This window comes from Phycodurus eques, chromosome 21, assembly GCF_024500275.1.
Source record: "Phycodurus eques isolate BA_2022a chromosome 21, UOR_Pequ_1.1, whole genome shotgun sequence".
NCBI classification, from domain to species: domain Eukaryota; kingdom Metazoa; phylum Chordata; class Actinopteri; order Syngnathiformes; family Syngnathidae; genus Phycodurus; species Phycodurus eques.
In genome coordinates, this window is record NC_084545.1 from 3,299,174 (window position 1) to 3,353,683 (window position 54,510).

Below are 54,510 nucleotides of genomic sequence, written 5' to 3' on the forward strand. Positions count from 1 at the left end.
TCTAGAGCTAAAAAAAAAAAAAAAACGAAACACGCCATGTTAAATGAAAAAACTAAATAGTCATACTTAATACAGTGTTTACACGTCACTGTGGTGTTTTATTATTTTTAAATGAACTTTTAGCGAAGCAAAAAGAGCGCCTTAAAGAGGCCGGAGCACCCTGCTCCCGTTTGCGCATGCGTGCATGCGTCAAATGGCCCCTCTCCTCTCCTCTCCTCTTCACGCTTCCCCACCCCGCTGCAAAAACAGCACCTGCATTCTGGCATTCATGGTGACACAGTGAGTACATACGAGCGGGGCTTTATTTGCTGTTTTCTATATTTATGCATGGGGGGAGTGATGGTTTTTTTTAGGCTGTACCGGGGGCTTTCTTATGCTTTTTATTATAATTTTTTCATTTTTATTTGAATTTTTTTAATGTGCACTGGTGCAGATGCAGCATCCAAAGCCAGGCTCGTTTGTTTGTGTTTGCGTGCGACGAGAATGTAACGTTGCACGAGCGTTTGTAATGGGTTTTAAATGCAAATGCGTTGCTTTCGTATGGGAAAAGTGCATGTTAATGAGGGGCGAGAGGCAGATGGATGCTGCCTTGTCGCCAGGCTGAGTGAGGAGGAGGAGGAGGAGGAGGAAGCTGCTCATCACACATTGTGTGCACATCCATTCAGTAAAGGGGGAAAAAAAGAGGGGTGCAGATGTGACTAATATTGCATGTACGGCGTCCTCCTGGCAGTTCATGGGCTCGGAGCGGCTGGAGATGCGCAAGAGGCAGCAGATGCAGGTGCACCAGGAAGCCGCCGCCAGCGTCCTCCACGCCCGCCACAGGATGGGCAACGCCCCCGGCAACGCCTCCAACGCCTGCTGCTTCTGCTGGTGCTGCTGCTGCAGCTGCTCCTGGTAATAATAATAATAATTTAAAAAAAATAAACAAATTTAAAACACACACACAAACAGCACAACGACAGTTCGAGAGGACGTCACGGGCCGTTCAGGTGTGAAGATGACATCAAACATGAAGGCAAATGTGGATGTATAATATTCAAATAAATAAAATAAACCGCGTCATATAATTCGTGCTTTGAAAAAATGTGCAGTTGATTTACTGTGAATTGATCGGGCAATTAATTAAGGGAATACATTATTTTATTAAAATAGACTCATTTTAATTAGAATTAACTAGGCAATTAAGGAATGCAATAAGTTGAGGGTTTCACTAATATTTACGTAGTTTTTGTACAAATGTGTATTCAAATAGTAAATACAGGGTTTTTATCATTTATAATTAATGATGAATAATTATCTAATTATGTAAAACACAAATATAAATAGTTTTTTAAATAATATCTTGTATTTTATGTAAAATTGTTTATTTTAATCATAAAATGATAAGCAATATTGTTTTTATTTCCAGTTAATTCAACTTTAATAAATGATCAAAATCATTCAAAAACGATGTAAAAAATATTTGAAACTTTTAATTTAAATTAAATTCAATAATAAATTACAAATAGAATCTATAATATTTGTTTATTATTCATAATTAATGTATCTAGCCAACTGTTAAATATAGTGAAAAAGTAAAATTGTTAATTTTACTCATACATTTAATAAAAGTCAATTTGATGATAGTTACCCAGTTATTTAACAACATCATGGGAAAATTAACAATTGTTCATTTGATTTATTTGCATTTGTTTTGTAAACTTGTTAATTTTAATAAAATAATCCCTACTCGTTTTATTTATAACTAATGTATGTATAACTGATTTTATTTAGAACTAGACAACAAGCCAATTTACATTTTAAAAAAGTGTAGAATTATTCCACAAATATTTTGTATTGTATACATAATTGTTTATTTAATAATAAAATAATGCTCTTTTACTTATTTACTTATTTTTATTTCACCGTAGAAAATAATGTAAAGGTGCAAAAAAGAAATAAATTAACCCATGTTAACCCATATTATTTGGCAAACTTTCCCAGTCATTTTCACGCTGGCCATTAGCCACAACAGTATAATAACTGCGTTAGCAACAACGGCTCTGCGAAATTAAAATATGCACAGCGCTCACCCTTTGAAGACTCTTACAGACATAACGGCGAATAACGCCTCGTAAATGCGTGTTATTATTCCCCGAGCTAATTACGTTAGCGTTGGCTCGGCGAAATGAACGTACGCACGTGCTATTTCATGAATCTCTCGGCCGTGTTTTGGAAGCATGGAGCGCTCACGTCCTTGAGGGAGGTCGCACTAACTGTTTTGTGCCTGCGAGGTGCGTCTTAATTGTTATCGCGTCCCCGAGCGGGACGCCGGACGGCTGCTATCTGAGCCAATTAGACCTGCATGGCGTCAGGTGCGAGTGAGACTTTAATAACATCTTGCTATTTTATGCAGCGTTCCCACTGGAACATGATACCGTCTACGATTATTCCGCCACCCTTTGAAATCGGAAAAATCTTGAATAAGTGAGCCGCAACCTTATTCTACATTTCTCTTGGTTCTGAGTGGACTATTAAGTACTTTCTGACTTCGGAGGCCCCCTTTGGAATTGTGGATCAACAGGCTGAAGTTCGTAGATTTCGGAATCTCGCGAGCAGAGAATCTCAAGAACAAAGATTAATCGACCTAATTGAGGCTCCGTTTAACGTGAGATGCCTTTGCGCATGAGGGTTCATAGCACGTTTGTTGTATTTGAGGATAAACTTGCATATTTCCCGTGCTACTGGTCTTATTGTCATGATTTCCTCATGCTTGAATATAGTGTGGGCGTTTACTTTCTTGCAGTTTAACTGTCAGAGGCGAGGACGAGACAATCCAGAGGTCCACTTGTGATCGCAGGACCGATGGCGCCAATAACTGCGAAGAAAGGTAAGAAGAACCATTTGGGAACTACGTAGAACGCACGCGTTAGCTAATCTTCTCATCCGGAAGCCCCAAGCCCACGCCGGAGGACGCTCGTTCCTGGACCACGTCGTTCGAGAAGGTGATGAAGAGCGCGGCGGGGCGCGGCTGCTTTCGCCAGTTCCTGCGCACCGAGTTCAGCGAGGAGAACATGATGTTCTGGCTGGCCTGCGAGGAGCTCAAGAAGGAGACCAACAAGACGGTGGTGGAGGACAAAGTACGGCAAATATACGAGGACTTCATCTCCATCCTTTCCCCGAAGGAGGTAAACAAACCCTGTGCACCACACTCACTTCCTGGTTCGTCACCAATCGCCAGCCACTCGCTCACCCAGATATGCATATGCCAACTTCGGTGACCTCAGTAAAAAACAAAAAAAGGCAAGCTAAGGAAAGCCTTTTTTTTTTATCCAGAAGAACCACTACCGTTCTTGCGCGTATCAAGGAAAGTTTGAAATAATCAGCCCCTAACACCGACGTCATGGGCGACACTACGGACAGAAATGCTACGGACGGTAACCTTAAGGTTAGTGACGTTGCAGCGACGTGACGGAGCGTGACGTCACAGACGATGTCTACTTATGATAACTTGACGGACTTTACGGACAAAGACTTTCACTGACGTTACAGACGACGCCAGGGATGTTACGGATGATGTTGTTACGGACGACCGCCTTTTGGACGCCTTGGTTACGGAATACGACGTAACGGTGATGCTACGGATCAGACGTTATGGACGCCGATGTTACGGAATACAACGTAATAGGCGCTAGAGTTGCGGACGACAACGTTACGGACACTGCAGACCAATAACGCTATGTACTACAGCATTACGGACTACGACTTCACGGTCGCTGAAGCTACAGACGATATTGTGGACCGTGTTACGAAGGACGTTATGATGTACAACATTACGGACAGCGACGCTCCGGCTGCTAAAGACCATAACGCTCTGAACTATGACATTACGGACTGCGACGTCACAGAAATCTACGGATGATGACGCTGGGGACAACGGTAATGCTACGTGTGACGTTTCGGACCGTGACGCTATGAACTACAACGTTATGCACTACAGGCAACAACATTACAGATGCTTCCGCTACAGACACTGAAGCTACAGACCATGTTATGGACCGTGGCTACAGACTACTCGATTATAAACGCCGAAGCTACGGATGATGACATTACAGACCGCGTTACGGATGACGTTACAGATCGTGTTAGTGATGACGTCACAGACTACGACGTTACGAATACTGAATCTACAATGACGTCAAAGACCTTGATGTGACGGCCCATGACGTTACAGAAGGAGACATTCCATCCATCCATCCATCCATCCATTTTCTACCGCTTATCCGAGGTCGAGTCGCGGGGGCAGCAGCTTTAGCAGCGACGCCCAGACTTCCCTCTCCCCAACCACTTCATCCAGCTCTTCCGGGGGGATCCCGAGGCGTTCCCAGGCCAGCCGAAGGACGTAGTCTCTCCAGCGTGTCCTGGGTCGTCCCTGGGGTCTCCTCCCAGTGGGACATGCCCGGAACACCTCACCAGGGAGGCGTCTGGGAGGCATCCCCAGCCACAGCCATCCCCAGATGCCCCACCCACCTCATCTGCTCCTCTCGATGTGGAGGAGCAGCGGCTCTACTCTGAGATCCTCCCGGATGACCGAGCTTCTCACCCTATCTCTAAGGTAGAGCCCGGACACCCTGCGGAGGAAACTCATTTCGGCCGCTTGTATCTCGTTCTTTCGGTCACGACCCGCAGCTCGTGACCATCGGTGAGGGTAAGAACGTAGATCGACCGGTAAATGGAGAGCTTTGCCTTTCGGCTTAGCTCCTTCTTTACCACAACGGATCGATACAAAGTCTGCATCACTGCAGACGCTGCACCGATCCGCCTGTCAATCTCCCGTTCCATTCTTCCCTCACTCGTGAACAAGACCCCAAGATACTTGAACTCCTCCACTTGGAGCAGGATCTCATCCCCCGACCTGGAGAGGGCACGCCACCCTTTTCCGAGTGAGGACCATGGTCTCAGATTTGGAGGTGCGGATTCTCATCCCAGCCGCTTCACACTCGGCTGCGAACTGCTCCAGTGCGAACTGCTCCAGTGAGAGTTGAAGGTCACGGCTTGATGAAGCCAACAGAACCACATCATCTGCAAAAAGCAGAGATGCAATACTGAGGCCACTAAACCGGACCCCCTCTACGCCTCGGCTGTGCCTAGAAATACTGTCCATAAAAGTTATGAACAGAATCGGTGACAAAGGACAGCCTTGGCGGAGTCCAACCCTCACCGGAAACGAGTCCGGCTAACTGCCGGATATGCGGACCAAACTCTGACTCCGGTCGTACAGCCCGTATCAGGGGGTTCGGTACCCCATACTCCCGAAGCACCCCCCGCAAGACCCCCCGAGGGACACGGTCGAACGCCTTCTCCAAGTCCACAAAAAACATGTAGACTGGTTGGGTGAACTCCCATGCAACCTCGAGGACCCTGCCAAGGGTGTGGAGCTGGTCCACTGTTCCACGGCCAGGACGAAAACCACACTGCTCCTCCTGAATCTGAGATTCAACTTTCCGACGGACCCTCCTCTCCAGCACCCCTGAATAGACCTTACCAGGGAGGCTGAGGAGTGTGATCCTCTTGTGGTTGAAACACACCCCCCCGGTCCACTTTCTTAAAAAGGGGGACCACCACCCCAGTCTGGCAATCCAGAGGCACTGTCCCCCATTTCCACGTGATGTTGGAGAGGCGTGTCAACCAGGACAGCCCCACAACATCCAGAGGCTTTTCTCATCCACCCCCGGGGCCTTGCCACCGAGGAGCTTTTTAACCACCTCGGTGACCTCAAACTCAGAGATAGGAGAGCCTCAGAGAACCCAGACTCTGCTTCCTGATGGGAGGGCGTGTCGGTGGAATTGAGGAGATCTTCGAAGTATTCTCCCCACCGCCTCACAATGTCTCGAGTCAAGGTCAGCAGCGCCCCATCCCCACTATTCGCAGTGTTGACGGTGCACTGCTTCCCCCTCCTGGGACGCCAGATGGTGGACCAGAATTTCCTCGAAGCCGTCCGGAAGTCTTTCTCCATGGCCTCACCGAACTCCTCCCATGCCCGAGTTTTTCCTTCAGCGACCACCAAAGCTGCATTCCGATTGGCCAGCCGGTACCCATCAGCTGCCTCAAATTCTTCAGCTCGACGGCATCACCAACGGGTTTGGGGATTGCCGCCACGACAGGCACCGACCACCTTACGGCCACAGCTGCGGTCGGCCACCTCAACAATGGAGGCGCGGAACATGGTCCACTCGGACTCGATGTCCCCCGCCTCCCCCGGAACATCAGCAAAGTTCTGTCGGAGGTGGGAGTCGAAACTCCTTCTGACAGGGGATTCCGCCAGACGTTCCCAGCAGACCCTCACAATACGTTTGGGCCTGCCACGTCGGACCGGCAACTTCCCCCACCATCGGAGCCAACTGACCACCAGGTGGTGATCAATTGACAGCTCCGCCCCTCTCTTCACCCGAGCGTCCAAGACATGCGGCCGCAAGTCCGATGACGCGACCACAAAGTCGATCATCGAACTGCGACCTAGGGTGTCCTGGTGCCAAGTGCACGTGTGGACACCCTTATGCTTGAACATGGTGTTCGTTATGGACAATCCGTGATGAGCACAGAAGTCCAATAACAGAACACCGCTCGGGTTCTGTTGGGGGGGCGTTCCTCCCAATCACGTCCTTCCAGGTCTCACTGTCATTGCCCACGTGAGCATTGAAGTCCCCCAGCAGAAGGGAGACCCACATTACCCTTTCGGGCTGTGCCCGGCCGGGCCCCGTGGGTGCAGGCCCGGCCACCAGGCGCTCTCCTTCGAGCCCCAACTCCAGGCCTGGCTCCAGAGGGGGGCCCCGGTGACCCGCGTCCGGACAAGGGAAACCCGTGTCCATAATTTGTCTTCTTCATAAGGGGTCTTTGAGCCGTGCTTTGTCTGGTCCCTCACCTAGGACTTGTTTGCCATGGTTGACCCTGCCAGTGGCATAAAGCCCCAGGCAACTTAGGTCCTAGGATCATTGGGACACACAGACCCCTCCACCATGATAAGGTTACGGCTCAAGGAGGGGAAGGAGACATTGCGGACGATGAACAGTCGGCTATTCGTTTTCCCCGCAGGTCAGCCTGGACTCGCGCGTGCGCGACGTGATCAACCGCAACATGCTGGAGCCCACTTCGCACACCTTTGACGACGCCCAGCAGCAGATCTACACGCTGATGCAGAGAGACTCGTACCCCCGCTACATCAACTCCGCCGCCTACACAGATCTGCTCAAGAGCCTGGAGGAGCCGCCGCCGATGCCGCCACCTCCGAAGCCGTAGAAGACTTATTAATTATTTCGCTTTAAAGAATCCGCATGCGTCCCGAGCAGAAGGGGTTCCGGTTGTACGTCCCTCATCCACGGTTAGCCCGCAAATGTCTATTTTTCTACACACCCTAGCGCTTGACGTTGCACTTTTCTACCTAGTTTCCAGGAGGGGCCGGCACGTCTGCTGCATTTCGCTGTGTTTTAGGTCTATCGTGAGCCTTCAAAACATAGGAACTTTTCATTGTGACACCAATTTAAAAGACGGAAAGTGCCTTTGGGGAAAGACTTTCTACACAGGGCACATTTCGACTACATTGGGACAGGTGCCACATTTGACTTTGGTGCTTTTCAGCTCTTCTCCACCTTTCATACCTGGAAAAAATACAAATAATACAGATAATGTTATATGAAATTGTTGTACCCCTCTGTTGATGAAAGAAACACCCACAGTGGTCACGAAAATAACTTGAATCTGAGAAAAGTAATAATGAATAAAAATATTGTGAAAATTAACCAATGACTATCAGATATTGCTTTTGAAAAGGGTGAGAAAATGCAACAAGATGTTTTGAAACCCTAACCCTTTTTTTAAACCCAACCTTGAAACCATAACCCTGTTTTGAATCCCTAACCGTTTTGAAATGCTACATTCAAAACCTAAACCTGTTTTTATACCCTACCTTAAAACCCAAACCCTGTTTTGAAGCCCTGCTTTGAAACCCTAACCCTGTTTTTATACCCTACCTTGAACCCCTTACCCTGTTTTGAAACACCATTTTGAAACCATAACCCTGTTTTTATACCCTACCTTGAACCCCTAACTCTGTTTTGAAACCCTAACCTTGTTCTTAAACCCTGCCTTGAGACCTTACCTTTGTTTTGAAGCCCTACTTTGAAACGTAACCCTGTTTTTAAACTGTATTTTGAAACCCTAACCCTTTTTAAACCTTACTTTAATACCTTGTTTTGAAACCCTAACCCTGTTTTTAAACCCCACTTTGAAACCCTAACTGTTTTTAAACCCTACTTTAATACCATTTTGAAACCAAATTTTAAAACCCTAACCCTGTTTTGAAACCTAATTTTCAAACCCTAAACCTTTTTTGAAACCTACTTTGTAACCCTAACCCTCTTTTTAAACCCCAACCGTTTTTAAACCCTACCTTGAAACCTTAACCCTGTTTTTAAACCCTACCTTGAAACCCTAGGCCTTTATTAGCATGTAAATCAAATTTTCAGATTTTTGACCCACGTTTGTTGCTGAGGAACAGCAACAATGTTCCTGTGTCAATCTGGCCCGTGGCATGTTTAATGATCTAAAACACACACACTATAATCAATAAGGAAAGAAAATACTAATAAACAATTTTATTAACTCCATTACACACCACATTTCAATCAATACTTAGTTATTATTTATTCCATATTGACTTGTTCATTAAAAATCAATTAAAAAGTGAACAGTGTTTAACTGTACAATGGGTCAATTTGACCCAGGGTGTGTTTGATCATCCAGAACTGTCAGAAACGAACAAAATCTCAATAAACTATTTCATTAACTCTTTTACTCATGATTTCAATCCATATTTATAGACCTGTTTTTCATAAAAATGCACGTTAAAACTGCGGTTTCACGGAAAACGGGTCATTTTGACCCACAACATAACAGGAGGCTTTTAATTCCAAAACAAGACAATTTGCCATCTTGAAATGACACTAAACAACCCATTTAGCGGCTACGCAATGACACTGTCTAATAAATGGATAATCAGCTACAAAGTCATTTTTAGCAATACGTGAATTCCTAAGAAAAGAAAAGAAAAAACACATAATAGGCCATTTATTGTGCATTTTAAGTACATCCCTAGTTACTCCGGTACAGGAAATGGCTTCTTAGTATCACAAGCGACTAACGTCACGCTACCGTAACGGCGCTCCGTGACAGGACGGCACAGGACAGGACGGGATGAGCTTCACCCGGAAGGAGCGTAACGTGCAGCAGTCCCGCGAAACTCTTTTTATAAAAAAAAAAAAAAAAAAAAAAAAAAAAAAAAGAAAGAAAAGAAAAAAAAAAAAACAATGGGGGCGGGGGTGCAGCTTTAGAGGCGTGTTTGTTTTTGTCAAGTGTCCTCAGGGTCAAAGTTGCCGAGGGCTTCATTCATCGCTGATGGCGGGCAGCTGTTTCTCGATGAAACGCTTGATGTCCACCATCTCCTGCACAGATGGGAAACATATCTTTTTAAGGGGCTGCGCCAGTGCCCTAATATTGAAATGAAAAGTGAAATAGCAGTCTGTCCGGTACAATAATTACATGATAACATTTTTGGCAGTCTGGTGTAATAATAACCAGATGAATGCGGTTATATGAATATTCACAGGCCAATTTAAAACTCATTCACTGCCAGCCTTCCCAGTTAACATGGATATGTGACGTCTAAAGCCGTCAATAGCAGAGAATTTTTTTTTTTCCGTTGTTGCACGGCTGGTCTAGCGGACCTCTGGACAGGCGCTGTGCGGAAGGCCCGGGTAGGCCTTGAAGGTGACGTTGTCGGGGTCCAGGAGGCTCTTCAGCTTATCGGCCGTGCGACTGCCGAAGGAGAAGGGTACCAGCGGGTCGGCGTCGCCGTGGCACTGCAGCACGGGCACGTCCTTGTGGGCGCCGCCCGCCGACGCCTACGAGAGATTTGTCAGCATTAAGCGGCGTCGCTAGAATGACAAGCCATGCTTTTTCTTTGGCTTTTTTTGCAGCGAAAAGGGGTGTTAAGAAGACATGAAACAAGAAGATTTCCATTCATGTCAATTAAGTGGTGTCCTGATACTTTTGTCCAGCGTCATCACAAACCCAGGGTGTGCCGTTTTGTCGATTTTAACGCTTAAATGCAGTCTATTTCTTTTTACACTTGCACGTCTGCCATTTAATCCTTGTCTTGTATGGGTACTAAAGGTTTTGGATGGCCACGGTTTAACCCTGGAACAGATCATTTCAATTACTTCCTTTTGGAGAGGGAACAACATGGAGGTTGTAATTAAGACAGTTAAGATATATTAAAAAAAAAAAAAAGAAAGAAAGAAAATAATTGCAGAAAAAACATTCAAGAAAACATTTCTGAGTGAGAAAAATAAAAAAATAATAATATTAGCAATAATAAAATGATTAAACATAAATGTAAAAATATTTCCCAGTTAACAAGTGACAATAGCTAATATATGATATAAACGTATTCAATTTTAGAAAATAAGTGAATGACTCAAACAAAACAAGAAAAATGTGAATTAAAAATGAAATTAAGACATCTCATGACAAAATTCTCATGTAATAAAAAAATGGATTAAATAGTAACTTATGATGAATAATCTTTTTTTCAAACCCCTTTAAAGGGATCAAAGAATGCTGCATTAATTAAATACAACTTAATTTAGGTAACATGATGACAACATTCTCATGCAATAATGAATCTTTAAATAGTAACTTGTGACAAATAATAATTGTAATTTTTTTAAAACACCTTTCATAGGACCAAGGAGGCTTAATTAATCAATTCAACAATAAAATAGTAATCCAGAAAATGCTAACGAATAACCATCCATCTATTTTCTGTGGCGCTTCTCGTCATGAGGGTCGCTGTGCAAAGTTGACAAACTGCAGGTGGGACGTTGGTACCTGGGGGAAGGCGTTGCGCAGGGGAAGCCAGCAGCTGAGGGCGACCACCCCGGCCAGCCTCTGCTGGGCGGTCAGAGCCGTGTACAGCGACAAAGCGCCGCCCTGAGGAGTGAAATAACGCCAAACATGTCAGCCCCCCCGCCCCCTCGTGAGCATTTAAAATATAATAACCCCCACCCCCCCCCCTCCAAAAAAACAAAACAAAAACAACTCACCTGCGAGAATCCACCCAGGATGATTCGATGGGAGGGAATGCCGTTCTTCACTTCCTGCTCTATCATGGCTTTGACTGATGACCAAACAAACGTCCGTCACTCACTGAAACCGACACAATGGCATCATTTTTGAAGGGACGCACGCACTGTTGTCTGACGCTCTCTTGATGCCGGCCGCGTCTTCTTCCGCTTCCGGACTCAAGCCGTAAATGTCGAACCTGAACCCCAACGCAGAAATGTGACTCCCAGTATATGCAAATGTGGAGGGAATATACATTTATGTGCATGTACTTACCAAGAAGGCATGGACATTCGCATATTTAAGGTGACAGGCATGGTAGGGCTGTAAAATTGAGAAAGCATTCAAAACAATACCGCCCCCACTATTTCATGTCAAACAGGGGAAGAAGACCAACAGATTTTAATGTTAAGATATATGCAAATTTGTATATGAATACGTACGCATGTGGACAAATGTACTTGACGTGAGGCATCCTGATCCCACCGAACGCTTCTGCCCAGCCGTGCCTGTTGAAAAACATGCCAGAAAACGCATTTACAGTTATATAGTTACAATATTAATACACAGTGAACTTTATGTACAATACACCGATGCAGGACACTTAAAATTAGGAAAATATATCCCAAAAATATTGAATTAAATAAATAAATTAGAGCCATATGAAAATAAAAACGTGTAAAACAAATTGAAAAAAAAAAAAAGAAAAAAAAGAAAAATCTCACGGCACACCAGCAAACAACCATGTCACAAAAAGTGGAGACACTAATTACTGTATTTACTTCCTGCCATCTAATAGAAGACCATTCAATTGTGTCTGTCTGTCACTATGCCGCACTGGCATAAATAGACGAACAAAGATACATTATTTATTGTAAATATAATTTGTTGAGCAATTAGGGACACAAGTATATACAGTAAATGAACAGGTCATTTAAATAGACACATTCCTTAATCATGTGATCGGATCAGTGATAGGTTATCGTTTTTTTAAACTCGCTGATCGGCCCCAAGATTCCCGATCGTTTAAAGCCTAAAAATAACATTTAAAATATAATACACATTACACGCTTTACATGTATAAATAAAACAAATAAAATACATAAAATATGATGTACAGTACACTTTTTATATGAATACATAAAACAATTAAATACATAAAAGATAGTGTGCAGTACAATTTTCAGATGTACAGATAAAACTATTAAACACAAATATACGGTACACACATTTCTGTACTGTACTTTGCAGAACACACAAATAAATATACAGTCTACATACATTATAATATACGGTATGTAAAAATAACGTGACCTACCCTGTGTCACCGAGGCCGTGCAGAAAGATGACCTGTACAGGGTTTAAAGCATCAGTTAGCTATATGCTAATGCATATTTGACATGCGTTTATGCTGCAAACAGACATGCATATGACGATGCTAAGGCTAATTAAACCAACCACAGGGAGCTGGCGGTGGAAGATTGCAAGCGGGGATTAACGACTCACCGCCGCGGTGGCTTTGCGGGCAGCAGGCACGATGGCAGGTAGAGGCGCCGACATGTTATTACCGCACATACAACAACGGCAGGTACCCGTGAAGAAGTCGCTACTAAGCGAATGATCGAGTAGAAATGTCAAAAGTGTTGGAAGGACGAAAGGCATAAACGGAATGGTGTGGGGGGCGGGGGGTGGCCTCCTTTGGGGAAGTTTTGTTTGTGTGTCGGAGGGTGGGAAGGGGAAACAACACCACACTACTCTTCAGCCAGAGGCGGCACAGGAAGTCCCGCCTTCTCCAGTTTATGATTGGCCCTGTATACGAATGACCTACAAAATCAAGGTGGCAATTGGTTGTCGGAAACGCCACTCTTTTTTTTTTTTAACGTTTTAACGCCCCGGCGAAGAGTAAAGGCAAAGTTAGGCGATGCAACGTTTTGACAACTATTTTAAGAATTCAACGTAATTAAAATGTATTGTTAGAGTTTTTTTGGTTGTTTTTTTTAAAGGCTGGGAATGTTTTTTTAATTCAAATGTAATGAATTTATTTTAACACGTACCCGGGTCGACGCAATTCTGAATCCGGCCTTCTTCTCTTTGTGATTGGTTTGCCGAAGAAAACACAAAAGTCAAGGCCTGTGATTGGTTTGTTAATACAGGTGACGTTAGACGATGTAACGCTTTGCATTTTTTTTTTATAAAGAATTGAACGTATTTTGTAAGATTATACCTCTGAAGTGAAGCTTCAATTCATTTAATTTTATTTATATATTACAATATTCATTTTGTTCAGGTCGAATCCCTTCGGAAGTCCCTTTTTGTCTGTTTTGTAATTGGCTCCTACGAAGGGCAACAAAGAATATCAAAGCGGTGATTGGTCCCCGTCAATGCTGATCACGTGACCTGGGTGTCCTTGGCTCCTCTCGTTTGCTGGACATGTGAAGCGAGCCGTCGACCGCCACAATCATGTCTTTCCCCTACAAAACTGGTGGAAAAGCGTTCGAAGCCTTGCAGAACCTGCCGCGCATATCCCTGGCCAACCTGCGGCCCGAGCCCGGGGCCAGGAAGCTCGTAAGGTTCCATTTTGACGCACCCTAAACGCCGGCTAGCTAGCTAGCGAGGTTAATGCAAACTCGGCTCGCAGGGTTAGCTCGTGCTAATAGTTCCACGAACTGTAATGGCTGAATCTTTGTTTAATTTCATTTCATTAGGAAAAACGTCGAGGCAGGGGCCAGCACGGCGGCAACCGCAGCGGCCGAGGACACAAAGGAGAGCGGCAGCGAGGCAACCGGCCTCGTCTCGGTTTCGAAGGCGGACAGACGCCCTTCTATCTAGCCATCCCCAAATACGGCTACAATGAAGGCCACAGGTACAGGACTTTTTGTTCCCCCCAGAAATTAAGAAAGAAAATTACAGTACTCCCAATATCTTGTAAGTTATTTATCTTTTGTAAGAAAGTAATGACATTCTTTTCATTACATTTTTTATAAAGTCATATAATATGATTTACCGCGTCTATGAAAGGGACCAAAGAATGCTTGTTTATGAAATTTAACAATAAAATAATTACAAATATTCGAAACTATCATTCATTTTGGAAAGGAAATTTCTTGAACTAATATTTTCTGAACAAAATTGTAAAAAAAAAAAAAGTACAATTAAGTAAAGAGGACTTTCAGTTCATATTTTAGATTAAAAGGAATAAATTAATATTAAATGACGATAGTTAAAATGTGTATAAAAATAAAATGCATAATGTAAAACAATGTTATATATAGTATACAGTAAATAAAACAAAATAAATATTTTAAAATGAAATTTTACAAGTTAAAATAAAGTAATAAATAATACAAATACAGGTCATAAAAAAAAAAAAAAAACTAAAGATTTTTCCCATAATTGTATTTTTTTCTCGGGGGGGGGGGGGGGGGGGGGGATTAGTTTTCAATTTATCAAAGAAAAACAAATCCAGGCCCTCTGCAAACGACCTGTTGTAGTTTTCTTTCAGCCTGAAATAAAAAAAAATCTCAGGAACTCCAATTTGGGACGAATTCCTTCCTGCACGATCAAATATGCAAAGGTTCCTTCCAAAAGTCCTTTGTTCCAGTGTAAAATCCCCTCAAAGACTTGTTTTTGTGCTTCAATAGACGCTCCACTATCAGAGGAAATCTGCCAGTGAGTTATGGTAAACACCCTGCTGGCTTTTGGCCATCATGTCTGCCTTTCACCCGCTAATCGACACGCTCCTCCTTCAGCCGGCGTCCTCAGTACCAGCCGCTGTCCCTGCGACGCCTGCAGTACCTGATCGACTTGGGCCGCGTGGACCCCGACCGGCCCATCGACTTGACGCAGCTGGTCAACGGCCGCGGCGTCACCGTGCAGCCGCTCAAGAGAGACTACGGCGTGCAGCTGGTGGACGAGGTACGTGCCGCTCCCTGTTCCCTCTGCCAGGGAGGTGAGACGATCCATAACTGCTTGACGGCTTTGCGTGAAACTTGCCGGCAGGGCGGAGCTTGCGCCGAGGAAGAACCAACGTTGCATAATTGCAAGTCATTTTGGAGTGTTTTTTGGGAAACGACACACTTTTTTAATTTTGGTTTAAAAGAACATTGATTGAATTTTTGTGTTACTGGTTTAAAGGAAATCATGGTTAATTGTAAAAATCTATAAATTACTTTAAAAGAATTTTTGAATAAAAAAAATATTTGTATGAACAAAATTATCCATCCATCCATTTTCTGAGCCGCTTCTCCTCACTAGGGTCGCGGGCGTGCTGGAGCCTATCCCAGCTGTCATCGGGCAGGAGGCGGGGTACGCCCTGAACTGGTTGCCAGCCAATCGCAGGGCACATAGAAACAAACAACCATTCGCACTCACAGTCATGCCTACGGGCAATTTAGAGTCTCCAATTAATGCATGTTTTTGGGATGTGGGAGGAAACCGGAGTGCCCGGAGAAAACCCACGCAGGCACGGGGAGAACATGCAAACTCCACACAGGCGGGGCCGGGGATTGAACCCGGGTCCTCAGAACTGTGAGGCTGACGCTCTAACCAGTCGTCCACCGTGCCGCCTGAACAAAATTATGATTAATGTAATAAAAAAATCCAATTATTTTAAAGAATTTAGTTTATAAGAAATTAAATGTATTATTAGTATGAAGAAAATCATGATTAATGAGAAAAATAATTATATATTTTTAAAAATTGATGCAAGTTTTAATGATTTATTGTTATTGGTAGAAAATTAAGAATCCTGCAAAAAAAAGTTAAATTTTGAAGAATCATTTGAGTTAAATGTGATTTTAAAAAAAATTGTATGAAGAAAATTGATGGCAAAAAAAATCTTAATTTAAAAACATTAATTTAAATAAACGTTAGTTTTATTAATGTACAGAAAATTATTATAAAAATTTTTTTTTTAAAGATTTTAAGCATTTTGAAAAATCTGAATTTTTATTATTGGTATAAAGAAAATTATGATTACTGAAAATCTATTTTTAAAGAATATTATTATTATTACTATATATTAATTTCAATGACATTATCCTGAATTATAGCTGGGATAGGCTCCAGCACGCCCATGACCCTAGTGAGGAGAAGCGGCTCAGAAAATGGATGGATTATCCTAAATTCTACCTTTTTTTTTGTTTTTTGTTTTTTTTGTTCGTGCAACATTTTTCTAAATTCTACATTTTGTTTTGGGCTTTGTTAGTACAACTACAGAGTCTGCCAGCAGATGTCTCCACACACTCAGAATGCCTCACGCGTGCTCTTGCGTTTTCAGGGCGCTGACTTGTTCTCAGCCAAGGTGAACATCGAGGTCCAGCGCGCGTCTGAGAAAGCCATCGCCGCTGTGGAGAGGAACGGCGGCGCGGTGACCAGCGCCTTCTACGACCCCATCAGCCTGGCCATCCTCATTAAACCCGTCCCGTTCTTCCAGCGCGGCCAGCCCATCCCCAGGCGCGTGCTGCCTGGCGAGGACCTGCTGCCGTACTACGTGGAGCCTAACAACCGCGGCTACCTGGCGCACCCCGACGACATCCAGCGGGCGCGCCTTGCCCTGGCGCAAAAGTACGGCTACACGCTACCGGACATTTCAAAAGACGGACTGTACGCTATGCTCGCCGCCCGCAAGGACACCCGGCAGATCTTCTTCGGACTCGCTCCGGGCTGGATCGTCAGTATGGCCGATAAGAAGATCCTTAAGCCCTCAGATGAGAAACTACTTAAGTACTACAGCTCCTAGTGGACATTTTCTGTAGTATTTAAGACTGTGGTTGGCAGTGAATTTATAGTATAATTTGAAATAAATTGTCGATAAAAAAAAAAAAAAAGTGCATACCTACATAAGGGCACCAATAAAACAAACATACTCAACCAGTGGTTATCATGGAGTGTTAGAATTACATTAGTGGTGTACACGCTCCCTCTTCTTCACATGGAAATTCTGTTGAATTGGTGTTAGGATTATGCAGATAGCCCTTGGGGCGTGGGGGGGTGGGGGGGAACCCATCCCTTGCTGATGGGGAACACTTGATTTTAAAACATGGTGTCCATTATTAAAAGTCTTGAAATATGCACGCGGCTACTCGTCTCCTTTTAAGGGAAAATGTTCCGAGTGGAGCAGGTGAGGAGGAAATCAAGACAAGTCCAAAGAATGAAAACAGGAAACAGATGCCCGCGATGTGTGCGACTTACAACTTTGAAATTAGTCACATCATGGCAGCTGTATCCTGCATCCTCCACTTTACTTTCTTCTTCTAGTGTGGAATACAATCAGAAGCAAACATACATCCTTACGCGTCGGCTCTGGATTATGGCTTGAAATGCCATCAAAATGTTAAAGACCAGGGATAGGCCATTTCCACCCCAACACTGTTTTATGTATTACCAAATTATCAGGCTTTTTTCCTCTGACTAATTTGTAAGGAATTTGTTCATACCGGCAAGTCATTTCAACGTTTGTATTTTAAGAACATTTTAGTGAGTTACTAAAAACCTTTTTTTCTTTTGTCTTACCTAATGTTGATCATTTTTTATTCTTTTTTGCTAGTCTATCAAAAAACTAATTTATATATATTAGTCCCTTTAAAGAAAATTAGCTTTTTTTTCATATTTCAATCAACTATTAGTAATTCAATCAAAATGTTAAAATCAATTTAATCTTTTATATAGTACATAAAAATTACACATTAGGTAGTACATGTGGATATCTATTATTATTTTTTTTTTTAAAAGCAAACTTAAACCATGTATTTTAAAAATATTTTTTCTACCCAAAAATGTTTTTTTAAAATCCTTTTAAAAGATTTTATTTTTAAGGTTATATATTCTTTTAATATATTTAATTAGGTTGTGTTATTTCTATTGCTGTTACTGTGTTTTTGTGATATTACTATTTTTATTCTATTTATTTTACACTTATAATTTTTTTTTAAATGACATATCCTCCCCCTGCAGGTCTGCTTATTATCCTTTTTCCAAACAATAACACGGTCATACATCCCCAAAACGAATGCCTTCAGCTCGAAACACCTTTAAAAGTACAAAGTAGTGTTGTGATTTACAGTTTACATGTATGATTTTGATTTTGATTTTTGATTTTTTTTTATGCGCCTTTAAAAGTTCAGAGAGTGACTTGGGCCTCATGTTTATTTAGTCTAAATGGCAGCCTGGCTGTAAATAAGTGCTCTATTTGATGCTTCTTTATCAAAGGAAGCACATGTTTGTGTGTTCACATTGTGTTCCTATACAAAGCAATACGAGTGAGAAACCAATTCTAGATTTATAAGGGAATTAATTATACAGAGTAGATTCATTATTTTTATTTATTTATTTAGGGGGGGGGGTGGTTCTATTGGATTTTGTGGTTAAATGTGACACTTAAGTGGCGTATACAGCCAAGGAAAAATCTGGCCTGCATCCTTACGACATAAAATAAATCAGAGCACAGGAAAGAAAATGCAGAGTCATTGTTTACGGGCTTGCTTATCTTCAAAGCTGCAGATCCTTTGGAGTTCAATTCTCAGAGCGCCACACAAAACACTCTTTTCTCTCTCTTTTTGGGTTTTTTTTTTTTTTTTTTTTTTGCTCCATTCAACCCTCAGGCCTTCGATTTTGATTTTACCACCCTTTCGAACTTACTCTGTAATTTTTACACAGTACAGTTCTTAACTAACGGCACTTGTCATTAGTATAAAATATTTTTTGAAGGAAATCATTTAACATGTTTTTCATAAGAAATATATCACTCTATAGTATTGTTCTTTATAAAACATGGTGATAACAATCAATCTTAGGCAAATAAATAAACAGTTTGTGCATCATGATTAATTCAATGGGCATTGTGCTGCTCCTTCTGGTGTGTGCGCTTTGGCCACCAGGGAGAAGTATAATACATACAGACATACTACGCGTAGATTTCATGGTAAAACATAGGCGACTGAAACTACTAAGATGCAGTAACAGTAAATTTTTTCACAGAGAATTATTACGATATTTTAAAAAGCTGAAGTTGTAAATGATAAAACCAAACCAACCAAACTTTGGTAAGTTTCATTACATGAACAGCTAGCTAAAAATGTTGAAAAACAAAAAAGTGCTCAAAGTGTGGTTTTAGTACCATTAGTGGTACGTGGGCTCCCTCTAGTGGTACCTAAAAGAATCACTGAATTAATGTTTTTTTTAATCCGTTACAGTACATTTGTGAAGTACAATTCAATTGTATTTAACTTTCGAGTATAAAACATTTCAATTGAATCAAAAAAGTGTTTGTTTTTATTGACTTTGACGTGCAACGTGCAATATATTCAAGCACTTTGTTTTAAGGTGGTACTTGGCGTCGTAGACGGCGACAGTCGGAGGCTTTAAAAGCGTTTCGCTGCACATTAATCTAATGTCTGTGTCTAACCCGTTCACACTCATCTAATTAAAGCAGTCGACAGCCATTTTCTTGCACTAATGGGAGTGAGCATCAGGATTTGTTTGGGGGTCCCAGACACGGGACTGTCTCACAGCTCTCGAGGGCCACTTGAGGCCTCATAACGAGGGCTAATTGCGGCTCAGTGTCTGCCCGCAGGTCTGGCCGGGATCCAGCTCGCACTTCCGCCTGCGCCTGCGTGGACGTCGTAGGAATTATGGAAGAGCCGTACGGGACCACGTCATTCGTTTGTGCAGATAAGAAGGCTTATCAGTGGTGGTGGTGGTGGTGGGGATTTTAGCATTGTTCATTTGCAAACAATAGTGCTACGCTAGTGAATTAGATCTAAATGTATGGTGAGAATTATTATGTCTGACTCCTCCTGTCATCAGGAAGGAAATGGGGGGCAAAAAAAAAAGGACCCACAACAATGAATCAAAAATGTTGTACTTTTTTTCATTTATATTCAAATGTATTTATTATGAAAATAATGTATGCTAGCAGTTATTGACATATATATATATATATATAAGATTTTAATTAAATACACAGTTTTTCTAATTAGTTGAGGTAATATTTTCTCCATTTTGATATTTTATATGGAGTGTGAGTAACATATATGAAATATTTATTCAAACTATTTTGAAATTAATTTAATAGTAAATGCCTGAGGTAAATTTTTAACCATGTAGTATTTTTATCTTCCTTATAAAAAAGATAAAAATAATATTTTTAATACAATACCTTATGTTTCTTAAAAATATATATTTTCTGTATTTATTTATCTTTTACCTTTAATCCTCAAGAAAGACATTTCTTTTCTTTTTTCTTTTTTATGAAAATATTGTACTATGACATTTCTGAATTTACATATTATTACATATTACATACATATTACATATTATTATTTTTCTTCAAAAATGAGATACCCAGATATTCAAGTCGTAAATCATTTAATATATTTTTTTACAGTTTTGTTTTGTAATTGGATGTATTATTTTTGATTTAACATACTTATTTCTAAGCAAAGAAATGCCCATATCGTTTCTCTTTATTTAAATAATTAATTTAATTAATTTTTCATAATTTTCCGTTTAAAATATTCATTTATTGTATCATTTCTACATGTATTTGTGTTTGTCATTAATTTTTTAAAAATTACATATCCACATATTTAATTCATATCAGTCATTCAAAATGTTGTCATCCTGTAAAATGTGTTTTTTTTGGGGTGTAATTTTATCATTTATTATACCACATAAAATAATAGATTATTCTTGAATTTATATAATTTATGTGAGTTACGTTTAATCAAATAAATGCCCACATCTTTTCTCCTCATTTAAATCATTCAGGATTTTTTGTTCTTCTTTGTAAAATATTCATTTAATTCTATATGAAATCATGTACAAAGAGTATGATGTGCCAAATATATATATATATATTCCTGTAAATATCCACATCTTCAATCCAGAGCATAGTTATTAAATGATTGCATTTAACTGACTTCCCCCCATTCCTATCCTCCATTTTCTTTGACAATTGCGGTTTCATAAATCCAACATACTTCTGCTAATGTTAACCAGCAAAGGAATCATATTTGGTTACCTTATTAATCCATGTATTCAACACACACACCTTGTAAAATGGAGTGGCAGGGGGGCGTTGAGGGTGTGTGTGTGTCTTTTGGTGTTTGAAGTCTGGCTGAGTCCACGTTGTTATCAGCGCCTCGGGGAGAGTCCATCATTGTGTGGGCCCTAATGAGGCCGCATTAAGGGGGGGGCGGGGGCCTTGTAATCCTCTCAACTGGCCTGACGTAAGGCCGGGTAGGGCTCTGTTTACACTTGGGGGCCCGGAGGACCCCCACTTGCAGGGAGGGGAGGGGTCAGAGTTCACTGCATAGAATGCTGTCTGAGCTTTCTATGGATCTCCAACCTGCTGTGCCCATACAATACAAACCCCAATATAAGCGTAGAAGAAGCACGAGAAGAGCGATCGCACCATGTGAGGAATACAGTGCTTCATTATGACAGACGGGAGGCCTGGGAATGCCTCACCTTCATGTGATGGGGCGGGGGGCGGTGGGGGTCCGAACATCCCAACTAATCCACAAAGGTTAGGAGTAAAAAAGTTGCATGTCCTCCCAAAAATCAAGAAATCAAGTCCATGCAGCGTGCGATCGTGCTGCTGCTGGGAAATGCCTAACTTGGACCTGGACCTGGACCCGGACCCGGAACTGGACCCAGACCAGTCCCTGTCCCTGTACCTGACTGGAGAAGAGCACAGGAGTGCCTCATATATATGAGCCCCATGCAATCCAATACTACATTGTCTTGCCCACTTTCAACAGTAGCCATCGAAGTGGGCAAGACAATCCCTGTCGCAAAAAAGGGCATAAAACATTTGTTTCGACACCAAGGAATCAATAAGGAGCGTTAGCAGACACACATTACAATAAAATTAGTACTATTTGAACTATATTACGATATCTATTGACTTTTTTTCTTCAGTTCTGTCATGAATTTTCTTTTGATGATTGGGTGGGATTATCATTGCAATAGGGACACATTGAATTACATATTACAAGAAAGAATGAAAGCATAAATCATAGTATCATTATAAGAATAGATGGTAAATGTCAATATAAATACATGGAGTAATAATAATGTAAAGTAATACATGTTTTATTTTGTTTTAAATCCAATAACTCAGTCGGCATGTATGAGCCCTCTTGCTGCAGCTTTGGTTTCTAATGTCATCCTGTCGTCGACGGTCTAAGTGTCCTGTCATTGGCTGGCTTTTCAGTGTTGTCATTGGACAACACGGACGTCAGTCCTTATTGCAGCACCGCTGATTGGCCGTCCGCTTTTTGCGACCCGTAGAAGAACTCAGTCGGCATGTATGAGCCCTCTTGCTGCAGCTTTGGTTTCTAATGTCATCCTGTCGTCGACGGTCTAAGTGTCCTGTCATTGGCTGGCTTTTCAGTGTTGTCATTGGACAACACGGACGTCAGTCCTTATTGCAGCACCGCTGATTGGCCGTCCGCTTTTTGCGACCCGTAGAAGAACTCAGTCGGCATGTATTATTCTTTTCCGAGTGGCTTAGGTTTCTAACGAAGTTCTGCATTCCTGCGTGGCTAGCTTTTCAGGATTTGTTGACGCATTACTGGACAAAATAGCATTTTTACAAATTCAACAACTCAGTCGGCCTGTATTAGTCCTCTACCATTGGCTTTGGTTTCTCATCAAGTGCGGCTTGTCACCGGACAAAATGGATGCTAATCACTTCAGCAGCACCACTCATAGGTCGCGAACTCAGTCGGCACGTGTTACTCCTCTCGCTGCGTCTCGGGGTTTCCAGCGGCCGACTCTTTATTGTCATTGCACTGCAATATGGCTCACTCGAGCATAACGGGAAAGCAACAAAATCGTAGATTACAATGTGGAACTTGTCTATGGCTAATGAATGCGTGCTGAAAGCGTGCATTTGTGGCCTTGCGGGCAAGAATGTGCGTGAGCCGAAACCGACGTTGTTGTATTCCCGCTGTGCGCGCTCGCAGCTAATTGATTCAATCTCCTTGTTGTGTGTTGCGCGTTAGTCGGTGTCGTTCACAGCACATCGGAGCGTGCGCGGCGCTCCACACCGCCGATGTGGATTCCGAACCTTTAATTCTCATGACAGCCCCCCGACCACCCCCCCCCCCCCCCACCCACTCCGCCGCCCCATCAACACCCCACCAATCACACGCATGCATCCATTCTGCAGCCACTTGCATGCATTTTGCTCCTTTTCTTGATGAGTCTTGAACACATCAAGCCTCTTATTTATTAGCAAAGTCCAAACTTAATCTTTTCTTATCTCCTGCTGAGTTGGCGGACTTCACCTTGCTGGTTTCTCTTGTTGTGTATTAACAGCGTCGCCGTGCCTCCGACTTTTAATACACACACACACACACACACATTGCGATGCAAAAAGCGAGTTAACCGACTCGTCTGCAGGACAAAAGAGGCGCAGGTGTAAGATGTTATGCGCCATATTGCGGCTTCACCTGTGGAATGGGAAGCTTTTGTTCGCTGTGGAATGAAACCATGGGAAACAACAACAACAACAACAACAAAGTGGGACTGGGGGGCACCTGCAATCATCATTCAAGTGGATGACAGCATGCTATGATATCATCACGTTAACATCTCATGGATCAAGGCCTCGAATTTGGATGTTTGTAGTTTGCAAGGACATTCAGTGATATTGTTGAATTCATTACAAATTGTTCAAATTGAGAAATGTACAGTACACGCTTTTCAAACGATTCGCTGAATTGAAATAGACACCACACAGGATCTTATTATTCAAATTTAAAATCATTTTATTTATTCAAAATATTTTAAATAAAAGTAATATTGGACTAAATATTAACGTGTTTTTTTTTGCAATAATTTAATTTTAAACAATACATATTTAAAAATGGAAAAAAAGAAGGAAATGCTTGATAACAAGAAATTTGAAATGCTAACACCATTGATGTAACGGTTTCGAATCATTTTATGGATGTAAATACATTACAAAAAATAATCTCACAATATAAAAGTCGTTCATGACAGGCAATACACACAAATTTGATTCTTCACTTTTTTAAATAATTTTATAAGAAACAACAACAATAACAAAAAACCCTACCATTGGCGACATATTTATTGAAAATATTTTGGACAAATCAAATAACGATGAAAACCATGGTTCTGATCATTATTATTATTATTTTAAATAAAAATATTGTAATTTTTTTATTCAATGTCTTTTTTAAAAATAAATCTGAAATATTATTGATTATTATTATCATCATTTTGAATGCTTTGTAACAGATCCTTTCTACTGACATGCTAATATTAATAAATATCATATCATTTTCCAAACTGATGAGCCAATTGGCTTGACTCAAACGCCCAACTTGGTTTCTATGAGTCTGCTGCTGCAATACACTTCGAAGGCTCATCGAGCATTTTTTTTTTTTTTTTTTTTTGTGCCCCCCTCATGCTTTTAAACGGACACGTTGTCCATTTTGTGGGATTTTGTTGCCAATTTGTGCCCAGCCCCCTTCATCCTCATCATCATCGTCATCACGGCGTCCCCTTTGTGCGCGTCTATCAGCGCAAATATTTGCGATGCGTAATAAACGTGCCTTGATCAGGCTCAAAATGTACTTTGATAGAGACAGTGCACCACGACGGCTGATAAGTGTGTGAGTGGGGGGGGGGGTCGCGTCTTGAGAGCCACAATGTAATTAGTAACTAGCCCCCCCGCCCCCCACCAGCACCCCCACCTTTGATGTGAACCCATCAATACTGTCAGGACCTATTGATTGGATTCCAGCGCACTTCAATGTTGGGAAAAGATTCGATTAATAAAGAGAAGAAAAAAAAGAAGGCACCTTTAAAAATATATATCTGTTTATTAACTCGTATGTAATTAATTAAAAATACACGAAAGAGAATGTGTGGGGAAATAAGTGTGAAATAATGAAAAATGTATTTTGTTAAATCAAATGTCGTAGTAAATTATACATCTGATTTTATGTTTTTAAATGCATAAAATAGAGAACGCGAGTGAAAATAAGCACGGAATAAATTGATTTGTAAAATATGACACATTTATAATGGTGTTATCAATTCAAATGGTATTCTTTAAAAATGTAAAAATGTAATGTGTTGTGTAATGTGTTTTTTTTTTAAATCCATAAAAGAGAATGTTAACCAAATAATGAGGAATACATTTGGAAAAAACAAACAAACAAAAGAAAAACAAGAAAAAGAACCACACGTTCTAATGGGGCTGTTCATGAAATGATTTTCAATTCGTGAAAAAACACGAACGAGAAAGCGAGTTGAAAATAATCCCCAAATAACGATTACTCCCCAAAAATGAATTGAAAAATGATCTTCGTCGTCGTGATGGTGCGTTCGGAATTTTGAGACAGTCCGCATACAGTTTCGTGCGGGACTGGGGGCCCCCCATTCGGGGCCTATCAGGGCCTCACCTGGGATTCACACCTCCGATCCCCTTCTCTGATTGGCCGAGCCCCCGAATAAATCGGTCACATCGCATCGGGGGTGTCCTGACAGAGACCCCCACCGAACCATGCACCAGTTCCACGCGGCCGCGGCCTGCGCCGAGGATGCGCCGTGCTCGGGCCCCTCCAGCCCGGACTCCAACTGCGGGGGCAGCCCGGCGGCAGCGGCGGTGGCGGCGGCCGTCAAGTGCGGCGGCGGCGGCGCAGGAGGAGGGGGAGGGGGGCCCTGCTCGGGGGGGCCGAGGGTGAGGAGGCCGCTGAACGCCTTCATCATCTGGACCAAGGAGGAGCGCAGGCGCCTGGCCCTGCTCAACCCCGACCTGGAGAACACCGACCTCAGCAAGATACTCGGTGAGAGACGCGTTCACGGCACGGTGACGCAGTGGGGGAATCAAACCTGATGCAGGGGCCCTTTTAACCCCGCCCCCCCTCGAGGGCCCCTATAAGTTATACTCATGACTACAAGTTGATTCATATCAAGGGTGATGGTTATTAAAAATGTTTGCTGTCATTATTTTTAGGCATGTATTCACATTTTTTTGTAGCAGTATCAATAATAGAGGTATTTTCATAATTAGGATTGATTTTTTTTCTATTTTATTATCGTTCGAGTATGATGTTTGGAACAATTTTTAGTAGTGCTTGGTTTTTATTGTTGGTTTTATTATTATATAACCATTTCTAGCTGTTTTATTATCATTTTAGTATTTCATTGTAATTATTAGACATATTTTCAATTTTATTATTATTATTATTATAGAAGTATTTCAATTATTTGGAGTAGCTCTAGTAGATATGTATGAAATTTTTTTTTATAGAACTATTTTGAACAATTCCATAGCAGTAGAAATATTATTATTTGTTGTAGTCTTTATTCCCATATAATTATTTTGAATTATTTTTAGTGCTGTTAGGCGTTTTTAACAAATATTATTATTTTATTAGTGTTCTAAATGGAATTATTTAAAATGATTTATAGTACAACATACTTTGAATATTATTCTCATTATTATAGACTGATTTTAATTATTATGACCAGTTCTGAGTATGGGTCTTGTTTTGCCATTATTTATTTAGTATTTCCATCCATCCATTTTCTGAACCACTTATCCTATTGATTATTATTATTATTATTACTGCAACTAATAGTAGTAGCATTGTCATTAGTATTAGTAATTTTTTTTAGTTTACAATTTGTGCATTTTAATTATTATTTTTGAAGTCTTTTAAATTATTAGCAGTTGTAGCAGCAGTAGGATTTTTACGATTATTTGGGTCTTTTTATTGGATCATTTAAATACGTTCATTCTTATCAGCAGCAGGAGCAGGTATTTGGGTATTTGTAATGATAACGACAAAATGTATTGCGCCTTCCATCCAGTCTGACGTGCGCGTTTGCTCGTGTGTCGCGTTCAGGGAAAACGTGGAAGTCCATGCCTCTGGCCGACAAGCGTCCGTACATGCAGGAGGCCGAGCGCCTGCGGGTGCAGCACACCATCGACTACCCCGACTACAAGTACCGACCTCGCCGCAGGAAGCAGCTGAAGAAGAGTGCCAAGATGGCCGTCGCGGACCCCCTGCCTCTCTCCTGCCCCGCCCCCGGCTTCAACCTGAACTACAACCTCACCTGCCTGCTCCAGAACCAGCAGAACCAATTCCGCAACAGCTTCCCGGCCACCTATCCCGCGCCGGGCCACCCGGCGACTGCATTTTGTCAGGAGGCGCCCACGCCGGACGCGTTCCGGGGTTCATACCCGACCGAGCCTCACCTGCGCTTCGGGGAGCAGCGGTACGCAGAGCGGGCCGAGTCCAGGTTCTTCAGCGGACCCTCGCTGGAGTTCTACCTGGAGCGGGTCCAACTGGACACCCTGTACGATCTGGACCGCAGCGAGTTCGAACAGTACCTGGGTCCGCCGGGACCCCACAGAAACGACGCGGCAGATCCCGGCTGCTACCACAGAGAACAACGCTCGCTATCCTGAAAAAACAAAACAAAACATCAACACAAAATATTGTGTACTTATTTATATGTCTATAATGTCTGTCTTTTTTTTGCATGTGGTCCAATAAATAACATTTTATTCAACTGTCAACTTGTGTTTAAACTCGACGCTGAGGGGGAAACGAGAGGGCGCCTGCGGAAATAAACTTCCCAACTTCCTGTTTCGTTTGATTTCACAAAAGCGCTAAAAATACGCCCCCTCCCAAAAAGTCAACATATCTCCCAGCTGACACGTGTTTACCAGTTTTAGGGGAATGTTTACGTGCCCGCGTCCCAAAAAAATCTATTCACGTTCGCTCCACCCATTTCAAGTACAAATGATAGCGTTTCGAAGGATAACACGGCGTAAATTAAAGGAATATCTATCTGGAGGAATTGAAGATTGAAAGGTTTCAGCTTCGAGAACTTTTGCAGGACCAAAATATGCACACCAACCGTTTAAAAAAGTCATTCAAAGAAGAAATGTTAGCATTTGAAATGACAACAGCATAAAATAATGCATCCTGGTCTGAATTCATTCGGAACGGTCACAAGTTCCAGAGCCACTGCAGGCCAAAAGATGCACACAACCATTTAAAATGTAATTTACATGACAAATGCTAGCATTTGAAATAACAAGATGGGAGGAAAAACAAATCAATATTGGTCTGTCAGGTTTTCAGATCGAAGGTTCGCCGGTTCGAGAGCAACTTTACTCCAAAATATGCGTTCCGACATTAAAGAAAGACAATTTATAAGTACAAGTTAGCATTTGGAAATCATAACATGGCGTAAAAGAAAATCTTTAAGGCCCTCTGATGCAAGGGTGACAGGTTTGAGAGCCACTGCAGTCCAAAATATGCACTCCAGCGATTACAAAACTCACATGAAGTACAAATGTTAGCATTTGAAATGATAGCATGGCATAAAATAAATGAATATCCATCTGTAAGGATTTGAGATCCAAAGAGTCACAGGTTCCAGTCACAACAGACCAAACTATGGACTCCAACCATTTAAAACTTCATTTAAATGACAAATGTTAGCATTTGAAATGATAACATGGCATGAAATGAAGGAATCTTTGTCTGCAAGGTCTTGAGATAGAAGGTTTGCAGGCTCGAGAGCCACCACACACCAACTGATGCGTTTCAACATAAGAAAAACAAATTAAAGAAAAAATTTTAGCATTTGGAAAAGTCAACATGGAATAAAGGAAAATTAATAATGATCTGTAAGGATTTGAGATGAAAATGCCGCAAGGTTTGAGAATCACCGCAGACCAAAACCCTGCACTGCAAAAAATGCATTCCAACATTTCGAAAACAAATGTCGAGTAAATGTTAGCATTTTAAACGATAACGGTGTGTAAAATCAATACATTTCTTTCCGTCAGTTTTTGAGATCGAAGGGCTGCAGGTACAAAACCTACCGCGGACCAAAATACGGAATGCGCTGCAACTGATAAAAAAAATAACTTACTTAAAGTACAAATGTTAGCATTTGAAATGATAACTCGGTCTATTGAGAAAGAAAAGTTGCAATTGTACGACAAGCAACTTAATTTCAACGAGTGAATACAAACATAACGTCATATGAGACCCACAATAAAAACAAAAAGTCAGAATGTTACAATGATAAACTTAGAAAATAGTCGCAGTGTTACGAGAATAAAATCGTAACATTATGGCAATAAAGTCAATAATGTAAAAGAAAAATAGCATTTAGAGAGAAGTCTGAGTGTTACGAGAATAAAGTGGTAATGTTACGCTGATAAAATTGACAAAAAAAGTAGTCATGCTAAATGAATAAAATTACACCGTAATGAGAAAAAAAGTCGTAATTTACGAGAAAAAAGTCGTAATTTACGAGAAAAAAGTAATAATATTACAAGTAAAAGACGTAATGAGGAGAAAAAGATGGAATGTTATGAGAAGAAAGTTGGTGCATTACGACAGTTAAGTGGCAGTTTAAAAAGGTTGAATTATTCGGAGAAAAAAGAAGGTTGCAAAAGTAAAGTTGCAATGTTATGATTTATTTTCTTGGAAAAATGAGACCTTTAATACTGTGATAAAATAAAGTCGTTATTTTACTGGGAAAAATACTAACACGATGAGAAAAAACCCCATCTGAGTCTTAGAAGACTTAAAGTTGCAATGGTAACGTTAAGAGACTAAAACCGTAATTTATCAGAAAAAGACAAACATTTGAGAACTGTGAATGGCCAAAATATCAAAAATGTGCTGAATTTTCCCTTCATTATTAAAGCTCTTAATTCGAAAGCGATCCCAGCTACCATGCATTTTTTCAATCACAAATCATCCCACAAAAACAAACCCCACAAAATCTGCTCCAATGTGCGGTTAAAGAGACAAAACAAGACATTTGGAAGTGGAATCCATACCCCAAAGTTTTGTTCTCGCTTGTTTTGCCGCGACGTTTGGCCCCTTGGCAACAATTAAGCTCGCCTTGCAGGAACTTCCTGGAGGAAAAACAAGAGGATGACATCAGCGAGTAACAATAAACACGCACCAGAGGCTCAAGTCAGCATATATTTGTTGCTTTTCAGTCAGCTTGATTGTTTTTTTTTTAAAAACACCAGCGCTCGTCGATGTTTCATCACCAGTAACGAACGGCGGGAATCTCATCAAACGGGCCGTGTAATTCCTCTCAAAACATTCCTGCTCGGAGATTAGGACCCAAAAATGCCACCTCTGCATGTCCAATATTGACAGGAGACCGAAGCGGAGTTTATGTTCGAGCTAAATATAGATTTCCCACTCGGAACATTCTTGAGCTTTGCCATAATTAGCTCGGCGCAAAGGTCTCAGGTCACTTCCTGTGGCGAGTTTGAGGTGAGGCCGTGCGGCCTGCAGCCCGAAGATAATGCTCATCCGACTTTTATCCGGCACGAACGTCTTGCCTCGGTCCAGGAAGCCGTGACGGGAAGCCGCACGATGTCGTCGCGCTTTGGGGTTTCACGACAACGGGGCGAACAGAGCAGAGCCTGTCGCTGCTTCATCTCAATCGGTAAAACAGCATATTTGGGATGACAGAGAAAAGGCAGCCGCCGAGAAACCGAGACAAGCGTACGATGCCTTGTAACGGGCTCTCATATAATATTATGGGAAGTAGCAGTGTCATTCAATGTCATATGATATAATGGAACAATTTCATGTCATGTAGCATAATGTCATTTGACATCACGTCATACATTATTATACAACGGTGCCATGTAATTTCCATATAATGTCATGTAATATAACCTCATGTCACGTGGCACGTCATGTCGAGTCATTATCTCTTGTAACGCAGTTAATCGCAGTGTCATGCAGTATCACGTAACAATGTCATGTAATATTACGCAATGTGGCCTCACAAGTCATGTCGTGTAGTATGTAATGTAATGTCATGTAATATAATGTCCTGTACTGTTGCGTGCGCTGAATGTGGGCGGAAATGCGGTCCCACCTTGTTCCTTAACGTGGCCTGGTGGCTTGGTACGTGTGTGTGTGCGTGCGCTTGTGTGTGCGTGCATATGTTTGTGTGTGTGCGTGCGTGTGTGTGTGTGTGTGTGTGTGTGTGTGTGTGCTGCCCATGAAAACATGTTGTGTTTGTTTTGGACTGGGGCGAGCACAAGTTGTCCCGGCGGCAGACGAGACCACCGACACATAAACGGAACTCGGCCCACCTGGCCTTTGAAATGCGGATGAAACAGAAAAAGAAAGAAAAAAAAAGACATTTGACACGATTTCCATACAAGCACTACTGTGTGTGTGTGTGTGTGTCATACCTGAGCGAGCACCTGCCTGCTTTGTGTCCACGTGGCGACTTTGACGCCTCTGCTCATTGACTTGGCGGGACCCCCAGAGCTGGCAGGAGAGGGTGGCGGGGGCCCCCTCAGTAGGTGGCGGACTGTGTGCGTGCTAAAGGATGCCTGCAAAAAAAGCTGATGTGACACGTTTGGAACATACAATGCAAGTAAAGACGCAATATTACTGCATCATAGTGCTTTAAATGTCAATACATTTGGGTTGACGTCGTTAACAATTATATACGTCAAGTCGGAGGTGTTCAGGGTCCATCTGTAATTAACATTTTTTGATTACAAAGTAATATTATAATATGATCATAATACTGCATTTAATTCATCAAGGGTTGTTTTAGATTTTTCGTTATCCTCATTGCTGCACATTGCTGATTGGCTGAGAGGATAACAACTTTATTCTCATACCATGACAACTTTTTTTTCTATCAATCTTACGACGTTTTTGCTCATCGCATTACGACTTCTTTCTCGTAGTTTTACTGCTAATCTCGCAACGTTACGACTTTTTTCTCAATATCTTACGACTTTATTCTCCTATCATTACTTGTCTAGCCTCGTAAAATTCTGACTTTTTTTTCAAATTCCAACTTTATTCTGTGAGTACTTTATTCACCTAACTTTGCACATAAGAGTATGATTATTTTCTTGTAGCCTTAGAGTTAATCTGGCCATTTTTATCAGATCTTATCTTTATGACTTTATTCCCGTATCATTACGACTTCATTCTCGTACCGTCACACACTTTCGCTAACAACGTTGCGACATTTTCTCGCAGCCTTGGAGCTAATGTCGTAGCACTACGACTTTTGTCTCCGTACCTTACGACTTTATTCTCGTAACGTTATGCTTTTTTTTCTAGCCACCTTACGACTTTGTTCTTGTAACATTACGACTTTTCTGTGATTTCTTCCCCTCATTTTGGTTGTTATTAGAAGCCACAGGAGTCCCTAATGAAGTGTCCGCTGAGCGTATTTACAATTGGGGTCGGCTTTACCGGTGTCATTAATCAACTTTTTGGCGGTGTCAGGCTTGGGCTTCCGCCTGAAGTTTTTGCATGCACACAATTCCCCCGCATGACATAAGAAAACGCGAGGAAGGGGAGCGTATGGCTTTGCACCCCCCCAGGGGACGCCCAGCGAGCGGGCCAGCACAGCGCGGGGCCCCTCACCGCCGCCCGCTGTCCTGTAATCACCGACGACATACACACAAGTGCTTTTCCAGATCTCTCTTCCTGTCCTTCCAGCTGCGAGTTGCACAGGAAGAATAACACAAGTAGCAGAATGTGGCCTTTTCCAAACACAACGCAAATATTAATCATAAAAAAATAAAATAAAAAAAAAAGTAGTTAACAGGCGAGCGAAGTCAGGAAAGTGAGGCTACGGCCAACCTTCCTCAACACCCCCGCACGCCCAACAATAAGCTGCCAATCACGCCGCACACTCATGTTATGTTATGCGCATGTTATGTTCACTTAACTTGTTGTTTTTTCTAATCTGACATCTTAAAACCACTTATTTGCCCGCATTTATACTGGACCCTGAACGCCTCACGACATGGCAGCACCAAGAGTTCCCCCAGTCAAATAATCGTGTCAACTGCAACATAAAATGGTTCGATGAAAAATATATAAGAAATGTAAAATTTAAGACAGTCACAATTGCACAGTAAGCTGCAGTAATATTGGACGTTTTTCGCAGAGGATGAAGAATATATGTCTGTGTGTATTGTTACTGTACATTGTGAGTCAAAATGTGTCACTGCAGTCTAAGTCTAAGTCTGAATAATAATTTGTTTAAAGAGTTATAGCTATCGTAACGTCGATGCTAGCTTCACTAGCCCTTCTATGACATTTTGCGTTGGGTGTTAACATTAAGCTGGCGGATTTTCGTACGAAGGTTATGTGGTTTGGTTAAATAAACAACGTGCAATCTGCTATTTACGGGACGTCTTGTGACTAAACCCGAAAAACAGGTTTGCGCACCTCCTGTGGATGCTGTGGTAATGGGCACGACTGCGGGTTGATGACATGGAAGCTTGAAGCCGAACTCAATTTATTTATTTTATTTTTTATGGATGGTGTCTTCAGACAAAAGTTAAATACATATATATATATGATATATGTAAACACAAACGAAGTCTTAACATCGAATATCGTCATCTGCGGTGACATCTTGGTGACATCCAGTCCCATTCCGCCGTTCACTCGTCCCGGGAGGAAGCGCTTCGACCTGTTTTGTCAAATGCAGAATTAGGTTGCGGCTTGTAACGTGAAAAACTTGTAAGTCAAGGCACTACTGCACCCCTGTGGCCGCCGACGATTAATATTATCATGACGACGATGTCATTGCGTTGGATGTCATTAGCCTGTATGAACTTGCGTTTCCTATTAGATCGAGTGGCGCCCGAAAGTCAGATCTGCGTTTCATTGCTTCCTCCTTCGTGCGTGGTCTTCACTTTCCCAAGGAGCCGTCGGGATGGGGCGGATCGGGAATGACACGGGGGTCCGGCCTCCCATTGTATGTGTGCGTTTGCTCAGCATGGGAGCGCAAGGACAGTGGGCCTACAAGAATACAATAGGCTCATATTTATTTACTGCTTAGCGCCGGCCAGGGAGACACCCCATAAGAGCCCCCATGACCCCCACACCTCCTAATAGCTGATAGTGAGTTTACAGCCAGGGACCGCTCATAAAAATGACAGAGGGCAAGTGGAGGCTACACTCTCAGGCTGGAACATCATTAAACATCATGATGCTAACTGTGTTTCGCATGATTTGCTTGTACAGAATATGGTATATACTGATAAGAATGGAAAAGGTTTGGAATAAGTAGAGCATACGGAAAGGACTGCACATAATATCAATACAATATGACATTAGAATGATTTTTTTTTAAGTTACTATATTTTTATTTCAATCTTGCAGTGTACCAGGAAGTAGTGTTTTTGTTTGGTCTTTTTTTTTTGCATTATTTCACAGTTTTTATTACTTCTAGCTAAATTCAACAGGAGTTTAGGTTGAGTTGAATTGAATTTAAAATATGATTATTGTATTTATTTTCTTTAAACTTTAAACTTCCACAGGTTGTTTTAAATTAAATTTAGTATTTTTTAAATTATAAAACACCATTATTATTTCAAAAATGTTTTTTTTAAGTTTGATGTGTTTAATGTAATTTTCAATAAAGACTTGTATTTTATCTCATTAAAAATGTTTTGAACAGTTTAATTTTAAACTTTATTTGTAATTGTAAAACATTATTAATTTCCCCAAATATTTTTATTTTACTAAAAATGTTTTACGTTTTCCTAATTACATTGTGTAGTTAATATTACATTTTAACTGTAGTCATTTTATTTTAATTCGTAAACAAACCTGTCTTTTTTTTAATTTGTATGTAGTTAACTTTAATTTAAAAAAATGATCACTGAATATTTATTTTTCTTACCTGTCGAGGATTTATTTAATTTGTACGTAAATAATTTTTAATCTAATGTTATTTACACTTTCCAGTTCAATAAAATTTGAAACCCGATTTTTTAAATACAATTTTCAAAACAAAAATGTGGTTATTTTTAGTGTAGTTTTTATTTTTTATTTTAAAATAAGGTGTGCCATTTTTTGTGGACACACAAACGCACATGGGAAGTACTAATAATATTTTATAATAATGTAACTGGTTTTACTGACCAGGACGACAAGGAAAGGAATAACAAATCGTGCTAGGTGTGATAAGCGTCAGCACACCCGCGACTCTTGCGAGGATAAATGGATGGATGTGCTTGAATGTGTAATACATGTGTGGTCCAGTGAGGGGCGCTCTTCTACGTGTTCACAAATAAAGCTTTTCAAATAAAACACGTTAACTACTAGTGAGTCTATGTTGTCTTCTCCACTTGACCTACATGAACAACAAAGAGAAATTAATTTTCCTGCAGGCATTATGACACCACGACGGTGTGGGCGTAATTCTAAAAGCCGGGCTGAGGTTGAGTGCCTTTCGAAAAGATTAACGGCGGATTAAAATGTCAAAAATAGAGAAATCCTTTTGCAGATGAGCATATTGATTAAAAAAGGTGAGAGTCATCCATACGCTGTCGGCGGAAGTTACGCGCTCCTTTGCTCACCTCATACACTTCAAATACTACTCTTAAACACACCGTAGAATAAATGTAGTACATTATTTTACCCGTGATAATATTCATCGCTGCCAGTCGTGGACAAGCAGAGGTTGTGTCACACACAACAGCCCGACAAAGAAGCAGAGAGGCAAATCCTCAGAGTGAAAATCATTTGTTGTCTGGGAAAAACTGAGGGAAAGTACCCCCGCTGCGTGATATCATGACAACTGAGCAGCACACAAAGACTTTACGCTAGCTTTGCTGACACGCTGCGAAACAATAGAGACCCCAAGAGGCGAGGCGCTTAGACGGAACAGCGAGCAGGGTTGGGTTGCTGGCTTTCTTCTGGCAGGACACCATGGAAAACGTGCGATGCATTATCACATGACCTCATGCGGTGACACATGGCCGACTGACAGCCCTGGCTTTCTACTACCGATCCCGCAAGACTTTGTGATACCAAGCTCATTATTACTGACACACTAACAAGGAAGAAGGTATCGCCAATACCGATACTAATGATCGCTACCAATTTTAGGATAACTGATACAATACCAGGAAAGGCTGGCACTGATACCAACACTCATTTGAAATAACCAGTGCCAAGTAAAAGAAGATAGCGTTGCCGTATCGCTGATACCAATACTGATATCGATAACCTGTCTACTAAAAAAGTGTTCGCAATAGCATTGCAAACACTTCTATGGATAATGATAATCTCTACGAATTTTCAGATTACTGAAACAATACCAAGGTGATATCGGCGATACCAATCCTGATGCAGACAACAGATACAAACTTTAACATGACTGATAAAAGACCATTGCAACCAATTCCGACAGCCAACACTGATATTGACAGCAACGTTAATATGGCGATACGATATCAGGTAAAAGAGCTCGGTTTTCACCAACACAATACTGATATGAATAATTGATACCAATTTTATTATTACCAATACAATACCAAGTCAAACAAGATGGTATCCTGGACCAATACTGATCTTGATAACCAATGTCAATACTAATAATTGATAATATCAATAATTGATACCAATTTGAGACCAATACCGATAGCCGACGTTGATGTTTTATACAATTTCAATTGACACTAAAGCACCTTCTGAAAATGGTTGGTTTTTGCTGACACCAATTCTAATATTGATCATCGCTACCAATTACTGAAGCAGAACCATAGGTAGCTGGTATCGTCGCTACCAACACTGATATAGACAACCCAGACAAACCTGACTGACTGACACTGATATTGATAAGTGATAACGACTTTAATATGACGATACGGCACGAGCAGATAAAAGAGGCCGGCACCAATGCTGATTTTGATAAACGCTGTGATATCGTAGTATGGAATGTATGTTATTATGTCTGTCTACATTAATCGGTGTAAAGAGCAATAAAGATGTATTGAAGACATTTCAATTCAAAAGTATGTGTGTGTGTGTGTGTGTGTGTGTGTGTCCAATCGAATGTATAGTCTACATGGTAGAGAGTGATTGTCTTAGGTTTACTCTGCGCAACAAGGCACAGATTTGTTGAGTAAATCAAAGTGGACAATTTCCTGCAGTGCAAGGAAAAGCCCCGGCAGGAGAAGGAGTGGATAACGTTGCAGCGTTTGCCCACGGCTTCCTGCCACATACTGAAAAAAAAAAGAAAAGAAAAAACACTTGAGATTTATTGCTCCTCTGGAGTTTGTCAAGTCGCCGACATTTTGATTTGAGATTGCAGGGAATTTGGATTCTGCCTTGCGTTTTCTGAAGCGATAAGAACATGAGCAGGAAGGAATAAGAGATGCAAACGAGCCAGTGCAGGTCCTCGCCTTTAGATAATTAGATGCATATATATATGTGTCCCTCACATCTATTGTTGCCGTTCACGCTCACTTGTGTAGATATCGTCGTCACGTACCGTAGCGCATGAGTAACGATTTGTAGTGGTTTTGCACGCCGACTGACCGTGATGTGATTTCCTTTCCGGGCAGGTGGGAGGACCTGCGAGCGCTGCTGGGAAGCGCACAGGGAAGCTGGCGTCCGAGAGGGGGAAGCGACACGATTTGCTTGAGAGACACACGGAACACACAGTGACATAATTACAGTCACTTTCTGTTAATGACAGGTGTGAAACATGTCCTATGGCTGGGTTAACCTTTTCTTTTTCTTTGTTTTTCGCAGGATTTCTTACTCAAGTCAAGCATACATGCCATCACTTTTCTGACTGAAAGTCGAATGTTTTATTGTTTTGACATTTTACAGCAGTTAAACAATTATGACACCTTCTTTGAGTTTTGGTTCATTTTTCGCAACAATATTTTTAATCAAGTCAACACTTGCTCGACTTTTGTCTTTATTGTTTTGAATTATTTCAGTGGTTAACTCATTTTTTTATACTATATGACACTAAACATGTTATATTGCACTTTTTCACACCAACTTTTTTTTCTAATCTGATTTATTTACATTTTTACAGTGTTTATTTTATTATTATTAATTATTTTTGTACATTTGTATGACATTAAAGAATGCTGCTTTTTGAACATTTAATAAATGTTTCACAGTGGCAATAGTTGAACCCTGGAGCAGACTATCATTTTATATTTGCACTATTTCCACTGGGGAAGCCGACTGCGTTAGACTTGAGAGTTTCCACTGTTTGTTTGTTACCAAAGCGGTCATCCACCGAGTCTATTTACTGAGGCCATTGTGTGGAAACGAAGATGGCGGGGGCACCTCGGACGCTGCCCCCGAGGTGACGCCAAGCACCGCCAAGTCCAACACTAGGCCTACAGGGAACGTAAGAATGAAAGATATAATAATAATAACAACATGAAGAATGGTGAAAGTAAAGCCATCACACCTCAGCTTGACGGGTCTGCATCATCCATCTGCTTGGTGATGGAGTTCATCTTTAATTAGCCTGGCTGAGAACAAAAGCAGAAGTTGACAATCTAATAAGTTTCAACCTATCACGACGAGTAAGGGGAACAACGCCAGGGAGGAAGCAGACACACACACATACACAGTGCATTTCCTCTATAAAATCCCTGCTGCGTGAAAAACAACATTCTTTCTCCACTTGTATGAAGGAGATCACATCACTGTCACTATTGTCACCTTCATCAAGCGTGTTGTGGTATTTCCAAGATGAAGTCATTAGCACGAAGCTCAAAGTTGACCCAAGAAATGCGGTCAAGGCGTCGTTAAATCTGAAGTTGATCCTGGTGCGTCAAGGAGGAAGCTAGCTAGCAACCTGGCGAACCAGAAACATAACATTTGCAATGTCTTATACATTAAGCACTACATTTATCCCCACTGCAGTCAATCCCTTCCTAACTGTCTAGCCAGCTAGCTAACTAACTAACTAACTCAAGTTTGCGGAAAACACCGCCCTCATTGGCCTTATGTCGGACGGTCATGCATCTGCCGACAGGAGGGAGGTGTCCTGGAGCAACAGCAACAACCTGGAGCTTAACACCCCGAAAACAAAGGACTTCACGAAAGTCACAGCCCGGCAGTCCCATGCGCCCGAACTCACCAAATAGTGAGCTAGGCCGCTAGCGAGCAAACTAGCTAATTGGAAAACCAGCTCAATAACCACCTAACTAGCTACCTAGCAAAGTAGCTAAATAAATAACCCACTTGCATACTAGCTAAATAATTATGGAAAATCGCATGTTTAAAAAAAACATTCCCTCACCTTTAGCACATAGAATCTGAATTACTGCTCATGCTAACTAACGAGGAAATTAGCTATCTGTCTAGCCAACTAAAGGCAAAGTCAAATGTCTTAGAACAACAAGGTGTGTGGACTTGGCCTCCGAGGCTTTCAGGGGCCTTTACATCGTATGCCGTATTGATCCAGATTCTTTTCGATCAAACGCGCGCCATTGATGGTTAGCACGCTATTGATGGTTAGCACGTTGGTGGGCTATCTACATGTTTAGTCACCTTAGCGTGGCACACACGAAAGGTCGAGAAATCAATTGACACGCTGATTGCGGCTCACAAAGGCAGCACTGTCTGTCCCTTGACCAAATCAATTGATTAGCAATGATTGGTCGCTGGCTAATTGATCCAGCGTCCAAGAGTCAAAGTCAAGGCGGCTTGTGGTCGCGAAGATGACGTGAGGGGTCGAACACAGGTCAGCTTATTTGTTATTTGTTATGTTTAACACAATAACAACACTTGTTAGCGGCATCATTCTCACTTGAATGTGTCAGCACAAAGGCTAACGCAACACCACACAATTGTGTTAGTACTAAATTACTTTTTTTTGTTTCTTCTTGGCACCGCTTATTGTTTTCTGCCTTTGATGCTGGAAGAGTATTCATTGATGAATTTTCTCTTACCTCAAGTTATGTGGGTCAAGCCCAGATTGCTTCCAAAAAAAAGAAAACTCCACGTTTGTCAACATTTTTCAATCAATGAAAAAATTCAAATGTTTTTTATGAGGTTGAGCTAGGTTTTTAGTTTACTTTCAAATGGACCTTTAAGCTATTTTGCTCACTAACTAAATGACTAATTAGCTATCCATAGGGGTGGGTGCTAACTGGAAGTTTTGACTGACTATTCCAGTCACATGACGAATTCGTTGGTACAACTAAATCACAGGGGGAGAGAAGCAGTGTTAGGGGGGCATTGGCGCCCCCTGGCCCCCCGTAGACCTGCCACTGGCTATATAACTGGCTAACTAACTTAATCAAAATTGCAGAAAAAAAGCTTGCAGATATTTTTGTCTAAAAGTGTCAAGGCCAGATTTCTTTCTTCTTCTTTTTTTTTAATAAGAAAAAAAGGGAGTGTTCTAAAATAGTAGACAGGTCTTATCAGTTTGTGGCCAGTCGCAGCCTAGTTGAAAACAATGCACGGCAAGGCACGATGGCAGGCAGAGTTGGCCCAGCCAGCCTAATAATGCCAGCGACCTGTCAAGGAGCTCCGAGAACAGGAAGTGCTCGCTAGCTCTGTCCTTATGGATAAAGTCATCAAATGATAAACAGTCTTCATTTAGCCTCGAACAGGACAATGAGTGGCGGTCGCTGGGTGGGGAAGCGGCGGAGATGAAGTGAAATGCTAATTCTACTTATTTCAATTGGAGCGATCACTCAACGAGGACTTTTGGTGCACAATTAACATCCGTATTTTTTTCCCTTTACCATCTTGCGCCTCATTTTAACACTGCGCCAAAGTTAGCAAGGTGGCGCATCCGTGCAGTCGCGCCGCTAATTATTGCCATTGCTAAACAGTGCGTGATAATGTTGAAGATTGTGTCAGAACAAGCGGGATAAGGTGAGCTAGTCATAGCGATGATACTTTTGGGAGCGTATTAGCATGGTATCCAAATACTAATAAATAGCTAGCATGTTACCTATCTAACTAGTCAGTGAGTTATGTAGAAAACTAATTAACTAACTGACTGACAAACTAACTAAATGAGTAATTTATCAAACAAACTACAGTAATGTATCTCACAAATTAGTAATTAATTAACCAAATAAATAGAGAGCTAACTACCTTGCTAACTAACAAAATAGCTAGGTAGCGAGCTATGTAGAAAATGAACTAACTCATCATTTAACTAAGTAAATAACTGGATAGCTACCTATCAAAATAGAAAATGAACAAATTAACAGAATAACTAGCAAACAATTGAACTAAATAAATACATAACAACTGGATTAAAATAGGTCACCGATGGTGTAGTGGTACACTCGCCTGACTTTGGTGCAGGCAGCGTGGGTTCAGTTCCCACTCAGTGACGGTGTGAATGTGAATGTGAATGTGAGTGCGAATGGTTGTCCGTCTATATGTGCCCTGCGACTGACTGGCGACCAGTTCAGGGTGTAGCCTGCCTTTCACCCGAAGTCAGCTGGGATAGGCTCCAGTGCCCCGCGACCCTAACCAGGATAAGCGGTGTTGAAAATGGATGGATGGATGGATTAAAATAATACAAGCTGTCACTAGATATCTATCAAACTGGCTATCTACTACATAGCTAACCAGTTACCTAACCAGTTAGCTAATGAGCAACTAACAGTTAACTGGAAAACAAGCTCACAATTATTGTAAGCCACTAATTCAATGGATAAATAGCTACCTGCCTTTCAAACTAGCTAGAAAATAAGCCAACAAATATATAACTATTTAATAACTGACTCACTGAAAAATACACAGAAAGCTACCTAGCAAAGTAGCTAACGATATACAAGTTACGTACTGACCAGCGAGCTACCAAGAAAAACAGTTATTTTTCCAAACTAAATACTAGCTCGCTTCATATCAACCTAATAAAATAATAACTAGCTAAATGACTAACCAACTAAAGTATTTAACTAAAAAATATGTGGCTGACTTGCTATTTATATAGCCAACTAATTAACAAACTAGCTACCCGGGTAACTAAATAAAACACTCACCCATTTACCTAACTAGCTTGCTAAACAACTAGTTACTAACTAACAATTAGCTAACTATTACAGCAACTCACTAACTCACTGGATGACTAATTAATGAAGGAACTCTATAGCCATCCATTTAACTAAAAACCTAACCAGCTAACTAAGATCACAAAACGTTTCGTATTTGAGGTCTGTCTTAGACGAGTGCCTCACAATTCCGTATAATCATCTTGTGGGTGGGGTGGTGGATGGGGGTGTTGGGGGTGGGCTTTATAGAGGTGTGTTGGAGGTCACCATGGTGCCAAAATGTCAAAAATGTCCCGTAAACAAAGTGGGGCCGAGCAGATTCCCACATGATTCCCGACAGATTCCTGCTGGATTAACGCCTCCCAAACAATGAGGTGGGACTCTGTTCATGTGTGTATGTATGTATGTGTGGGTGTGTGCGTGTCTGTGTGTAATAGATAATGTACCTGCAAATAACACACCAGCAAACACAAAAAAAGTACCTCGCAAACCAGCTATGTAATGCACTAAATAAAGCACACTATCTGGAAAAGAACTTTTCATCTCGGCAGGCTAACTAGTTAACTATAACTAAATGAATAGCTGGTGAGCGATCCTAGAGAATGAGCTAGCTAACTTACTACAGAAATGACTAACTAGCGAGCTACCGAGAAAACAAAATAAACAAACTACCTGCTAACCTAAAAAAGAACTAGCTAGTTATCTACAGTATCAATCTACTACACAGAAAACTAGTTTGCTAACTAACCAAATAACTAACGTGCTACTTATAAGAGTGAATTGCAAAATAAATAACTACTAGTTACCAGGCAAACTAACTGGCTATCTATCAAGTTACCAAGCTAACTAAATGAAAAAGCATACCCACGAAATAACTCTACCTAGGAAACTCTCCTCTTTTTCGTCACCTGCTATGTTGACCCCCCGGCCCCCCAGACACACTAGCACCCCACCCCCAATACACCTACAAAAAGCCCCCCAGTATCCATCCCCCCGTTCCCAAGAGCAGGTGCTGAAGAGGGAGCACGTGGTCTAATCAGACAATCACAAGACTTCCTATCTGAGGGGCTGATAATGACACACGTCTCTTGGCTGCAAACAATGAGTGCAAAAGACGAAGCGACACTCCGCCGACGCACAACCAGCCACGTTTGGTGTGCGTACAGTGGTGGCAGCAAACTCTAACATAAAAGTTTAGAATTTTCATGCGCTAATGTCAAAAATCTAGCGTGTTTTAATGCCATACGTCCAATTTAAAACAATAATCATAAAACAATTACGTGTGAGTAAATGCGCAAAGACGCAATATGCATCAATGTATAACAGAATCAGCCCAAATTATGCAAGGCAGTAAGAATAGTCAGCAGCGTGGTACGTAGCAAAAGAACGATAAATCTACTGTATCAATACATACAATAAATGCAGATGTCATTGTAAACTGTACATGAATTAATAGGTGCTACATATCAAATATACAGATGTGAATGTGAAATAAAAAATAATATTCAGAAAAAAACTGTACGTGTACCAATATGAATGCAGACGGACTTGTGAATTCCAAAGAGTACATAAAAAGATCCTACCTACTGTATATATAGAGATGTGAATGTGAACAGCAGCAAGAATAGTCAGCAAAACGAGCAGAATGTATACGAATTGATACGACATCGAAGTAAATGTGAACGAAGGCAGCAATAACACTCAGCAGTGTTGTATTGTCTGTACCAAAAACTATAACTGTATGACAAATACATAGATGTACAGATGTGAGTTGAGCTGTTCATAAAGATTATATACTGTATGCAGTATGACAGAAGTCAAGGTGAGCAGCAGCGCTGTCGTCATGTATCAATACATATTTATTGGAGCTGGTGGTAGCACTCGTTAGTATTAAGAACGGAAAGGAGCATGCAGTGTTTATTAGCTGCATTGTTTGTGAGCACTTGTGGGATTAGGTCATAAATACGCCATCCGCCCGCGCGACGTACTGTAGCTGCGATTCCCCCAGAAGGCCACCCGCGGCCATTAGTGTGAGCGGCGACCGGCGGCCCGCCCGGCGCTTTGCTCGTCCCCCCTGCTTTCTTTGCGAGGCGGACAGCTTGTGCTGCCGCGCCAAGGACAGGAAGTGCTCGCCGAGGGGACAGGAAGTGTTCACCGCCGCCGTTAGCCGAGGCCTGGAACTGAGATAATGCCATTGTGTAAGCAAGCCCGCTTGACCTCTCCCTGGAGCGCTCGCCCGTCCAGAGGTTGGCGTCGAGAGGACCAGGCCCCCGCCCAGCCCCAGACTCCCCAGGCACGGGGCGTAGGGATGGGAGGACGGGTGGAGGACGAGGGGGCGGCAGCGTGGCGGGGGGGGGTCTCCCAGCGCAGGCTTGACTCCGTGCTTCACCTTCGTGGAGGAAATGTGGCGAGCACGCCAGACTTTACGACTTCTCCAATCAAACGATGGCATGCTCCACACCCAGACATTCCCAGAGACACCCACACGCCGTGTCTCGCTGGTAAAATGGACGATGACAGCGTTACGGCGCAGATCCGCTCCCGTGCGGACATCCAGTCCACATCACCCGGGGTCGCCCTATGAACGTCCCTCGTATTTCTGTCAACCCTTTTTGACGCGGGTAAAACGGGAGCAAAGGGGCTGCCGGCGGTGATAAGAACGCAACAAACGTGCTTTTTTGCTGAACCGACAAACAACTCGGGAGTGGACGGCTGCGTGGGCAGTTGGCCTGTCGCTAGTTTAACCCCTCGCCGTAGAGGAAGGACGCCAGAGTTCAAGTGCATCAAGATATATAAAGAATGCTTCATACACAAGTCAACTGGAAGCAAGAATAGTCAGCAGCATTTCAATGATATATATATATATATATATATATATGGGAAAGGATTGTAAGCAGTATTGCATGGAGCGATAACCATGCGTGTATAATAAATACTGTATATCCAGATGTGAGCGACAAACTGCACATGAATAAATACATTGTACATGCACAATATAGACGTCAATGTGGACAGCAGTAAAAAAAATAGTCAGCAGCATTGCACTTCCACGTCATGGTCCAAAATATTAGGAACAGCCATTGAATCACTTTTTTAAATAATGACAAATATTTTTGGGATATATTTGAACTTGTATCACACAGAATTTTGTAACTGTAAAGTGTACATTTTGATTTGACATTTAAGCGTAACCTTCTGAATAAGGGCAACAAGAGGCAACTCTTCAACACCTTGGTGGGTTTAAACCACGCCCCCCTGCGCGCTGATTGGCTGTGCGCGCTTATAAGAAACTCCAACTGTCACGCACGCGGAGTCAGTGCGCTTCCCGGCAGCGACCCAATGGGTGGGACTCAATCACTTTAAAGTCGAATCAATATTTGCAGCGATTTTACGATTTTGCTTGTTTGAATTTAAACAATTTTCGGGAGATGAGCAGTCCCGATGCGGGCTACGCCAGCGACGATCAGAACCAGGCAAGGTGCGCGATGTCAGTCATGATGCCTGGGATGGGACACTGCCAGTGGGCCGACCCCCTCAGCCCACTCGGGGAGCCCAAGGCGAAGGGCGAGGCGTCCGCCGGGCTCGGCGCGGCTGCGGCGGCGGCCGCTGGAGGTGCGGCCGGGGGGAACCACCAGAGTCGCGGCAAGAGCGAGCCGAGGATCCGGCGACCCATGAACGCCTTCATGGTGTGGGCGAAAGACGAGCGCAAGCGGCTGGCGCAGCAGAACCCGGACCTGCACAACGCCGAACTCAGCAAAATGTTGGGTAAGTCACGCATACGTAATTTCATCCCGTTTTATGTTTTTATGACTTTAGTAGATAAGGGTTTTTCTTATTTTGCCGCGTTGGTTCCATTGGGTTTGGTTTCACACGTTTATTACATCCAAGCACCGGTAAATAATCACATTCTACTGTAATTGTAACGTTGAATAGAAATATCATGTTTATTCCACTGAAACATAAGTCAATGCTCATATAACATGTATCAATAAGATATTTATTCTATTTAAACGTAAGTCAGTGCTCATATAAAATGTATTCATATGACATTTATTACACTTAATGCTAAGTTAGCGGTCATGAAATGTATCAAACCATATTTATTGTAGTGTAAAGTGAGAAATAAATTGTCTATTTCCACTGACGGGTATTTTATTCTCATTTTCCTTTCATATAAGTGAGTGCGGTCATAGAAATATTTGATTTGATTTTGTACCACATTTATCCGACTGTAAAACCACAGAGTACAATACATTTCAGAGTAATACCTTTTATCAAACCACTTACAGGTGTTATGTGAGATTGTTTTCGAATAGAAATACTGACAAAGACGTCAATGGAAATTATATGAATATCACATTTTTAGTTGTCAGACATCAATCGATAACATCATCATTTTATATTTATTCCATTCAGCGCAACATACAAGGAGACTTTTCAAGAAAAACATGATAGGAAATGATATGAATATCATATTTGTTAGTCATGGAATATCAGTGAGTGGACTGACAAGAGTATTTGTGCCATGTATTTCTATATAAATGTGACATTAATGTTATGAGGGAGGTCACAGGTGTTCGATAGTGAATAATCTGATGTTAATAAGCTTTATAATAGAAATATTGTACTTTTCGAGACTTAAAAGAAAATTATATGAGCAATGTATTTTTAGTAATCGGACGTCAGGTTCAAGTTTATAGAGTGTGTTCATATCCCATATTTCATATATATTTCAATATTTGTGCTGTTCATATATTTTATGAGACAACTCACTGGGGTGTTTGGGAAGGAAAAATGTGATATTAATGTTTTAAAATTTCAATGGTTTTTCAAATTTCAAAAATACAACTTTATTCTTGTAGAATTTATTCTCCCAAAAATATGACTATAAGCTGCAAAAAATATATGCCGTTTGTTCTGAAGGGGAAAATAAAAACAATTGATGCAGGGTTGTCAGATTTATGTGATGATATGTCACGATCATATCCGAGCTTTCAATTGGCCCAAAGCTCAGGTCGGGAGAAGTCAAAAGTTTGCTGAATCGGTAGCTGGTCCCAATATGACGATATGTATTTTATAAAATCATGCCACATAAGAATGCACTGCAACTTAAGCTCCATATTTCATTGTGTGACGTGAATACGTGTTCATATTAAAAAAATGCAGGTAAGGTAGATTTGTCCGGTTTCTCTACTTGAGTATTTATTTTTACTTTACTCCCTACATTTGAAAACAAATATCTGGAATTTCTATTGTCAAAATAGGCTCGTTACATTTCGCAACTTTCGTGGATAGCGACGCAAAAAAAAAAAAAAAAAAAAGACGCAAAAAGAACGATTTTTATTTTGTTGTTGTTGTTGTTCGTCAGTTGATAACGTTCGCAACGTTGTGATAGCATAACAATTGAGCAAGTTAATACACGACGGAAACTTCACTTTTACTTTTGTACGTGAATGCATTTCAGAGTCGGAGTTGAATCAGTACTCAAGTAGAAGTACTTGCACTTCTACTTGAGTACAGAGTGTGAGTACTTTTGTCACTTGGGGTAAAATGTGAGAAAAACATTTCTCGAGGGAAAATAGGACATTTATTTGAGTCAAACATCAGTGCGCGGCGGTCACCAATCAATTGAACAAACAAAAATCATTGGGATGTTACTTGATGGTTAAAAAAAAAAAAAGAAGAAGAAGAAAAAGCATAATAACGGCGAAAAAACAGGAATACAATTCACTTTAAAAAAGGAATACAAACTCAAAGGTTTGGGGACATTAGATGCACTGTATTTTTTGATTGTTTTGTATCATTTCATTTGTTTAGTTTTTTTTCCCAGCGCAAGGAAATATTGCAGAAAATGTGAACTGTTACCATAGTGACCGTCCCGCTCTTGAGCTCATCTGTGACGCGTGCACCAGCACACCTTTATTTGAGTTTTACAATAGCAAAAAAAACAGTAATAAATGTTAACTCATTCATGAAAAACATGTTGCGTTGGCCTCTAGATAGATAAATACTTCATTCATCCCGTTGAGGAAATTCCGGATTTACGGTGAACGCGTCTATGATCCTTAAACTAATTACAGTGTTCCCACTGCGGTTCGTTGGAAATAGGGACTAACCCGTCCCGAAAAACTCTGCGAGTAATTCACACCTCATAAAGGTTTATAATTGCCTATAAATGCCATAAGACGGTGGCCAAGCACTACTTTTGTCCCGATGAAACACCTCAGCTCACTCCGAGATCGTTCCTTGGGACCGAAAATGACAAACGTTGGTGACTACTTTTGTCGAAAGGAAGCTCCTCAACCAACTACAACATAGGTCCTTGGCACCCGAATGCCAAAAGATGACGGCAAAGCACTACTTTTGTCAAAACGAAGCTCCTCAATTCACTTCAACAACGTTCCTTGGGACCAAAATGCCATAAGACGGCCGCAAAGCACTGCTTTTGTGGGAATGAAACTCTTCAACTCACTTCAGCATAGTTCCTTCGGCCAGCACTACTTATTCTGAACACGCCGGGCAGCGAAGATTTACACGGCGACACGCGAGACGCTGAAATCTGCCTGGACAAAAAGAGCTAACGTCCACGTCCACGTGATGGACGTGCTGCTGCCGAGAGTAACGCTATGAAATGAGGAGAACAGACTGTTGGGAAAAAAATGTCAACAATTTCATGGAACCAATATTGTAAATGGAAATCAGTGCTTATGATCGTGTAGTGGTAAAAATGTTTTCCTTTTTTTTTGTTGCTTGCCTGTACTTGCTTGCGCTGTACGTATAACATTTCTTATGATGATTGTGCAGTGTAAATAAGTGCTTACCCTGGTGACGTTGTGGCTCTGGTGGTCCCGCAGGCAAGTCGTGGAAGTCCCTCCCGCTGGTGGACAAGCAGCCGTTCGTGGAGGAGGCGGAGCGTTTGCGGGTTCAGCACATGCAGGACCACCCCAACTACAAGTACCGGCCCCGCAGGCGCAAGCAGGTGAAGCGGATTAAGCGGCTGGACTCCGGCTTCCTGCTGCACGGGGGGTCCGCCGAGCACCGGGCCCCCGGGGACGGGGGGCTGGGCTACCACGAGCACACCGGCTTCCCTCAGATCCCTCAGCAGCAGCAGCAGCAGCAGCCCCTCGGTCACTACCGGTCGGACCCCCTCGGGGGCCCCTCGTACGAGAGCTACAGCCTCCCCACGCCCGACACCTCGCCCCTGGATGCGGTGGACGCCGACTCCATGTTCTTCCCCACCCAGGAGGACTCCCACATGATGTACGCCTACCACCCGCAGGGCCCCGAGTACCAGCAACAGGAGCCCCTCCACCACCACGCCACCCACCACCAAGGCTCCTCCTACATGGGGCACCCCAACCCTTTGGCCGTGTACTACGGTCACCCGAAGCGGCACCCGGGGGCGGGGCAGCTGTCCCCGCCGCCCGACTGCCACCCGCACGCAGTCGCCGACAACGCGGAGCTGCTGTCCGAGGTGGACCGCAACGAGTTCGAGCAGTACCTGAGCTCCTCGGCGTCGAACTCGTTGGCGTACGGGGCCCCGCACGAGGGCGGCGCGCAGGGACACGAGGGCCTCATATCGTCGGTGTTGTCGGACGCCAGCACCGCTGTGTACTACTGCAGCTACAACAACTCGTAAAACCTCGGCGCCGTACTTAATAGTTTCTGTATCTACTGAACTCAAAGGGCAGACTACTGAAAGACGTTTTTTTTTTTTAAACAAACACTGTTTTTTATTCTAGTTTCTCTCTCTTGCAGGGATATGAAGTCATTTTGTACAGTCACTATTTTAAAGTCTGTATATATATATATACCAAGGTGTTTTTTTTAAAAATACTTTTGCACTTTTGACTAATAAATTTTGTAAACAAATCAATGCTCATCTGAATTTTTAAAAAAAAAGATTTACGCCACTAAAGGCGAAAAGCGCCAAAGGAGAGAAATGCTAAAGGCTAAATGTGCTAAAGGCAAAAACAGCTGAAGAAGGACGGTTTTCATAGCCGTTTGGCTGTCGGGCTAGCAAGGTTCCTGATAAAATTATGAAAGAGATTGAAGCAACAATTTGTAGAGGAGTGGTGGTTAGTGGGATTACGGAAAAATGCTTTTGCTGCTTAAAAATGCTGCTGAAGGACAAAAGATTAAGGTAAGCGTCAGCAAGGTTACGGAAAATCGGAAGAGACTTTGTTAGCGGTGCGTCGCTAACAGAATGAAAAAATGTGATAAATGTTTTACATGAACGCTTCCTCCAGGTCATTTTCAGGATGTTGTCTCCGTTTTTTCCCCTTCCCGGCATCCAGCGCAGTCAGCCTCTCACCTGGAAGCCCGGGCCGGCTCTTCCCACAAAGGGGGAGGGGGATTCGTGACCCGGCTTCCTGGCCCGGATGGTTCTAGAGGTAATCTGCGTGTGTGCGTGTTACACACGGCGCCTTGTTTTCGCAGCACGAGAGGGCAGTTTACGCGGCGGACATCCTGTCTGAACATGATGTGGTGACTCACGCTGTCGGTCCTCAACATCCACGCTGCTTCTGCAGGGCGTTTAAACAAATAACTTGTGGCGTTGAAAGTGTTAATTCAATAGTAGAAGATTGAGAAATCGCACGATTTCACGATACCGGAACAAAAACAGAGCCATACAAGAGTTCTATCGAAATATTCTACATTTTTTTCATTGTATCTGGGACTTGCTACGTTATGATGTTACGACGACGTCGTAAGCCCTCAATTTGTTGCTTTGTTCGGCACGACTTCTTTGCTTTTATCGACGTAGCCGCAAACGTCAACAACCATCATAGGAATACCTTTTTCCAACAGTTACATTTGAAATAACTGCATTTATTTTATTTTTTATTATTTTTATTTTTTTTAGCATTGTATAGCCGTCCGCTCACTTGTTTGTTCGCCATTTCTGCTTTGTTTTTATTGACTCCAACAACCGTAATACAAATACTAATGCCCGTCACATCTTGAAAAGAGCAGATTTTAGGATGCAATTTATATTTTTAGATCATTTTTTTATTTATATAAATAGATGATATTTCATACCAGAACTTGGATGAGAAAGCGTAAAATTTGACATTACATCTGAGACTTGCTTTGATATGCTGCTATGCATTGGCCAACATCATAGCCCTCAGTTTATTGGTTTGTTCGGCATGACCGCTTTTTTTTCGGTTCCCCCCAAACAGCGACAAGAGCAATCCGAAATTATTGTGCAACAATCATTTCAAACAGAGCCTTATCGTCCTTTTAAAAAAAAAAAAAAAAAAGCAACATTTTTGAAGCAACTCTTGTTTTGTTCTGTTTTCAGCTAGCAGATAATTTGGTGTATTTATAGCTGACAAAGTCTCATTTTATAAATAGATATTTCTCCTCTTTTGAAAGGAAGAGGGTCTTCTCCGAGAGGTCTGTCGCCCTGACCCGCTGCTCCCATTTTAGCTCCTCAGAGGAAACGTATGTGTGTGCGCTTGTTGACCGATCTCTACTTCCTGACCTACTGTTTTGCCCTCGGGCCGCGCAGGAGAATCCCGCCTAATCGCCCTGAATGTATTTCAATTGGGTCTGCGGCTTTAGCCCGCCTGTTGTTCCAGCTATCGGCTGCGTAACAAGAGGCTCAAGGCCCAGATCACCCCCCCCCCCCCCCCCCCCCCCCTCCCCGACCCCCGACCCGCCAGCCCCGGGGCACGACAACGTGGGTGGGGGTCACCTGCGTACGGAACCAGAGACGTGATATCATCCGGTGGCTAATTGCTGGGGGGCTAATTTAGGCAAAGTGCTCACACAGGAAGGAGATTAGAAATTCATCATTGAAAATGATTTTTGGGTAAAATATTAAGACAAGCAAAACTCAAGAAAATGTCACCCAAAATGTACTTTCAATTTTATGTTTGTATTATAGACAACATATGAAAAGAAAGAGAAATGTAAAAAAGATTTTTGCTTTCATAGTTGTGAGGTGTGATTAGTTTTTATTTATTTGAAGTTAACATTTTTAATACTCTATTCTTATTCAATGGTTTTTAATTCAGATTATGAAAATTGTTTTCAGAGCTGTGCACATAGTTATTTTGCTTTTATACTTTTGCACTCTTAAAAGATTAAACTTTTTTTTTTTTTAAATTTTGATACTTATGAACTGCAATAAACTTTCCAATAAAACATAGTTCCACATTGCATCGATTTTAAATTGTCTATATTTTGCTCTTATGCTCGTGCACTCGTAACAAGTTTTCAAAAATAGTATTATATTTTGCTTTAATACTTCTGAATGCTAATAGATTTTCTTTACATATACAAGATTATTTCTTACATTTATTTTTAAATCATTTTTTTGCTTTCATGCTTGCGCATTCGCTTGAGTTTTTCTTTTTGTTCTTTTGTGCAGACATACATGTGAATTCTGATGTATAATTTAAACTTATTTTGAAATAATTGCGCACTCTGACACATGTTTTTGGTGATTTTTTTATGAAAATTCATATTGCTTTAGTACCTGGGAAGGCTAGTATTTTACAATTATGATTTTTAAAATGCTATTTATTTTTTGGGTTGATTTTGCCTACTTTTCGAATACATTTTTTAACTTTTTTTTTTTTTTTTTAAAATACTGAAATATTCATTAACCTCTTCAGCGTATTTATTTTATGGAGCTTTGTATGAGCGGTCATGAAAATACGAAATGCAAAAGGGGAGCGGTGCAAACAGTGTGTGTGTCTACCTGTTTGTGTGCGTGCGTGTGTGTGTGTGCGTGACGAGAGATTACAGCACACATTAGTGCAGCGTCTCTTAATGACGCCACTGGCACTAATCTGATCTCAGGTAGCTGCCGCCTTTCCCAAACAGCAGCCAGACTTTTATTTATTAATCCACTGATGCAGCTCAAAACTGCAACATCAGCTTTTTATTTGTATTTTTTCCCTTCTTCTTTTTTTTAATATATACGAGCACTGAGGCGAAAAACTCTTTTGAGCAGCAGAATTCCAGCATTAAAATGTTTTCTTGCCTGCATATAACCACAAAAACCTTCACAATAAATGACTCCAAAATTGACTTTTTTTCTAGGGTGTGCGCCAACCCTGTCTGGGCGTTGGAGGGGGTGCGTGGCTAAAAAAGTACACGAATGGCTGACATACAGAGAGCAAAAATGGGATATGAGAAATATAAAACAGGATTATTTTTTTTATTATTGGTGTGTGGGAGAGGGGGGGGGGTGCGCCAATTCTGTTGGGATGTTGCCAGTTTCACAAATTCTGTAGAAAATCAGGTCATTTGTTTGTTGTTGTTTGGAAGAAGGGCTGCGGCAAGGCAAGATACTGAAGGGGGAGCGTCGCTTAAAAATGATCTGACTTTTTTTTGGTACTTTTTTAAATGTGTGCGGGTGGAAAGGGGGTGCGCCAATTCTGTTGAGATGCAGAGGGGATGTGTGACTTGTGAAGTATGGGACATACAGGGAGTGAACATGGAGTAAATTTAGTTCAAACGTTTGAACTTTTTAAGGGTGTGTGCAGGGGAAAGGGGGTGCGCCAACTCTGTTGGGATGTGGATGGGGTGCGTGATTTGTACAGTATGTGTCTTACAGAAAGTTAGAATGGATGAAAATTTAAAAGAAATAAGAAAATAGGGAGTTGTTCAGACTATTTCTAGGGTTCCTGTGGGGGAGAGTGGGTGCATCAACTCTGTTAGGTTTCTGTAGGGGGTGCGTGAAAACAACAACAAACAGAAAAACAAAACAGGGTGTAGCTGGAAGTGAAAAAAGGAAAAAGTAGTTTGGACTTGTTTTTAGGGGTGTTTCAGGGAGAAGGGTTGCGCCAACACTCCAGTTGTAGAAGGGGGTGCGTGACTTGAAGGTTTGAGTGAAGGAACTCTAAGGGGGAGTTTTTTTTCGAGGTGTTTATGGAGGAGAAGAGGTGCACAAACTTGCCAAGTTGTGATGTTGTAGGGGTGTGCTACTTAGTTTGAGTAGGTTTTACCAATAGGAATTAAAAATGGCATAGAATAAGGAGTTTGACTATTTCTTCGGGTGTGCACAGGGGAGAGGGGGTGCGCAGACTCTGTTCAACTTTATTCATCAATGCAAACATGAAAAAAATGCAAATCTCGCATGGAAAATGTTTTAGTGGAAAGGTCAGTGAGTTAAAAGTTGGTCTGGTGAGGGTTACGTGCGCGCGCGTGTGTGTGTGTGTGTGTGTGTGTGTGTTGGGGGGTGTGCGGGGTGGGTGGGTCGTAGCTGATTAAGTCATTGATAGTAAATTGCACAAGCAGGCTGCGGGACAGCTGCAGTCGAGGGTGCGTCCAAAGGGTCCTGCTAATCCGCACACATGCCGCACCAATGATCGCTTTTATGGAGTCGGCTGAACACCGGCGTACCACTTGTGATGCGCGCTAAATTTAGTTACACACACACACACACACACTGACTCCATCGTTTATTTTCCTGCTGATTCCATCACACACGCGCGGGGGTAAAAATATCGTCCTGACCATGCGTGCGGTTCTAAATCGAACAGGTAGCAGAT

At 41.8% G+C, this 54,510-nt stretch overlaps 5 protein-coding genes across 5 annotated transcripts; 4 read left to right on the forward strand and 1 right to left on the reverse strand.

Annotated features, from left to right (window-relative positions):
• The first annotated feature begins 239 nt into the window (after positions 1-239).
• On the forward strand, positions 240-7,733 carry LOC133396562 (regulator of G-protein signaling 20). Its single transcript, XM_061666555.1, has 5 exons — positions 240-279; positions 731-894; positions 2,786-2,869; positions 2,933-3,167; positions 7,072-7,733. Exons 2-5 carry the CDS (start codon positions 734-736, stop codon positions 7,273-7,275), a joined length of 684 nt encoding a protein of 227 aa, XP_061522539.1. The 5' UTR covers positions 240-279; positions 731-733; the 3' UTR covers positions 7,276-7,733.
• Positions 7,734-8,643: 910 nt separating this feature from the next.
• Positions 8,644-12,953, reverse strand: lypla1 (lysophospholipase 1). The gene is made up of 9 exons (XM_061666315.1): positions 12,664-12,953; positions 12,476-12,507; positions 11,601-11,666; positions 11,434-11,481; positions 11,286-11,356; positions 11,139-11,212; positions 10,924-11,025; positions 9,759-9,935; positions 8,644-9,476 (listed from the first exon to the last, which is right to left on the reverse strand). Exons 1-9 carry the CDS (start codon positions 12,817-12,819, stop codon positions 9,417-9,419), a joined length of 786 nt encoding a protein of 261 aa, XP_061522299.1. The 5' UTR covers positions 12,820-12,953; the 3' UTR covers positions 8,644-9,416.
• Positions 12,954-13,549: 596 nt separating this feature from the next.
• mrpl15 (mitochondrial ribosomal protein L15) lies at positions 13,550-17,148 on the forward strand. The gene is made up of 4 exons (XM_061666521.1): positions 13,550-13,722; positions 13,863-14,020; positions 14,907-15,072; positions 16,436-17,148. Exons 1-4 carry the CDS (start codon positions 13,618-13,620, stop codon positions 16,895-16,897), a joined length of 891 nt encoding a protein of 296 aa, XP_061522505.1. The 5' UTR covers positions 13,550-13,617; the 3' UTR covers positions 16,898-17,148.
• Positions 17,149-21,767: 4,619 nt separating this feature from the next.
• sox32 (SRY-box transcription factor 32) lies at positions 21,768-27,619 on the forward strand. The gene is made up of 5 exons (XM_061667045.1): positions 21,768-21,858; positions 24,661-24,736; positions 25,690-25,824; positions 25,882-25,988; positions 27,054-27,619. Exons 1-5 carry the CDS (start codon positions 21,768-21,770, stop codon positions 27,617-27,619), a joined length of 975 nt encoding a protein of 324 aa, XP_061523029.1.
• A 17,708-nt stretch (positions 27,620-45,327) lies between these two features.
• On the forward strand, positions 45,328-49,791 carry sox17 (SRY-box transcription factor 17). The gene is made up of 2 exons (XM_061666248.1): positions 45,328-45,763; positions 48,853-49,791. The coding sequence occupies exons 1-2, from the start codon at positions 45,427-45,429 to the stop codon at positions 49,635-49,637; spliced, it is 1,122 nt and encodes a 373-aa protein (XP_061522232.1). The 5' UTR covers positions 45,328-45,426; the 3' UTR covers positions 49,638-49,791.
• Positions 49,792-54,510: the final 4,719 nt, after the last annotated feature.

Bases quoted from the DNA above. Each gene is read 5' to 3' on its own strand.
- sox17 (XM_061666248.1), top strand. From the start codon at position 45,427: ATGAGCAGTCCCGATGCGGGCTACGCCAGCGACGATCAGAACCAGGCA. The intron at 45,764-48,852 runs GTAAGTCACGCA...GTGGTCCCGCAG, and splicing joins CGAACTCAGCAAAATGTTGG to GCAAGTCGTGGAAGTCCCTC.
- lypla1 (XM_061666315.1), bottom strand. From the start codon at position 12,819: ATGCCTTTCGTCCTTCCAACACTTTTGACATTTCTACTCGATCATTCG. The intron at 12,508-12,663 runs GTGAGTCGTTAA...AACCCTGTACAG, and splicing joins CCCGCAAAGCCACCGCGGCG to GTCATCTTTCTGCACGGCCT. The intron at 11,357-11,433 runs GTAAGTACATGC...GTTGGGGTTCAG, and splicing joins CGAATGTCCATGCCTTCTTG to GTTCGACATTTACGGCTTGA.
- LOC133396562 (XM_061666555.1), top strand. From the start codon at position 734: ATGGGCTCGGAGCGGCTGGAGATGCGCAAGAGGCAGCAGATGCAGGTG. The intron at 895-2,785 runs GTAATAATAATA...ACTTTCTTGCAG, and splicing joins TGCTGCTGCAGCTGCTCCTG to TTTAACTGTCAGAGGCGAGG. The intron at 2,870-2,932 runs GTAAGAAGAACC...CTCATCCGGAAG, and splicing joins GCCAATAACTGCGAAGAAAG to CCCCAAGCCCACGCCGGAGG.
- mrpl15 (XM_061666521.1), top strand. From the start codon at position 13,618: ATGTCTTTCCCCTACAAAACTGGTGGAAAAGCGTTCGAAGCCTTGCAG. The intron at 14,021-14,906 runs GTACAGGACTTT...CTCCTCCTTCAG, and splicing joins GGCTACAATGAAGGCCACAG to CCGGCGTCCTCAGTACCAGC. The intron at 15,073-16,435 runs GTACGTGCCGCT...TTGCGTTTTCAG, and splicing joins GCGTGCAGCTGGTGGACGAG to GGCGCTGACTTGTTCTCAGC.
- sox32 (XM_061667045.1), top strand. From the start codon at position 21,768: ATGCCTAACTTGGACCTGGACCTGGACCCGGACCCGGAACTGGACCCA. The intron at 25,825-25,881 runs GTGCGGCGGCGG...GGGGGGGCCGAG, and splicing joins GCGGTGGCGGCGGCCGTCAA to GGTGAGGAGGCCGCTGAACG. The intron at 25,989-27,053 runs GTGAGAGACGCG...TGTCGCGTTCAG, and splicing joins CGACCTCAGCAAGATACTCG to GGAAAACGTGGAAGTCCATG.